The sequence below is a fragment of the Phoxinus phoxinus genome (genome assembly GCF_949152265.1).
Source record: "Phoxinus phoxinus genome assembly, chromosome: 13".
Taxonomy (NCBI): Eukaryota; Metazoa; Chordata; class Actinopteri; order Cypriniformes; family Leuciscidae; genus Phoxinus; species Phoxinus phoxinus.
The window spans coordinates 25,927,138-25,999,226 of NC_136888.1; the positions used below are offsets into that span (position 1 = coordinate 25,927,138).

Consider the following 72,089-nt stretch of genomic DNA (forward strand, 5'->3'; position numbering starts at 1 on the left):
AGTGTGTCGCTTGGCTGTCACTCAGACTGTGGATTAACTGACAACGGAGGTTTGCTGCATCATGGGAAGCTACTGTACAGGCTGTCTGCCTCGATGGGCATCTCAGCTCCCTTGAGAACCAAACGTTTAACCAACAGATCCACTAACTCAGCATTCTCTGGGCTCTCATTAAGGGAACCGCTCATAATAGAGGGAACTAATATTGGATTTTGTGTGTGTGTCTGTGTGTGTTTTATCGATCAAAACGGTATGTGTAAAGGGATTCTGAATCTTAATAGCTTATAATATTGCTGAAGTCAGATGATATGTGACTATTAATAACGTGTGTCAAGTTAAAAGCTACGACATCAGATTGAAAATATCAGGGAAATATCTAAAGAAAAACTAGCAGTTTTTGATGTAGTGCCGCATGAAAGACCTGGACACTAGAGAAGCCCTCTGAGGCGTCCCACCGATGCTGCATAGAAATATCCACACTTTAAACTCAAGAGGCTTTTTGCAGTGTGCAGAGGTTTGGCTAGGGAAAATGCATCAAAACTGCATAATTTTTTTTTTAAATATATAAATATAATTTGAAATATTTTTAGCCCTAGATAATTAATTTGTGGTGCTGCTTACATCTTATTAAAATCTTGTAAATAAAAGTTCTCCCAACCTCATGACATGACCCAAGACTGCTCCTTTTTTTGTCAGCAAATTCACCATGGTAACAGTTAAAAATAGAGCAGTACAACAGAAGCAGAACAGACCAGTTAACAAAAGGTAGAAGGTACAGAGAACAACGTTGTGTAAGAAGCCAGCAATTAAAATTTGCTATGTAGTACGCTAACTTCCAGAGCCAAAAAATATGTAAATCACAATGAGTCTCCTCTGGCCAAACAGAGATGTATCAATTGAAATAAAATAAAATACTTGATAAATAATATAAAATATTGGTGGTAAAGACGTTATGAACAGTTCTGATTTTACTAGCCTTATATAAGTGTGCATGTAAAAAAAAAAAAAATCCTTTATGGGAACAGCCAGTGTTTAATAAATAATATATTATGACATTTAGGCTGCTTCCCATGCTGAATTATAAATGAGAACAAACACGTGTTCAGTTTAATATTTAGCTACAAATTTATCTCAACATTCAGTCTTCATCAAATATTGTCCCTGTTACACGATATAAATTATATTGTTCGAATAAACCCAAAAGTAAAATGATGTGGTCTAGACGGAAGGACAGACAGACAGACAGACGGACGGACGGGACAGATAGATAGATAGATAGATAGATAGATAGATAGATAGATAGATAGATAGATAGATAGATAGATAGATAGATAGATAGATAGATAGATAGATAGATAGATAGATAGATAGATAGATAGATAGATAGATAGATCAGTAAGTTGAATTTGAGGTCACACAGGTTGTGTTTACAGATATAAAGTCTGGTGTTGTTTTTGTTCGGGATGTCCTCTGCCGATTGACCCCGATGAGACCAGTGGAATAGCAGGAGGATTTAATGAGTGGAAATGTTCTTTCACACTGCGGCTCTTGTTTTCTTTGGATGCTCAGACGTGCTTACATAACATCTGCTCATGCTTGAAGTGCACAGTCCTGATTGGCTCTTGATGACGGCAAGATTTACCGTCAGCTTCCGACTGTATCAGCGGCAGAGTTATGGGAGAAGACTGAGAGCATATTAATCAGTGTATATGTGGCACATGTTTACGGTAGCATCGCTCTTTCGATCCAAGGGCCTAGTTTCCCACAAAGGCCTGATTTAAAGGTCTTCAATTCAGGAACAATAGAATTTTCTAAAAATATTGGCAAGTTGCAATTCTATTAGACATTAAACAAATCAATCTCCAGAAGAATAAAGAATATCGGTTTGTTTATTCTGCTCATTTAAAAGCAAAGCACTGAGATGCAAAACTGTGTAGAAACATCACAAATCAGGCTCATAAAAATGCTGTTGAAAAAATAATAATAATACAAAGCTATTAGCATAACAAGAAAGATCCAAGCTTAACAACCATGACTTCTAGCAGTTTTCAGTTTAAATGTTGAAGACAGAGCAAAGGCAAGATAAACTGTTACTACAGTTAGTATGGCACTGTTCGTTTGACAATCAGCTGACAAGTGTTCAAATCTAGGCAAGAAGATTGTGAAAAATACTTTTGATTTTACAGTTTCTCAGTGTTCTTAATCCAGAAAATATCATCACACTGAAATGCATATCTTGTTTGAATAAACCTCATTTTTACATCGAAAAAGTGTAATGAATTGGATATTTAGCTGGTGTTGAAAATCTTTCCATTCATACCAATCACTGCTAACCTCACAATACACTATGAGGAAATGCCACAGGCTACTGTATGTTTCAGTTGATGCCAGTGTAAAAAAATAAAAAACTTTTACAATAATAATAAATAAAAAAACCCTGATGAGTTTTCTTTTCTCTCAGTCAGTCTACTGTAGGTTGTCTTATGCTTATCTATCATTATGGTATATTATCCACTCAGCATTGACACAAAGCCTACATGGATTTGACAGAACATTCATGGTCATTCTGTAATTTAGAATAATGTATAATAGAATAATTCTGTAATGACAAAATAGATTATAACTGAACAGTCTGAAAAGTCATAGCTTTTTTTCTAAAATCACATTTCTCTTTGGCCATTCCTCTGTTTACTGGTTTCCACAGTCGTTACATTTGGCTTCAAATCATATGAGTTTGAAAATTTATGAGAGAAAATTTATCCCAAAAAACAAAACAAAATCCAAATTCTGTCATCATTTAATCACCCTCATGAATAAATCCTTAATTTGAGTTGAATCTTCTTGGTAAATCGGTTTCAGATTCAATCAAAAGTCTGGAACTACTTTTATGATTGAATCTTAAACTGATTTACCAAGAAGATTTAACTCAAATTAATGATTTATTCATAAATCACATTAAGATTTTCAGTTAATTTCCAACATTCTTTAAAATGTCCCCTTTTGAGTTACACTAAGAAAACCATACAGGTTGGGAACGACATGACGGGTGAGTAAATTATAACAGAATTGTAATTTTTGTTTTTTAATCATGTGCAGGCTAAAGGCAATATATAAAGCCATGTTAAATTGCTAGAAATATATTTATACATTGCATTACCACACAACTTTATTCATCAGTCAACGAATGATGAATGATCAATGCTGTGGCCGTATATCCACTTACGACCAGTTCTATCAGAAAAATTGTATTTGCTTACAGAATCATGCTATTGGTGCACATCACATTAAAAATGATACAATAAAACAATGTGAGATGCTTCGACTCCAACACTGTTTAGTGTATTTTCGGTCACAATTGCTCTCAAACAGAATGTGAATGTAGATTTTTTAAAAATCAAGATATAAACAACTGGTGAGCCACCAATCACATCTGTGTCAGTATCATAAACGCTCAACCATTCTTGCCCGATACCCTGTAATAGTTTATTAACAAATGCTTACACATGCTGGGTTTGCGATACGCATCCATAAAACAAATCATTTTGTCAGTGTTTGGACAAGATTGGTGGTTCATCCTCTAAAATAACAATACATTTCAATTGTACGTACTGTATCAGAGTAGCAGCTTCTGGGAAGTCTATAAGGCACAAATATGATTAATTGGAAAGTAAAAGCTGTTGTCCTGTTCTGCTCAAGAACACACACTTCATCTTCATTCCACAGGATCATTTCACTGGCTCAAGGCATAAAGTCCGCACATCCATATACATCCAGAAAAGATATAGCTTAGTGATCAAACATAGATGTAGACACAAATGTGTCTTCCTGTTCTTTCTTTATCTGTGTTTTAGCATTTGAGATGTTCAATGATGGAGATCTCGCCGTGATCGTGGCAGTCCGGGGTAAGACCGTTCAGGTACAGGCTGCCATTTTTGGTCAGGGTCGGGAGACCTTCTTTCTCTAGTTCATCTGTAAAGTTCACGGACAGGGTCCTCCTGCATGGCATCATGTCCTGACCTGGATTTTGTCCCAGCTCCGACGACAGCTTGCGCTTGATGTACGCTGCCCGCTGAAACTTGTCGTAAACTTCCACGCTCAGGCGGCGCCGCGTCTCTTTGAATTCCGCCGACACGTTAGCCGTCCATTCTGCAGCGTGAGCGCGGAACTCTCCCACCTGGAACACAAGGAATTGTCAGTGGGACCAAACGCAGTCGACTGTCATGTGTGTTTAGAAGCATTTAGGAGGTGTAAATCAGAACTTCAAAAACCTGTTGTCTGTGAAAATGTTTCAGCTCGAGGGAATTAGAGGCATGTGGGCTGACTCAGCGTCAGTGCAGCTGGGAGTGTTGAAGAAAGTCATTCGGGCCTGGTGCTATAAGACTGTGCAACTCAACCACAGTGTGCCGACGTGCTATAGATATTTAGAACCCCCTCATCCCAATCCATAGCTATAGTTATAGCCATAGTTATTGGGCTTATCATGTGATACTTAAAAACATTTGTGCAATTTATTCCAGACAGCAACAGTGCCGGCCCAGATCCGGGCCACATCTGGTGTAACAATAGATTGGCATGTTGTTCAAACTACAAATTTGTATTATTTTTGGGATTACTCTTTCCAATATTTGTGTATTTACTGTAATATATACCATGTATATTGTTGTAACAGAAACTAATACTTGTGTACAGCAAGGAAGCATCAGATTCAGCAAAAAAGACTGTAAAGACTAAATTCTGCCAAATAATCTTTCTATTCATCAAAGATTTTTTTTTATATCAAGGTTTCCACAAAATTGCTAAGCAGCACAACTCTTTCAAACATTTACAACACTATAATGTTACTACTAAAAATGTTTCTTGAGCAGCACATCAGCATATTCATATGATTTCTGAAAGATCAAGTGACACTGAAGATTGGAGCAATAATGCTGTGAATTCAGCTTTGACATAACAGGAATACAAATATAAAATCTTACATTTCATATACATTTTAAATAGAAAACATGAAACATTATTTTAAAGGGTAATATTTCAAAATACAAGAAAACTGATGAATGAAGTCCCATTTTCAGCAGCCAAAATAATATAATATATAAGAAATCATATAATATGCTGATTTGGTACTTGCATAACCCATAATAGTATAATTATTATGATTATGATTATCATAGTTCAAAATGATTGTGCTGCCTAATAAAGTGTGAAAACAGAAGTGCAGTGTCTTTTTCAGTTGCTGAAGGATTTGCAGGTCACTGTACACGTTCAAGTCAAATATTGGTTTTAAAAATGGAAAAACACAAAGACTGCTTGAATGCATAAGCTGCCAATTCTGCACACGGACAGAGCGTTTGAATACAGCATTTTTTAAGAATACAAATAGTCATTTGTTACATTATATATGTCTTTACAGTATATTTGGATCAATTTAAAGCATCCTACAGTGTAACTGTCTGGCTGTTAATGCACTCCAAATTAAGGATCAATCCATTCCTACCAAACCTCTAAAACATAGTACAGTTACACAAAAATTGCACAGTGTAAGACTAATAGTCTCTAATGTTTTCAGCCTTGTGCTTGAGATTCTCCGGATGCACTGTTAAAGCCCCTTAAAATATATTATAACTTACCACTTTAATTTATTCAGGAAGAAATGGTTCACTATAAGCCAAGACAATGTCAAGACAAATTGCATCTCAAAACAGAAGTTGTAGTAGGAAGAAAACTAATAAAAGAGTAACACCACTGAGAAAATCTGATACAAGTAAACAAGGAACATTTGCTTTCCTCTCTAATGAGGTCATTAGATGGGAAGTTGGTCACAGGACTCTTGAAAAGTTATAATTTGAGATGATTATTCCTGATGCAGAAAAAAAATAAGTGTGTGTGCTGTATAGTGTATACACAACACCTTTACAGCATTTACAGTAAGAAACCCTGACAGGTGATGTATTATGGATAAGAATCAGCAGAACTGGGTCATTCAGACCTTTCATTCACATTAATCCTGCACTGCATTTGCCTTCTCCTCTATTTCCAGTAAGGTGTGATAATGGACCTCAGTATAAAACATTTTCAGGTTCAGATTTACAGTTTTCTGCTGCTTCACACAGGGCTGAATAATACTGAGGCCTACATTCTGCTTTTTGTGAGACTTTCCGTACATGTTCTTGTAAAGGACAAATCCCAGCTCCTAAACATAAAACTAATTATGTCCTTTGTGATGCTAGAGTATAACGTCAGAAATCTGCACTTTTATGATCGCATCAGAAAAGCACAAGATGCCGAGAGAAAATGTCTCATTATGCGTTTCAGAGCAAACCTTCTGTTCCGGCTAACCCAAGCACATCATTCTCCAGGCTGAAGCTCATTCGTTATACACTAGAGTAAATTAAATCTAAACACAGCGCTGATCTGTGATTGGCCCCCGACACATTGGAACTTTCTGCTGTGAACTACATGGCAAACAAAGCCACGATAACACACTATGAACTCCGCGACATAACCTTGAAGATTTCATGCAGGCCTCATAAAACACATAATCATTATAGAAACGCTATACAAGCAATAACGTCAAATTACTCTTTCATATTGTGTTGAAATACAGCTCAGGAGACATTAAATCAACTGTACAGAGTTTTGCAGGGTACAGTTGTGATGGAAAACGTTATGGTGTAACTACTTGGCAAATATTAGTAAGTACAGTCCAGGGTTGTGTGTCATTCAGCGTTTATGTTTGAACTGCATACCCTCATCCACATTTCATTTCTGAATTGGAATTTAGGTTGCAAACAGAATGCATAATTGAAAGAAGTTTTGGCAACACTTTACCTAAAGCCCTTATGTATAATGCATTATAAAGGTATTCGTATGTACGCTATAATGCATTATATCTTTTCATAAATAATTGTAACCAAAGTTAAAGTGCATTATAATATTTGCGGATTCTGAAATTGATTGTTTGCCTTTCTACTTTCTAAAGGTGTTACATTATAAATACTTGCATTAAAAATACTTCACTTTTACACTTTTATAATGCATTATACATAAAGGCTTTCTGAAGTTTCTTATGCGTACTAACCAAGGCTGCATTTATTTGAGTAAAATATTCTGGTTTGGTGCTCAAGAAATATTTCTTATTATCATCAACGTTGGAAAAAGGTTGTACTGCTTAAAAGGAGGATTCTCTGTTGAATAGATGTATTCCAAAGTGACAGTTAAGACACTTGTAAAGTTACTAATAAATGCTGTTCTTTTGAACAAAGTATTATTTTCTTAAAAAATAAAAACCTTACGTACCCCCAAACATTTGAACAGTAGTTTATTACTAAACATGTTTTCTCAGCATATGTATTTCCAAAAAAGGTGATTATATAAATAAAAGATTATTAATATCACTGAAATGGATACCATACATAACACTTTTTTTTTCTAATGATAATATAGCCATTGTTTTTTTTAAAAGTCTTCAGTTTTAACACCAGTGTAGGCTAAAACTGCAGATTATCAGATTTCTATTTGTCTATTTTTGTATTTTTTGTTCTCAACAACTATTGTATAATATAGTTAATAATTATTTTATTCACATCGTAACAACCACATGGTTAAACTAGTCATATTTACTAACACTTAGAATCAATATTTGTATATGATACTGATCCTTCCAATACACCATCACTATCAAAAGTATTGATATTTATACTATATGTCCATACTTAACAGGCTTACATGGTAGAGATTTTATATACACCATCTGTTCTAGCCCAGACAAATAAAACTCTTCTGCTGTGTGTCTGTGTTAAAGTGCAATACAGTAAATTTCCTTTCTATATATATCCAAATTCAACATCCTGTGGTTCATAACCAATTCAAATTTACACTGAGAGGGAGCTGAAATTCTGAAATTCAAATTTGTGCTTGAAAAGTGTGGAACAGAAGTGCCGCTCTTACCCTGGTGTTGCGTGAAAGCATATCGATAAGCACATACCTCCTCTTTGGTTTTCTTGGAGATGACCCGGAGCCAGTCTCCAATCATACTGAGAACTGCAGCGAAGTAGGCAAGACCCACCAGGATCCAGAACCACACCAAGGGCTTATAATAGTCCAGATACTCAATCTCAGAGCCTCCTGAATGAGATAAATGAACACGCATCAACCCACCGAACTCATGAATACACTCGACTACTTCAGTTTGAGTTGTTGTCCGAAACTAACACAAGTGCTTGAAATTGAGACTGAAGGAGCAAAGTAGTGACTTCTTTCACCTGCCACAAAGTCTCCAAATCCAATAGTGGTTAAAGTGATGACGACAAAATAGATGGCCTCCAGAGCGCTCCAGCCTTCAATGTGTTGGAAGATGAGAGCGGGGAGGGCCACAAACAGCAGGCACCCAAACAGGATGAACAGGACTGTGGATGTCACACGGATTTTAGTTTGGCTCACGTTCCATTTCTGAGAGGAAAAGCGGATGCGAAGGGAGGTTGAGAATGACGGGTGGAAAAGACAATTAAAGCTCATCACTGTTGACAGCGGTCCACAATACTTAACCAGAAACCGTCTGAAAACATTCATTCTCATGCAATGTCTGGCATCTAGACCGTCACACATGAGACAGAGAAGCACACCATTCAAAAGTTTGGGATCGGTATGATTTTATAATGTTTTTTAAAGTCTCTTTTGCTCAACAAGGATGCATTTATACGACTAAAAACACAGTATAGACTGTAATACTTTTTTATTTTTAAATGTTTTATTTAAAATGTAATTTATTGCTGATTTTTTTTTATCATCATTACTATTCCGTGTCACATGATCAGTTGCTTGATATTAAAATATAAAATCTTTTGTAACAATGTAAATGTCTTTACCATTACTTTTGATCAATTTAATGCATCCTTTGTTAAATAAAAACAATAAATTTCTTTCAAAAAAACTAAAACATACAAACCCCAAACTTTTGAACATGCAAAAGAAAAATAAATAAGAAATAAAAATTACAAACAAATAGATTTATGAAAAAATTTATGAAAATGATAAATCAACTTCCAATGACATTTCACACTGTTATCTGTCATTTCATACATCCCACACATGAAAAACCTGGAAATATCGGGCAATTTTAAAATGTAATCCAATCTTAAAAGAAATAATTGTGAATTAGAAATGTTCATCTGTAAAATACTTAATCTAGATAATTGATCTTGTGTAATGGCATAATGATGTCTATTTTCTGATAAAAGTTGCAGTTGAATCATATGTTTGAATTAAATTAACATTTTTGTTTTACACATTTACTCAATTCACAATTTTTTTTTTTTAGAAATTATTAAGCGCTATTAATATTTATATCAGGCTTTATTAATAGAGTGGATTAATATACATTAATTAGCCAAGCATGTACAGTTACTGCGTGCCGATAATCTCAAGCCAAATATACTGTAGGATGAATGATCAGCCTGGCTCAAAAACTGGCCAATCACTAGTTTAAAGACCCCCTCAAAATTATAGCTTTATGGCCACAAGTCAATTTGTGTTAGCTTTGAGTACACCTAGATGGTACCACAAAAGGTTGCATTTTTTTAAGCAGATATAAACATTTAAAATGTGCAAAAATAGGAACAGGACCAAAATATAGATCATAAAGAATGGATGAAGGCAACTGATGACTCATACTGCACTAAACAGTATGTTTTGTCCAATCAAAGGCTGCAACCAAGCAGCATAATGTATGAGGATTCTTGATGTAACTATATTACAAGGCTATAAAATGTGATATGTCATCACAGGACAGAAAGCTGCACTTAACAAGCAAATTCATTAAGTAGAGTTTGTGAAATACAGTCACAAACTGTATTTAAGTTTGTGACTAAGGGTAACACTTGCCCTTAGAAAAAAATATATTTTCTCGGTAACACTTTACAATACAGGTGCACTAATATGCATTAATTCATGCTTAACTAATGCACAGATAATCATGTGTTAATGTATGACTCATGAAGAACTAAACCATTAATTAATGATTACTGCATTAGTAACTAATAAATATTCTAAATGATTAATAGATTAAGTAATACATGAATTGTTATTAATTAAATGTGTCAATGTATTAATTCCTTAACATTTTATTAACTAAGTGTAAATTAATGCACTAATTACCACAATGGGTTGAAGCAATGTACTTCAACTTTTAATTGTCTGCTTTAATTAATCATTAACTAATGATTTGAAAATGTATCATTATATTATGACTTTACTTGTTGAGGCACATGACTAACTAACTTTTAAGTAATATGTCATTTTGGTTTCGACATCCACACTAAGCCATGATTTTAATTTCCAACCATCTACAACCAAGATTTCACTGAGTAATATGTCAGGTTAAGCTTGAGGTCGTGCACTGAGAACATGCGGTCGAGCACTGCTATTTCATAAAACTGTGTCTAGACTGGACAAAGACAATAGTACACATTATAATTAGTAATACTACACTGGATGTGGCACGACGCTACACGTCAAAACCCCGACAGTAAACTGATGCCAAACTCTATTTCTGAAGTACTCCGAGCTCTTGTGCTAGTTCTGTTACGAAGGACACATGGACTTGCAATGGTCGGTCTTGTCCAGTGTAGACAGCTGTTCTTGGCCAGTTTAAACACAGTGTAACAGCGGTCAGGAGTTCAGATTCTGGTGTGCTGATATTTGTGTGCAGCCCGACTTACTTATCATTCAAACACATTCTTTGACATTACATTCACTGCATGTACAAACGGTCAAAACCCATAAATGACATATTACTTAACAATTAGTTAAAAGTCATGTGCCTCAACAAGTCATAACATGATACATTTGCAAATCATTAGTTAATAATTAAAGCAGACAACTGGAAATTGAAGTACGCTGCTTGGACCAATTGTGGTAATTAACGCATTTTACACTTAGTTAATAAAATATGTTATTAAGAAATTAATACATTATGACATTTTTAATTAATAACAATTAATATATTGCTTAATATATTAACCATAGAATCTGTATTAGTTACTAATGCAGTAATCATTAATTAATGGTTTAGTTCTTCATGAGTAACACATTAACACTAGGGATGGGACGATTACCGGTTTCACGATAAACCACGATAAAATGTACGGACGGTTAGTATTATCGTCTAAAATGTAATTATCATTAAAACCGTGTTTGATTATCGCGATTTGAATAACTCACTGTAAATCATGTCCAGCCAGCAGCAGTCTGACGCAGGCGCAGCGTGCAATGTTGTTGTTTTTTTAACGTCATTTTGCTATGACGACGGTCATTATAAGAAAGGAAATGCCACAGAATAGAATCTTGCTTAAAAAAAGTGCATAGAGCTGCTTGTTTTATTTGTTGTTTGTTGATTTTCAAATATAAAACTTGTTGAAATGCTTTCAATGTGAGCATCAGTTAATTTTGAACACATTCATCACACATTTTGTTTGAACAAAACCGTGATAGTATTGATAATCACGATAATTTTGGCCACTATAATCGTGATATTAAATTTTCATACCTATTATTCCCATCCCTAATTAACACATTGTTATCTGTGCATTAAGCATGAATTAATGCATATTGGTGCACCCGTATTGTAAAGTGTTAACATTTTTTCTTTCAGCCTTTAAGAAATTGTGTTTATTATGGGGCACACAAAAGAATGAGTGCACCAGCAGCAATACATAATTCACTATGCTGCATTGACTTCTGACAAAAAAATTCTGTACTGTGGTCTTCATTGTACACATCAATGTTCCAAATTGTTGCTGTGCCAAAACACAACAGCTCTGCAGAAAAGGACAGTGTGTATGTGCAACGAGTGTAAACAAGATGGCCACCAGAGGCACTTAAGTTATTATAGCGAATCATTACAGTGGCCGAATGTTCTGCAGCACCAGACAAGGCTATTAGTAGTAAGCAAGCATTTCTACAAAACAATCACTATTTTATAGCTGCAGGGGATTTATTGAGCGAAGAAAATATACTGCATTTCTGATTGAAGGGATTTGAGGTGCACAGCCTTTTTTTTTTTCTAAATAAATTATATAATAATATTGTTTAGATGTAATCTTTTGACTTGCCATGGTGGTTATTACACCAAGTATTTATAAATATTTCACATAATTGGTCTAATCTGTTGTTTTAACTTGAATAGCTATTTACATTGTTCAGGTCAACATGTAAAAAAAAAAAAACCTTAAAAATGTTTTTCATTCATTCCGTAATATAAAAACAATTCTGGAAACAAGTTAGTATAGATGTATGATTCTAGAAACTGCTGTACAAGTAAAATGATTATAATGAATTCTAGATTATAAAGTGCATTAATGGTATAAATCCTGTGAGCAATTTTGCTAGTTTTTGGTGCATGATTTTAGCTTAATTTAATCTCACCACAAACATCTTTTCAACTTTGGCGATTCCTTTGCCAAATATTGTTCCCAGTTGATCGCCCACTCCTGCCAAAAGGAAGCCAAAGAGTGGGATCCCCAGAAGTGCGTAGATAATGCAAAAGATCCTGCCTCCTTTTGTGTGTGGAGAGACATTTCCAAACCCTGCAGAAAGAGAAGTCCCAGACATTATGTGTAGGAATGATCTGCCAAAACATGCACGTCCCAGCTAACAGGATATGATCTCAGAACTCTGGCTAACGTTCTAGTAAGGTTCTCTCAAAGTTATGTTTCAGAAAAACGCTTCATGAATGATGTGTAAATAACATTTTGGTGCTAATGTTTTGAGAGTGTTATTAAAGACCAGATAACTTTGAACAAACATTCTATTGATGTTACTGGAAGAATGTTTGTTCAAAGTTATCTGGTCTTTAATAACGCTCTAAAACATTAGCACCAAAATTGTATTTACACATTCATGAAGCGTTTTTCTGAAACATTTTAATTGGATGTTAGTCTAATGTTTTTTAAATGAATTATCTGAAAAAAAAGTAGTGATTTAAAAACAGAACATTCAAAGGTAACTTTCCCATAATACTTGCAAAGTGATGAACTAGAAAATACATTACCTTAACGCCAAGAATCAAGAAAAAAAAAAACATTTTAAAAACATTTTTTAAAAACTGGCCGTTTTGAACGTTAAAAGAACATTCAGAAACAATGTTTTCATAACTTAATGGGAATGTAAAGAACTAATTTGTATTAGCTGGGGTATTACGTGCTTCCTGAAACAGTTTTCTAAAGCTTGTAAGATATTTTGTTGACCATTGTCTTGAGTCAAACCAATAATTCAGAAAATTGAGAGGGCCTGTAAATCTATTAAAAGAAGTTACAGGTATCAAGAGAGCAACCTTAAGAGTCAGAAGCTTCTCTGAGGCCATCTCTAAAGGTTGCTCCTGACAACACTTCTAAAACAATAGAGATCCCGTGAAGAAATCCGTAGTCTGCAGACAGACCTGAGCCTTCTGACACCTCGTAGGATGCGGGAAACCAAGACATGCGTCTTACAGAAGCCCCTTCAATGTGAATGTGGCAAGCCGAAATAGCAACAACATACTCCTTCGTGGTAGCAGGGGTTAGTCCTGCTGAGAGATGCTCTTGAAGGAACTCCAGTACTGAACCAACCAGGCAATTAACTGGGTTCAGATGACGCGGTTCACACCACAATGAAATTAGACCTCAGTCGAGAGACCAGAATCTGGTAACACTCGGGGGTCAGGAGCGGACAGCGGAGCCTTCTCGCTGAAAAGCGTTTGCAGTGAGAACAGTCAGCTCCCTCAAGAGCTGACCTAGCATGCTCTGATCCCATGCACACAACAAAAATTATTGCCTGTCACCCTCAGAAATATATATCGGACATGGCAGAACAAATATCCTACACTTATTCTTCGATTTTCAAGTCAAACTCCTGCTCTAAAACACAGACACTGTGACGAATTATACAGACAAGCAACTTCTAAAGACAAAGAAGCTGCTGATGCAGTGTCAGGCACCATTTTATAGACACAAAACACGTACTGCGTAGCATCACATGACCAATTACATTGGTGCGTTTGTACACATGATTCAGACTGTGGTCACGTGGACAACATTCACATAGCGTTGACGCAATAACGCAGCGTCGAAGTTCGCTCGAAATGGAACCGATTCGATTATTTTTTCACCTATTAAGCTCTGGTTCAAATCAAATCTACCAAATCCCTTGGTTACAACCCCAGATTATGATTTTGCTCTAGGAGTATGAAGGGAAAGTAACATTTAGGAAATTTCCTTTTAAGTCTGAAATGCATTACATTATGCATTTACAAAGACATAAAAAAACAAACAAGCTTTGAACTAAATATAACTAAATGTAGGCCTATTAGTTTTTCAAAAAGGTTTGACTCAATTTGTATATTAAAATGTGAGAATACAGCAAGAATACCAGTGGTTGTGGTGTGTAATACTACCACAGTAGGAATTTAAGCAATTATAAGAGCAAAAAGCTAAGCCACTGGACAGGCCCACCCTGAGTGAAGCACAGCACATTTCCGCAAGAGCCTCCATCCAATTACGTTTCCTTTTTTCCTTGAAACTCATTAACATGCACTCAGTCCTCTTTTAAATCTAATTAAATCAAAAAACCTTGAAAGAGACATAAAATGGTTTCCTACGAGACATCCTTAACTACGCACGGCACAATGGAGACGAATAACTGTAATGTCTTTACACACAGCCTTTTGGAAGAATTATGCACACATGATCATGGTTGGATAATATCATACTTGTTTCCAGCAGATTAACTTTAAGGATGTAAGTATATAAACATTTATAATGCGTGTTAATGGCTTCAGTATTTCTATTTCTCCTTATACAAAAAATTTATGTGGCCAGACACTTCATTGTTCAGATAGATAACATCATATTTCCTGACCTTAAATAGAAACAAACAATGAGTAATTCATTTGTCATAGACCTAAGAACACAAACTCGTGACCAGTGGGCCAAAACCATTCTTTTTTCCAATTGATTGAATTGATTTTGATAAAATAGCTGCTCTAAAAAAAACAAGTTTGCCAAACATAAACCAGCTCTGTTCCGATGCACATATAGTATATTAATTGTGTCATATCTATACATTTTTTATGCAAATGACTTCGATGCAAACAAATGTAAAAAAAGACAGATGTTACATCTGATTACTAGATGTAAAAAAAAACATGAGCCACAGGATTTGATGCAGTGGTATGTCAGCGCATGTGTCTTGATCAATGAAAGATAAATCGATGATGAAAACAGAACCTTCATAGAAAAAATATGAATATGCTCTTATTCTCTTTGCTTAATATATCTTGTTTGTTCTGTCTGCCACATGCAAACAGTCTGACTTTGTTTTGTTCAACATACTGTACTGCGAGTCAACATTCTCAACCCTGAACATCGACTCAAGTTAAATCTGTATTCACACCAGTTGTCACAAAGTCTTAAAATTGTTGAATTTGTAAATAATAGCTTATTTAAAAAAAAAAAAAAAAAAACACAATGATGTTTATCAAAACATGTTACCTTAGGGCATCAAGTCATATTTGTTCTCCAGTAGTCCTTTTGAAGAAATGTATGGACTGTACAATTTTTTACTGGATAGTGAATACCTACGACTATTTTAACACCACAAGTTTTCATCTGAAGAATAATCATAATGATAACAATGAAAATAAAAGTACCTAAAAGTACAAAGGTTTTGTACGAATATACACAAAAAGTATCTGTAGTCCCAGTATTGAAAAGCACCATGAACACATCATTTCCGTCATTTAGGTGTTATCACTCATGAATGTGTTCATGGTATTGAAAAGCACCATTCATGAGTCATAACACCTAAATGACGGAAATTATGTGTTAAAAGTAGGATAATATCGGTTCTCGAATCTGATAAGAAATTAATGTTATGTGCCATCTTAGAGCACAACAAGAGTCAGTTTGACACAGGGAACAAAATGTCGTGTCACCCTTATTAGAGAAGAAGCACTACTTACTGGAAGACTGACGCAAAAAGAGCTTAATGAGCACAAGTGTGTCTTTTGAGGGCTTCAGCTTTGGCAAATACTCTACACACATGTGCTGATGCCTATTACTGAATGTGATGCAAAAAGTCTGAATTATTTGGTCACCTATTGGCAAACATATTAGCAGTTGGAGCTTTAAAGGCCAAGTCTGTGATTTACTTCTTTGGGTGACACAAACACATTATGGATGATGTTGATTCATGCAAAATAATACAACAACATTAATAAAATGTGACCCTGGACCACAAAACCAGTCACATACATTTTTTGAAATGTAGATCTATACATCTGAAAGCTGAATAAATAAGCTTTCCATTGATGGATGTTAAAAATATAGGTTTTATACATTTACGGTAGGAAATTTACAAAATATCTTAATGGAAAATTATCTTTACTTAATATCCTAATGATTTTTGGCATAAAAGAAAAATCGATAATTTTGACCCATACTATGTAAAAAATAACTCCAAGCAACCTGTTTTTACCAGAATTGTTAAAACATACACATCTAAGAACATGTTTTTGTCCGAACGCACGCACAATACATCTCAAGAAGGCTGCTTTTTTTTTTTTTTTTACCATAAAAATGGTAAAATAATATCATTTATCAATAATTCCTGATGGCAAAGCTGAATTTTCAGCATAATCTCTCCAGTCTTCAGTGTCATGATCCTTCAGAAATCATACCAATATGCTGATTTACTACTCAAACATTTCTTATCATTATCAATGTTGAAAACAGTTGTGCTGCTTAATATTTTTGTGGAAACGTGACTTTTTTTCAGGATTCTTTGATGAATAGAAAGTTTAAAAGGACAGCATTTACTTAAAATAGAAATCTTTTGTAACATTACATTCATTTCATTAAACAAAAATTTTAGGGCACCCAAACTTTTGAACATGTACATAAAACATGAAGATGTGATGTGCAGCCCCAAGAACTTGGCCTCTTTCAACTGTAAAAGGTCAAGCTCTCAGACCTGCTCGGTTCTTTAATTGCAATTTGTACTTTGCAACCCAAGTAGGGACACTGGGGGGGACTTGATGAAGGGGGGCTTGCTCTTTAATCTTGGCTCCGTTCCAGCAGGTTTCAAATGTGTCTTACACATGTATTCAAGAACGGTCAAAGCTGTTGAAAGGATTAGTTAAGGTTCGTTAATCAAGCTTATTAAATAACATTAATGCAATTTCCTACACATCCTTAGTGATGAAGTCAAAATGAAAAATGCAGCTGCTGATTATTTGCTAAAAAAAAATTATCCATAAAATGCTGAGTGTTCATATATGTAAATATCCTTGACGTGGTTAGGGGACAAAAATCAAGAGTTGATTATTTCCCTCGATATTTTAATTGCAATTTAAATATTTTAATTAATATAATTTACATACAATTTTTAATTTTAGTCGTTAATGCTATGTTCACGATTAGTTTCCTTTTGCGTTTTCATGGACTTTTGTATGTTCCTGTTCTGGTTCTCATCTAGCTTGATTTTTCCCTGCCAAAAACCTCCGCTAGATCCTGGTATTCTTAAGGGATATGGACAGTTTTCTGAAGTTTGGGGCTTTTTACACTGGTAGTCAGACATGGGAACTGGATGGTGGGGTTTAAGTTCACCTTGCCTCCATGAGATCACGCACTGACAGCGAAGGACGCCCCAATATGATGGGATGCAATGGTGAGGAGATGACAAACAGGATTAGTTCCTCAGTATGAAAAGTCAAATTTGGAGCTTAATCAGACCCGTTTGATGAGTGATTTTCCCTCCCGAAGGGTTTATTGTCAACTGCCGTGATATGTAAGGTGGAAAGCATTGCACAGTAGGGAGTTGGAATTTATGAACCAGTTGCTGATATATCAAATTTACTGCGGCTCCAGAATCCACTAGGGCTGTGACACAACGGGTCTGATTAGTGTTAAAAATGTTTTACTGGTAGTGAGAAATTGAGGGAACATGAGGTTAGGCTCGCTTTGGTTGTTCCACCCTTGTCGTTAATGAGCAGGAGACACACTGATGACCAGGTTGTCCACAGTAGAAACATACTGTAGATGGTTAAATAATTGGCGCTGGCGTTCTTCGCCCTATTTGCATAGGTTCGGGAGATTCATGCGAAACGTGACTGGACAGCTCAGTGGTGGGTTTCAAATTAAACCGTCAAGCTTGATTGCCAGATAATTGTACTGTGAAAGAATGACGGCTTCGTCTTTACATGCCAGTTCCCCTTGTAGAACAGGATTTAATCCCTCACGGAAAACTGTTTTTAAAGCCACGCCATTCCATCTGCTCTGTGGTGCTAATGTGCGGAATTTAGTGGCATATTCAGCTGCGGTGGATTGGCCTGGCATAGGTGTAATAATTGGAATGAAACATCTTTCCCACCGGCTGGATATTCAAACGCATCTCGTATTTGCACAAAATATGTGAATTAACTACTATCATTGTCCCAGACAGCAGACGCACACTCCAGCTCTTTGCCTATGAGAAGTGACATGACGAAAGAACACTTGTTTGACTATGGTATGCATCAGGTTGATGTGAAAAACCAAGACATTTAGCTGCAGACCCATCTAACTCAGTTAAAGCCAGCCTTACCGGTTCAGTTCTGGTTGACAGTAGAGCTTGAATATATGGAGTTAGATGTTCATTAGTAGCCCATAATGCAATTAGCTGTTCCTGGTAGACCTTTAGCATCTCGCTCTGATAAGCAAAAGCCACTGGTGGCTGTGAATCTCCTGCTGGATTCATGTCCAGCGAAATATTCTGTAACGGATCCATTATTGGAGGCGTTTTAGAATCCATTTGCTGGAGTTTATTAAACAAATCAACAAGTCCAGAGCATACAAACCAAACACTAAACAGGTAACCATAATCAATGTCCAGGCAGAAATCAAAAAATCCAAATAGACAGTCCAACAGCGACCAAATCCAAAAAAAGGTAATCCAGAGAACATTGAAAGGGTCATGCTCAAGAGACAAGATAGCAGTAATTATAACACTTGGTATGCAGGTGAACTGGCAGTACTTCTCAAAGATGGCTACTGAGAGCATGGTTTAAATCAGAAATTGGGAGATATGAGGGTCTGTGTCTCTACCATTGGAAAAAGAGTAACTGCTAACTTGGATCACATGTGCCTTGATTCACAGCTTTACAGCTAAATCACTGTTTGCGGATAGGCTACCATAGAAATGAATTATAAGTGCCGTGAAACTGAATCATGCCTGTCACGCCTGTCCGTGACTTCTCTTATTAAACAGCAAATTATTTTCAGTGTAAACTCTAAAAATAGATCAATACAAACAAATGTTAACCTGAAGAGCAAACATGTTGAAGATTAGACGATGAGTTGCTGATTCATTAAATGATGATTTCCTCACAAAAGCAGTTTATTCAGAATAGTGAAGCCACTCCTCCATTGAAAATTATTTTTAAAAAACGGCCACTTGTCTCCTTCACTGCGTACCGCAGCGGTAGCAGGCATTACGCTTTTTCCGGGTAAGGTTGCAGGTTTGCCTTCAAGTGACTTGTTTAAATATCTACATACAGGAAGTGAACTAGACAAAGGAAGTGGAACTAGAATTTTGGTGATGGCTCCCTCTGGTGGAGGGGTGAATGATCCATGGACGAAGACGCAACAGCATCACAGTTTCAGCGACAGCACAGATGTTCTTTCATTATATATATATATAAAAAAAAAATCTTGAGCACCAAATCAGCATATTAGAATGATTTCTGAAGGATCACGTAACACTGAAGACTGGAGTAATGGCTGCTGACAATGTAGCTTTGCCATCACAGCAATAAATTACCACAATATATAAAAATAGAAAACAGTTATTTTAAATTGTAATAATATTCAACAATATTACTGTTTTTACTGTTTTTTTATAAAAAAAAAAAAAAAAAAAATCATACCGACCCACACATCCAATAGAAGCTGACAGACTCACAGGAGCACACCTAAATGTAAAGTTGTAACTGACACCTTTCACAATTAATTAATTGCGATTTTTTTTTTTCCCATCAATTGTGCAGTGTACTTGTTGTGGTCTATTTATTTGACTTTTAAGTCCTTGAGTTAAACTCGTTTCACCAAGCACATTTCCCCAAGTTTTCCAAATTCATCACCTAAATGAAGTGATAATGAAGCTCAAAAAGTCACTAATCAATTAAAGAATCAATTAGGGGATTGATACGGAGTACAGCTGTTACCTATAGTGGTGATGACAGTCCCTGCAAAGAAGAAGGAGCTGCTGAGGTCCCACATGCTGCTCTCATTGGAGGGGTGACCCGAGGGATTGACCCCGGCCCGGATAGCAACCACCACTTGCTGCGAATGAGAGAACAGGTCTCAGGAATAATCTCCAAAAAAATTAACGAATCACTTCAAGCTTAAACCAAAAACGAGAGCAATGAGCAGAGAACAACCACTTAATTAAAAAACCCTCAAAAGTCATAATTTACTCCCTTCTCATGTCATAACTGTATTTTCTTTCTTTGTGAAACACAAAAGTAGATACTCTGCCATCCACAAAAGAAAGAAAATATTACAGGGTCAGAATGACATGAAGGTTCAAAAAAATGATGGCAAGTTTTCATTAGGAAAAGTATTACATGAATATACAGGACATGTTTATTTAGAAAATGACAGCTATATTTCCAATTTATCCATGTTGAATCATATTCAGCCATGCTATTTCCAGTATAACCCCATCTGCTATTGTGCGGAGAGATGTAACACGTTTAAATCTGAAGCAGACTGTCTCTGAATGAGCAGGATGGCTGGCTCCAATTGCCTACATTCAGGCCCTCAAACAAAGACACGGATCTGTTCTTTATCAGTGTTCCACAGCATCTCTGGATTTTACGTCACACATTACAGTGTCCGCTGGAAGTTGAGACAGAATATGTTCTGTAATTTCATTCACTGTCAAATCTGTTATAGTATGGTGGCCTTATCAAACGTGTGGCTCTTTGTTTGTGCAGCAGGAATGAGATTATACTTCTTGTACTGTTTTTCAGACTGTGCCTCTTCTTCTAAAGAAGGGATCTTGGCATAATTGAGATCAATATTTGTGCTTCTCTGATCAGTGTGTTGCTTGAAGTCCTAAAGTCACTTACTACAAGCTTGGATTGATTCCAAACTTAGGGAATGTGTAGTTCTTTAAAGAGCATTTCTTTGCTTTTTAACTTACCTAGTGTAAAAAAAGGATCTTTAAAAGGACACATTACTCAAAGAGTGAGTGGAAGGTCAAAGCTGAAGTTGTTCTGTTCTCATTTCATATGTATGCATACTTCAGAAACTAAAGTAAGTGAAGGGCAAACGGTGGAGCTGTCCGTGGTCCTTAACTCATATCTCATTCAGTCTTTCTCCCATTACGTGTACATGAGGCAAGAACGTAGTATGGCCATCTCTTATCACAACTGCTTCACTTTTTCAGATAAAGTGAAAAAAGTTGCAACTACAAGATGTAATATCCAAATAATGAACAATTGGATTGCAAATTTTTTTAAAGTTGAGATTACAAGATGTTCATATCATCTTAATGCCCAAATAATGGAAAATTGCATATGCAAAAATACAATAAAAAACATGTTGAAATTTTCAAAAACAAATAAAATTGGATAAAGAGGGAGTTATGAGATGTAATTTCCAAATAATGGAAAACTGCATTGCAAATATGAAAAATAAAGTTGCAATTACTGGTATACAATGTAATGTCAAAAAAAAAAAAAAAAAAGCCAAATTAATGCCAAAATAACAAAGAAAAGCATTTCAAACCTAAAAATTTTAAGGACTTTTCACACAGAATGAATTTTCCACTGTTCTACTTTTCCATTGTTTTTCAATGTAAAGGCACCAGACGGACATCTTGCATCTTGAACACTGCATTTTTATAACGCCGTGTCATGCGCAAGTTAAAATAGATTAAACTTAAAAGTTCTACAAAAAAAAAAAAAAGTCTCTCTAGATCTTGAACCTCCCCAAACAGTGCTGAGGATGGGCCAAAAAAGACCCATCATTTCTCATTTCTTAATTTACGTCACATCGGGCCAATATTTACTGCAAAACATTCAAGTACTTTAAGTATCTATCTCTTATTTAATTCTGCAGTGGCTTGTATCAGGTGTTGGACCTCTGAGATGAAAACTCTGGCCACAGTGGCCTGGTCCATTTTCCAGCCTTGAGCTTCTTCTCAAAATCCAGAGAACTGGAGCAAAAAAAAAAAAAAAAACTGGGCATGTTTTCACATAGCAGTGAGTGAGCAATGTAAAACCAGTCAAAAACATCTGCACATTGTGCAGGTTCTCCTGGCCTAAATATAGCAGGAGTCAAGACGAGCCCTCAGTGTAACCCAGCTGCTCATCCATGCCTCCTCCTCCCAGCTCAGGCAAAAGTGAGAGGCCATTCTTTCCATTGGGGAGGCTTTCCTGTTTGTGAACAACTAAGTGTCGCTACAATCACTACTGGGTTTGGGCTGTTGGCAGCAACGCAACTTGGCAGGAATCAACATTTGTTCAGAGGTGTGTGGATGTGAGCGTCAGAACAATAATCAAGAGATGGGAAGTAGATGAATGCAGTGTGTTGGGATGTCATTTATCGTAAAAGGCAAGGGGGAGGGGTACGAGTTATCTCCTGGGGTTAGAAAATGTAGATGTATAGGCTGTCAGAGAACTACAGGAATATTTATAGGTAGGATGGTGTTACTTTAACGCATCACAGCACACAACAACCTAACCCCACTAAAAGTATGGAAATCAAACATAGAACTATAGCTCAAATTATTCAAATGGTTATTTAAATATTTGCAAAAATTGTGTTCACAACTTTATTACAGTAAAAATGCTTTTTGGTGTTTTGTCCAGCATTTTAATGCTATATGTGGATGAAAACCACAGAAAACCAAGAATTGCCGCTAGAATCTCCGATTAGAAAGTGACATTTTATAAGTGCAATCTACTTTTGAACAAAGGAAAATACCATAGACTTCAGAAGGCACAGCTAGTGATATAATGTCAAGAGAAGGTTTCATTTCACGACAGGTAAAATAATGTTAACTGAACTCACTGAAACCAATTTAAAAGAAATTACCGGCGGCAGCAACCCCACTTTTAGGAGAGCAGATAAAGCGTATACAGCTATTAGCCATAAGAACATTTAATAAATACATTCAAGACAGAACAGATTGTTCAGAATGTTTAGAATGTCAGCCAAGCCATCTTTTCCATCCCTCTTTTTTTCTAAGAAATATGGTTGCCTCACACTTCAGAAACAGATCAACATGTCTTCGGCTTATCAGTGTTTTCTGTGCCTCCAATTAATCAGATTGCACACTGTTCCTGCCAACTTCAGAGCTGTCTGTATTGATTTTGGCAAAGATTAGTCTATTCACACACAAAACCACTATGCTTTGAATCAACATTAAAAATGCTATTTTTACCTATACAAATAAATATTTTGAAATCCAATTTCAAGCACACAGGTAAATGATTTTGTACCTTGACCAGGTCCTCCAGCTCAGAGTTGTTGACACAGGCATGTCTAGAGAGAAAGAGGATTTTCTCCTGCAGGATGAGGTACTTCTGCGAGATCTCCTGGGGCTGTTCCAGAGCTTTGAACACCGTGGCTCCGATGATCAGGTACAGGACCACCAGCAGGAAGATCGCCAATACTGTTTTCCACTTCATTACGGTGGTTATGGTATCACAATCATCACCCGAGTTATACACAATGGGCTTGGAGGAGAACGACAGCCGTGGTTTGGTGTTGTGTGTGGCTGATTTAGGATCTAAAAGATCAGGTGCAGCCACTGGGGGGGGGAACAAAGGGAGAGAGGAGGTAAGAGAGAGCAAATGAGGAGAGAGAGAGAGAGGGTGAGAGAGAGAGAGAATGAGAGAGTACGAGAGAGAGAGAGAGAGAGAGAGAGAGAGAATATAATAGCCAGCAGTAATAAAAAAAAACTGCTGATGAGGCTTTAGTAATTTTGTATTGCAGTTCAAAGAATCCTGCTTGATTTATAGATGTACATCCATGTGTCTTTGTACATGAACGAAAACACATTCATGTTTTTTACATGGAGCCATCAATAAATAATAGCCGCTATGAAAGGCACAGACAGCTGCAGGGTTTTAAAACAGTGATGAATTCGATTTAGATTATGGACATAGATTTTACGGTTCATATTATGTCTTGTTATTTTTCTGAATCTAAAGCATTTTAAATTCTGTTTCCCTGGGAAACAGTGTTGAAACATTTGACTGATTATTTCTTAATACGAGCATTTACAATTTACTTTCAAAGAGGATTTTCATAAAAGAGCATCATCGCAGGAATGGGGGAAAAAAATATGTGAACTATTTTCTGAGTAAATTGCACAATAAATGACAAAGAAATGGAAAGTAACACACTGAATTAATCCGAATAAAACATTTTCATGGTTGTAAAAATAAAAACAAAATCAGTGTCAAAGTGAATCTGGCCCTTCATCTGTGAGGATATTAATTTGGATCTTTCTCAACTGACTTCTGCAGTGTTCCAGACAAGTGTGAAAACCCTCTCTAGCAAACCAGTGACAGTGGACGTAATGTTCTCCTCACTAGTGTCCAGTATGCAGCGTGTGGAACTACGTTATGCAAGACAGCACAAGTTTTAGCACTAATTTAGAGCTGTGTATAATACAGACCTCAATGCTTATAAAGATCTGTTACTGAAGCCCCAGAGGGTTCCAGCAATGCATGCGTCCATGTTCACCTACTGTATGTGGATGTGAAACTTTAACACATGCAGATCCATTCAAATCACTTCTCTTTGGTATTTATTTTGATAATAAAGCAAAGATAATGATTCTAACAATTAGTTAGATAATATGATTCTAAACTACAGCCAAACTTAAGTATATCAATAATATTTTGACTTTTACATTAAAGTTAAAGTTGATATGAGCAAGACAAGTCATTAGATCACTTTAAAGAGTTTATGTATACATTTTTTTTATGTTGTAATGGAATGAGTAAGTAAGCAAGCAAGCAGAAGAGGCATACTGTACTGCAAAATGTGATTTCAGTAATAATCCTCCTACAAATCTGGAAAAAGCCTGGCAAAGCTGTGGGTGGTGTGGCGCTGTGATACATCATTTGAGCTGGTCACCTAAAGGTAAAAGGTTCAACCCCTGCAGAAGGCGCTTCAATAGCCATCACCATTGTAGCAAGTGTAGTTTACAGTTATATTTTACTTTATCTGCTTTCAGTAATACTGCATTCCTGCATTTTTTTTCTTTAAAAAGAAAAGGAATCTACAGTGAAATTGCATTAACTTTGTCCAATTATTTGGATTTTACTAGTGTTCAGAACCAAATCCAAATCTTAATGAAGAAAGAACAATGCAACTGTACTTATTCTTTTGACTGATTATCATTTATGCTCGCATCTCGGGTATAATTAGCTAAAGTATGATCATATTTTGATATCCCTAACATAATTCCGATGTGAATGGGTTAACTATCATGCCAAATTTACTACATAATTAACAATTCAATTATGCAAAAAGACATCTCGCACTTACTACTTTGTCAAATCTCTTCTTCTTCTTCCTCATCGGCTGTCTTGAGTGCTGGACCTCTTGACTTGTTGTCTTGCCGTTCTCAGGAGCACACTAGCAAAACCTGGATGTTAATCATGGCAGCAAACACACTCGCATCCCTCCGTATTCTCTTCTGGACTATCATGCCTCTGTCCAGTTTTAAATCTCCATGCGAGCAGTATTTTGGAATCCAGCGGTGGATTTCGTGGTTGAGTAAGCACTGAAGTGAGAAGGGAGTGTCCAAAGGGGGCACACGGATAACTGGACGGGCTGTTCTCATCATGAGCGCGCGAGCTGTCCGTCTCCTCTCCACGCTCACAAGCCCGCTCTCGAAGCGCCTCGTTTTTTTCGCAAACTGTGAGCAGGTTTCACGATCTCGTGCGCGCCACTCCATTGCCGCAGGTCATATCGGCTGTCAGTCAATAAAAGGGGAAGGAAATCACGAGGAATTTAATGATTCTCGTTTAGGAGCTACTTTTGGCGAGTAAATATTTGAAAGAACCATTAGCAGCTTGTTTCCGAAGGATGAGATAAATTATTATGTCAACCAAGCAAACAAACAACCAGATTTAGGCTAAGTCTCACGAACGGAAACTACAAACTGAACGGGTTATTAAATTAGTCGATTAATTGACCCCTTTGAAATTTCCGGGTTTCTCAGAAGCGGAAGTCTTTAGTTGGGTAAAGTTCTTTAGCGACGAATGATAGAATACATTATATTTTTTTGTGTGTTCCCATTTGCTCAAATAGAAAAACTAAAATAGAAAAACTTCTAGTGATTTCACAACTTTTAAAAAGAGAGAAAAAATTTGAGAGATTGACAAGGACAGTCAGAAGAGAAAGGGGTCAAAGTTCCCTAGGCGGCCTAATACAGTTTGACTTTGACCCCTTTCTCTTCTGACTGTCCTTGTCAATCTCTCTATTTTTTACTCTCTTTTTAAAAGTTGTGAAATCACTAGCAGTTTTTCTATTTGAGTTTTTCTATTTGAGCAAATGGGAACACACAAAAATATATAATGTATTCTATTCTATCCTAATTTAGGCCTATACCCTCACAGCAGCCTGAACTAGTTTTTGTAATTTGATGCAAAAGTAATATACAAAGTAGGCCTATAAATGTAGATACATTTTTCTAAAAAATTTAAATATAAAAAACTTAGCAGGATTTTCGTTGCTGATGACCATTAAAACGCGTCTCAGACTACAATTGTGAATTTACAATAATAATAAAAAACAGCTCATAAGAGTAATTTGTTCGGGAATCTAACTGCATCCACAGACCACGCTGTTTTTATTCATTAAAAAGGACCAACTTATAAGAGTCATTCTTTCAGGAACCGGAATGCATTGGTCACGCAGCTGCATGTTTGATTCATTAAAGAGCTTATAACAATCATCGTTCAAGAATCATACAGCATTGGTCACAAAACTGCCATATCTCCTTGTTTTAATATCAATCTTGCTCTTAACAATCAATCAATCAATCAATCAATCAATGCTTTTAAGTGTCATGAATTTAAATGTTTCATGTCACATCTTTCTGATGGCTATAATTGTGTATGATTTATCTTCCTGGTCAGCTAGTTGTTTAAGTAAAATTAAGATTTTGGTTAGCCTAAAATTAGGCCCTATATTTGGAGATATTTTTACATCTTGTTCTAAAACATATAGCCTATTACAAGCGTATACTGTAAAAAGTGAACATGTGCAGTTGTTGCTTTAAGGAGGTAAAGCCTACCTGATTCTACCTCTAAATTCTAATTTTGTTGTTGTAACCTAATTCAATCAGGTTTATGTAAACAAGGGAATGCCGTTTTAACTTAATGGAGTTACACTGACCCAATATAAAATTTCCAATGCAGCTCAGGAGTGACACATGCGCACTATATACTGCACCACCACACATAATAAAGGCCATAGTCTTGACTCGTGTCAGGACATCTGCTCTGAAGAACAAAGAAGAAAAGGTTTGTGTTTAGCTGTTTCTTGGCAAATTTTGCTTCAATGAGAAATTGGGATTCGGGGTTATTGATACATTACATTATGTCGCATCAAAGAGGAAAATCACAATTGACATTATAAAACAAACATACACTCAAAAAATTATGTTTTGCCTCTTGTTCAGTTTAATTAAAATGAGCTAAAGCAACAATTTAACATTGTCACAACTTGTGTTCAATCCATCTAATGTATTTTACGTTTTACCACAAATTAATTTTCTTGACGACTAACTGGGCTGCATTTCTCAAAAAAGCATTGTAAGCCTAAGTAGATCGTAAAGCCATTGCCACCAATGGTCTACGATCAACTTAGCTCATTACCACGCTTTTTGGCAGCCCTGGCCAGTGGATCAGTTACCAGCATGCTTTGCAAGGGACTGCATTAGGAGAGAAAATGTTGGAATTAAGTGTTATTCTATGCGTTTCTCAGTAATGGAAAAGATGTTGGTAGTTTGTTAATGTTTAATGTTCAGTTATGTTGGACATTTAGAGGGAGTTTCTGTTATTGAATTGTGTTACCATTGTGCTGAAGAGTATATAGCGCTTGTGCTTATAGGGTGTGGGCACTCAGTATTCCATGCTCAATAACATTTCCAATTAAGTTAAAATTACATTAATTTGACTAATGTAAACATACAATTGATTTATTTAAATCAATTAAATTGTATTTACCCAATTAAACAGATTTATTTTAAATGAACTAAATTAAGTTGTGTGCAAATCATTCTTCAATTAAAGTAAGGGTAATTAATTCATTTTTTGAGTGTTTTTACATCAAGGTGGAAAAGGATTAGCATAAAATAAAAAATAATAAATCAAACGTATAAAGTAATTTTACCTTGCTGGAGTAATCAGGTTATATCTACTGACAAATAAGTTTCAGTAAAACCTTTTTCAGGTTGGTTGAATTCAGTTTATCGGTCATTTTAAATAATTTATTTAATTTCAACAAAACCAGCTATTTTAGAGGTTACCTCATGAATTTTCTAAGTTGAACAGACAACATTTTTTTTTCAGTGTACAAACTTTGACAAACTTTTAGAATTTTTCAAAAAACGTAAGGTGATATCTTAAGCCGCAGTTTAATTTTTCCAACAAAATGACATTTTAAAACACTTCAAGGTTGCTTTTGGGCATGTTTCAAATATTTATACAGATTGCATTGTATAACATATTCTTCTAATGTGTCATTATGATTTCTCTTTTTGGTAAGCTAGTTGTTTGAGTAAAATTAGATTTTGGTTAGCCTAAAATTAGGCCCTATTTGGAGATATTTTTACATCTTGTTCTAAAACATATAGCATATTACAAGCGTACACTGTAAAAAGTGAGCATGTGCAGTTGTTGCTTTAAGGAGGTATACCTGATTCTACCTCTAAATTCCAATTTTGTTGTAACCTAATTCAATCAGGTTTATGTAAACAAGGGAATGCCGTTTTAACTTAATTGAGTTACACTGACCCAATATACAATTTCCAATGCAGCTCAGGAGTGACACATGCGCACTATATACTGCACCACCACACATAATAAAGGCCATAGTCTTGACTCGTGTCAGCTAGGACATCTGCTCTGAAGGACAAAGAAGAAAAGGTTTGGGTTTGCTCCTTGGGATTTGGGGTTATTATACACATTATGTTGCATCAAAGAGGAAAATCAGTCATTTTAAATAATTTCTTTCATTTCAACAAAACCAGCTATATTAGATGTTACCACGTTGAACAGACAAAAAAGAAATTTCAGTGTACAAACTTTGAATAACTTGAATTTTTTATATTTAAAAAAAAAAACGTGAGGTGCTTATCTTAAGCCGCAGTTGAATTTTTCCAACAAAATACACAAATTAACACAAAAAAGTGTTAAAACACTTCAAGGTTGCTTTTGGGCATGTTTCAAATATTTATACAGATTGCATTGTATAACATATTCTTCTAATGTGTCATTAGTTCAAATCATCTAGCAGTAAAAATTTCCATAATGACTTTGACAATGTTCCAGCTGTGAGCGTATTAATGCCTTACATTCCTATACATCTCCCATTGAGATGAAAATGGAAAGGCTGAACGTACAACATTGCTTAAAGGAAGATTAACCGTATCTTATATATTTGTTTGAATATGAACAGAGAGGGGGTTGTCAATAGCAAATGACAATAACTGCGCAGTCAATATATGTGCATGCACAATGCATGTAATGTAGACGTGATGTATTAGAGACGGTCTCAAAGAGTTTAACTTTGCATGACCCCTTGTCTTATGTTAACTGAACAAACTGTAGAGATGATGAAGTGAATTATCATAGTTCATGTTGAGACATCATGATTTTAAAATACAGCTGTTAAGAGACACCATATTTTATTTCCCATATACACTAGCTTCTGTTTCCCTTTCCTTTTCCCCATTGTCTTTTCACCTTGGCAATCGCACTGAGATGGCTAAAATGATGTGTCCTTTGGGCAATGATAGAAGTGCATCAAAGGCACATGTGCACTCACTCACACATTCCATGTTCACAGTGTTCCTCCATGGACCGTCATTATCCTCTGCCAGTTTGATTTTGGAATCACAATACCAAACTTACCCATAATATTGGCATGGATCTTATTTCAAGCAAGAACATAAACAACATGGAAACTTGGAAGTGGTGTGAACATAGCTTTCATATCCAAAAAAAACCAAACAAATAAAAAAAAAAAAACTTACTTTTAATAGCTCAGTTACAAGCATCACAGTTTTTGGCGAAACTTTTCTAAGTAAGAAACGATTCCAAAAACATGCAGAATAACTCAATAGGCCTGTAGATTATTCAATATATCATGAATATATTTACATAATATCTTTATAAATGACTGGATTGCGCATGTCACCGCGCCACCATTTTGGTATTCCCTCACATTCTATTGAATTAATTGAACATCATCTGATTTTAAAGAGAAAACATTACCCTGTAGTCCTTGTAACCATCTTCAAGAACTTATACACTTCCTACATATTAGCACTGCACTAAGACATTTGACTCTTGGCATTAGTTTACTGAGCAGCTATACACAAATTCTCAGTAAACTAAAGGAAGTGATGTGACTCCTGCAGAGAATCACTGTTTACACTCCATCAGGTTTCTGGTTAGATATCATTTTTGACCAGAATTTGACCTATGACACATAAATCCGTTTGAAAAGCCAGCGACCGGAAAAATGCTAACTACGTGATTGTATTGAGACTGTAAGCCTCCCACAGGATGACAATTAGCGAAGATTAGCACACGTGGTCTTTTTCTACCACGTAATGTGTAGTTTAGAGACTGTGTTTATGGTATAGCTCTTTAAAAAAACATAAATGGAAATGAACTGTGCCTTGCTCCAGAACTTTATCATTTTCACTGAGCTATATTTCAGGTCAGAATACACAGGGACACGGACACATTTTCTATTTATAACACATCCTTCCTTTTTAGTGTACTGAAAATGAGAATCCTGCTATATCTCGCATTAACTTTTTTTTTTTTTTTTCATTGTTTCAAAACACTAAACACTTTTTCATTTTTTCAAAACACTAAGCCGTATTGAGGGTGAGTAAGTGAAAACTTTTTTTTTTAAGTGAGCTTTAAGAATAGATTAATTCAATTTACACTCATATTCCATGGGGCCAACCTGTTAAACAAACAGTGTAAACATTACAGGATGTGTCTGTCAGTATTGTTATACCTTTAATCTTGCTGTCCCATCTTGCAGAATAAAAAGTGTTTATGTACAGCACATTTGGGCTTAAGCTCATGACTAGCATCTGCCCATTTATTGGCATTCACTCTTCACTTCAATTGACTACTTGAAAAAACACTTGGGTCAAATGTCAAACTGCTGACTCATTGTAAATCTCAGGGAGAACATCCACTGGCATTTGAAAGTTAAACAGTGCCCATTCTTTTTTTAGGGTCTCACAGTATATAAATAGAGGGCCGTTTTCTGATCTTAGCAAGATAACGGTCTAATCCACGTTACATAACATTTTGAGAAGCAACCCCTTGACCCATGCAGTGTGAAAATATTTAGCTTGTGTTTGCCATGCACGTGAATGAGCTTATGCTATGCCTTAGAAAAACACTGACATTGCATGAAGTTTCACCATACAGTGTGGTCAGTGGGAAAGTTCTCATGAGCAAACGTTTACTTGGACCATTTTATCAGTCCATCTCCATGTCAAAAGACATTACATTGAAATAGCACTAGCAAGAAAGTTATTATGAAATTCTTAAATCATTTAGTTGTTGTTTTGAAATAATAATAAACTCACCATTAAGGTATAATGAATGGATGGCTGTTTTTATTTTTCACCTTTGGCCTTGAGGACTTACATGGTCACATATGGAACCATATGGACACATATCGTGTAGTTAATAAAGGTATTGTGAAAATGATTATAAATGTAATTTGTTAACAAGTTATCTGTTAATCTCAACATTTATTAATACATTAATCAAAAGTTAAGAAAAACATTAGTTAATCCACTGTGAATTAACATGAACAAACATTTTTATTCACAAACATGTTAGTTCACCCATTAACGAATGTTAACAAATGAGATCTTATTGTAAGTGTTACTGTAAAAAGTTTATACTTTATCATGTTAACAAGGGACAAAAGTGTAACATGTCTTGTAAAGTTCCAACTCGATCTCATGGAAATTCGTATGAATTTTATGAGGTGGCTAATTCGTACCAATTCATATTGTAAGATTTTCGCAAAAATTTACATATTTTACGAGTTGCCAAATTCGTATGAATTCGTACAAATGACCTACCCCTAACCCCGCCCCTAAACCTACTCCTGACTCCGCCCCTAAACCTACCCCTGACCACGCCCCTAAACCTACCCCTGACCCCGCCCCTAAACCTACCCATCACGTGGGTTTAGACAAATCGTACAGTGAGGTCGTACAAATTAGCCACCTTTTAATCACTCGTACAAATTCGTACGAATTTATCGTGAGATAGCGTTGAAAGTTCTCTGCAATTACAAGTATACAAACGGATTTTTTTCCTTCTAAAGAAAATCTCTGAGGGGTCCATTCTTTGATTGGCAACATCATACAAGATGACACTTACAGAAGCAGCTTCCATACGCTTCACATGGCCATTATGCTCTCATACCAATTGCCTTGTTCCACTTTAGCGAAGCGCTACAGCTGTGGAATACAAGTGTGCTTACATTCAGAACCATTTAAAAGGTTTCATAGAGGTTAAGAGCCTCCTTCACTTTGCCAATACAAATTACAATGGCTATAGTGGAGCATATTGCCTTCTAGGAAATACAGGCCTGTTGAGCAAAACAAACATCCAGAAAAGACCGTTGGTGCCATGAACTGGAAAATACAGTTAAAGAAAAATAGACTAGGTCTTTCCTTCTAAAAGGGATTTCTTCCTGTTTGTTTGTTGATAAGGAACAGATGGGAAGAAATATCCCCTTTCGCACAAATGTTGATTTGCTGTCACCTTTACCTATTTCTGCCTAAGCTTAAGGAAATGAGACATATCAGGAACTCACAGTTTCATGTCACTTTCTGCTTATTTACAGCTCCAATGGGGAATTCTGAAGTCATAGGCAAGGATGAGGATAAACACGATGTCACCTCTGGGATTGGAAAGAATGAGGAGTCAGCATGTGCTGTTTGACTGAATGTCCCAGTCAAGGATATGACTGCTACATCCTGAGAAAGCCTTGAGTTTCACACCTGCACCTGGTTCTTCACCAGTCCCATTCGCCAGAATAATGACAATCACCTGTCCCTCATCATCACGTCAATCAAGGACTGTATATAAATACCTATGCTCTTTTCCCTCTTGTCTCGTTTAGGAATGATCCACATGCTTTGTTTGCACTCATCTTTTTCACTTATGAGCCCAAGCAAGTATTCTTATTGTGGAGTGTGTTATATTATTGCTTTCTACTGACCTTCTTTGTCTTCTGCCTCTTTGTGTATTGTCCCCGACTGGAACAAAGCGCTTTCGCTGCAATCTCCTCTATTGTCTTGTTCATAGATATTCAGAAAGATACTGCATTATTTGTTTATCCACTTCAGATCTCACTTGGATGGCCACTCTCTATTTTGCTCCTTAAATTTATCTGACATTCACACATGACCTTTTATTTATTGTTGACTTATTTTTTTTCTGTGTATGTTTGTGTTGTTGCTTTAGCCAAGTGACTGGCAGGAATCCCAGGTAGAAGCAAGAGGTTGCAAGTGTTTAGATGAATTGAATATTTCACTGACCCATTAGGGTGAGATGTGTTCTATTTATAGCCTGAATGGATGAGTTGGCTTAGCATCAATCCCCCCCCCCCCCCCCCCCAGATCTTGCTGAGTGAGAGTGAGGTGAAGGGGAGCATTATAATGAAGCAGAAATAAAATATCAATGAGGACTCGAAACAGAGGCTGCAGCAAGGGAAAAGGGGAGGGGTTTTTCTTTTTCTGTGATTTGAATTCAAATGAGCAAATCTACTGTGGACCGAGAAGCCTATACGTTGTGGGTCCAACGCAGAATTCTTTAAAAATATTTATACTTAAGTATAAATCAGCCTTAAAGGCGCCACACGTTTCTTGTCACAAACAGTGGGAGCCATGTGAGACATATCAAAATAATTGTATTTGCTGCATCCTCGGTTTCTGCAGAGTTTTATCAAAAGTATCTTTTTTGCTGCTCACCGTGTTTCTGTTGTTAATATAACTGTGTCTTTAAATAATAACAAATAACTTTAAGTCTTTGATGAGAGAGAAGCAACACGCACAGAGCTGAAAAAGCTTCAATGAAGCGCGTTTGGCTCTAGATACAAATATTAGAGGATGTAGCGCTGAAAGATCATTACCGTACAAGACCCTGAGAGCTTATGGTGTGAACCTCTGTTGTTTTGACACGCTGCTCACTTTAAACTGTAGAAAAGGTAAAATGGCATAATTATGTCCTGCGGTCCGGATGGAACCAAGCCGGGATCTGGGTCGAGGTCCACCATTTTAATACCAGTTAGCGATATGAAAAGGTATTAAAATACAAAAACTTTTCCTTTCCTCGTAAAAAATGGTTTCACTTTCATAGTTAAATGAAAATTATAGTTCATAGTTCTTAAAAGTATGTTTTATTAAAGTTCGGGAGGAACACGAGATCAATCAGCACAAGAGGCCTATAGGCGATATGTAGCCGACTCATATGTTCCTCGACAGAATTCTACATCCTTCACTAGCCCAACTCCTCACTCCTGACAGGTTTCCATTCCAGCCAGGGATACGTGGGAGTATTCTGGGTTCAGGCCAAATATCGAGCTCGTAGCCCTCTCCACGGACAGCATGCCAAATATGCATACTATTTACTGATTATTTGTAAGTGTGAACTCATGAATATGTAATTTTGTGTGTCTGTGCCGACCAACAGCATGCACATGAGTGGCATTGGTTTTATACATTTTTCAACGAGAATTGTCTTTAGCAACTTACATATTAGATACAAAATTGGACGAATTTCAAACAGGGTTTTGTGTGCTTGAAGGGCACTTCTGGAAAAGAACACTAGTGAGCAAAAGTGAACAAGTAAATCTCTTCACAAAAGGGCAATTTCACAAGTCCGTTAGTGAAGGGTACATGCAATTATTGCTTCAAGGAAGTAATTTTACAGTTTATGGTAATGCGACCCAGGGTAGTCTAGTCCTTGTGGTTAATTTTGAATGTATTTAAAGCATATTTCATAAAGTTTTATTTGCAACTACTAGAAAAACAGATAATCTGCTCTGCTCTTAATCAGGGTAGCGCCATATTTAGGTGTTCAACTGTTTGCATTGTTGTTCAAAAACATTCATTGTTCAGCTAATGAAATGTCTATATATATAAAAAAACGTTTAGTAGGTAAAACTCCTAAATTGTCAAAGTTACATGATCTAAGACCTTAATAGTGCCTGCCATTGTAAGGACTGTAAGTCTGTTCCCCGCTGCTTAGTTTTCATCCGCCTTAAATTCAAATATGACATCTAACCTGACTAAGGTCAATAGGGATGCTCACTTCAATTGTAATTCAAACCTCAATTCAAGCCCGTTACTTTTTCTATTTTTCCCCCGCCAATGAAAATCATTCTAAACGAAGCCACGTTGCAGTGGAACACATGGTGGCTGTGTTTAACTATTTTTAGATATACAGTTCCGAACTTCCTAAAGCACTTCCCCTCGGGGGAATCTACTCATATGTACACATCAGGCAGATCCATAGACCACAATCCAACACGATTGTGATGGTACAACAGGAAATCACAGTGCTTGCAACTAATTTACCCACACACCTTATCCGATTCAAACAGAGGGAAAAGTACTTTGCAGCTGTAAGTTAAGTTAGTTCAAATAAGCAGTTTAGAAGAGTTATACTGAGATTAAACGGCATGGCTCCAGAGCAGATTCCAAGTGGTCAAGGGCCTAGGGCGTTCCAGTTAAACCCATTGCAAGGGTTCAGCCAGTGGTGCATGGGCACTTGCCATAAAACGCAGGTCTTAAATGCAGCATGTGAAGCAGCTTTTTTAATGAATTGGTTAAGTGAATGAAACAATGACTCACTCAAACCGCACCTACTGTCTAACAATTTATAAAGAGTCACCTCTAATGCACAGATTGACAGTCTTTCTGGACCAGTGTTAATTTCATTGCCGAAAAATTTGAGTCACTATTTTCGTCAACTAGATTTTTTCACAGATTAAAACGACACGATAACTAAATAAAACCCAGTTTTTTTGAATGACAAAAACTATGACGAAAATCTATTGACATTTTCGTCGACTTTTTATTCGTTGACGAAAATGTCACTAGATTTTCGTCATAGTTTTTGTCAGTTAGACTATTTGGGAAGAGATCCAGTCAGAACTGATGTGATGTCCTGCGTTTGTGGTAGATGCGCATGTAATAATTATAATCATTTGTTACATTTATATAGCGCTTTTCTGGGTACTAGTCTTTTGTGTTCCATGAGGAACAACTGCATTATTGGGATTGATGAGTTGTTGTTCTGGACAGGTTGACGCCCAGCAACCCATCTGCAAACTGGAATGGTCCGAGTGTCAGCTGCTTAATCGATGGAGATATGCTTCAGTCTATCTGTATATGTGTGGAAAATTACTATGTCTATTTCTTAGCCAATGAGAATCATTCAATCTAAAGCAAAGACATAGCTTAGACCTTGGTGTATAATTGCTGTGATCTTTGTAACTGGACGGCCTACAAAGTTTGAAGCTGACTTCTGCTGATGAAACTGCAAACTATCTTCAGTAAAACTTTTCTTCAATTTATTATAATTCTGACTCTGGGTCTTCATTCATCATATGGTTCTGGGTCTTTGACTGTAAATCCCCTTACAAACGTATAATAACGAATCACCCACATCCATCTCTAGCTACAATATATTTAATTAATTGGAAGCAATCAATCCCAAAATATTTGTCACAAGCATTTACGCCGTCGGTGTATGAATGAGTGAGTGAATGGGTGAATGTGAGGCAATATTGTAAAGCGCTTTGGAGGCCATTGGGTCTGTGAAAGCGCTATATAAATGCAGTCCATTTACCATTTACCATTTAGATGAAAACAATAATGATAATAATTATATAAATATGTAAATAATCCCTTAAAGCAGATACACATGAAAATCATAGAAATACATAAGAAAACTGATAGTGATAATAATTATGCAACTTATCAAAGGAAAAAAAAATTGAAATAAGAAGCTGTTAATGATGAGTATTATTCAGCATACCACACTGAATTGTTCAGAGAGATGGTATGCAACGAGGACAACCCGATCTGAGGGCATGAGTAGTCGCAAACCTTTCAAGCATTTTGGAATGGCGCTCCTCACCCTCTTCCAGCCCAGCACAGGTGAAAGCTGGAGTGGCATATTAAAGGACACTCTCCCAGTGCAGCGTAATTAAAAATGAGTAAAGAACAGTCCAACAGTCCTACCGTATCCAGCAGTGCTCTCATTCCCATGGCCATCTTTAACGGCTTTAACAACTGGCGACATCTCTCTGTACAGATGTAGAGTGATGGCATACTGACTCAGTGATGGCACATGCGATGTCTCTCATGTTTTTGGGACTTCTCTACCGCTCTGGTCACACCCTGTCCCTTGGGGGCAAACCGCTCTGGTTTAACGGAGCTGCTGGCTGAGGCCTGGTGCTTTTACTCCCACAGCCAGCTGAGAAGTGTTCACTGTGCCACAGTGGTAACAATGGGTGCAAGGTTCCTCTGCTTTACGCTGCTGGCAATATAAACATTGTCTGGCTTGTGAAGGACGAGGCTGGCGGAACTGATAAGGGTGGCACCATATACTGAGGGGGATTTGTAAAACTTTCGAGGCTGAGTTGCATAATTGATGGACATAGGATGCTGCTGAGGAGAAGGATACACATATGGCTGTCCATGGTGAGTCTCTGGTATTAATGCTGACGTGACTGGAGAGAATGTTCTTGTGGAACAGAGGGCAACTGAACTGGGTTTGCAGGTGTAAGCGGTATGTTCTGTGCCCTCACTTGTTTTTCGCTTTTGAGAACTGGTGTGGAGGCATGGACCTGCCTGTTGTGAACATGTAGCTGTATCTGGTTTCCAGGTCTGATGCTCTTGGATTTGGGACCATCCTGATGTCTGTCGGTAACCCTGAGATGAGATCTGATGCTGTGGGGAACCTGCTGCTGTTGGTTCTTTGGTTCTGCAAAACACTGCTGCGGAACAGACACGGGTTGCTGGATTGTCTCTTTAATCTGCACGATATCATCACTCAGGTTTTTTAGTTGGGACATTAAATCAAACTTAGATGCTTTGGGCTGGAATCTTTGTTAAGGGACAGGCTCTTTAGCTGTACAGTGTGAACAGTACAACTTTTTTCATATTTTCGTTTGTTTCGTCTTTCAGATTCATTAGAACAAGCAATATTGAGTTTTTCCAGCAACACTTCATCTGGAACAGTGGGATCTGACAGGCATGGTTGAAGGTCACTTTGGACTCAAGACTGTGTGCAAAAACATATTCTGGACTAAGGCAGGATCATATTTTAACCCCAAGTCATCTCCCTGAGTAGCAAACATAATTTTCTGTTTAAGATCAAGGGCTTGTATTAGGAAGCTCTGTGGCGTTTCTCTTGTGCGCTGAGCTGTTTATATAGTTCAGTTTCTCCTGATAATGAGACCGAAGTATCCGTCTCAGCATTGGGAGTGTCAACCCTGCCTTTCCCTCTAGATATTCTGCAGCTGAAGCCCTGGTGTGATAGCTCTAATGACAGGACCTATTATTTCCTGTTCTGGATAGCCCTTATTGAGTCCACTCTCTATCTGCTGTGCCAGACTGGAGAATGAGAGACGATCCTTCTGTCCTGGGTCTCCGATTAGACCAGACATTTTGAAGTCTTTCTGCCATGCTGTGTTAACACGTCTCTGTAATGTGTGTGAAGAATAAACTGGGCCATGGTCTACATAAGTCTGTCTATTTCCTGCATTCTGTGGTGCGGCAGGACTGATGTGCATGGCAGAAAACAATTCAGCCGCACTTTTTCCACTTTCTGGCATTTCTCTCTGGACTGTGTTAACATCTCCAGGTTTATTTTCCTCTCTCTCTGCCCCTGGTTCAGAAGCATTAACTGTGATTCACATGAGCTGACTCAGTTTATCATTAATTGTCAAAAGTTCAGCCATGCCACCATCTTCTAACTCAGCTAGCTCAGTTCTCAGAAGATGTTTACTAAGGCAGCTGAACAGACAAACGAGTCACATTTGTCTCATCCTCTCATGTTAAGTGAAGAGAGACACTGAGTTTTGCCAGCTTTTCACATGAAAGTGTGCAGAATTTCTCACCAATTTCATCCTGAAGACGTTTAAGCTCATCCATATTTGGATAATATACAACCATACAGGCTGTTGAGGGTGGTGTTTACCTAACTGACTTGACCTTGTGACTACTGGTGTCCAAGTTCACTCGACTCATGAAACAGCACGAAATAAACTCATAACACAAAATTAAAAAAATAAAGGAAAACATGAAACACATAGTCTACAATAACAATACTCTGCATCACTCGCGTGCGTGCGCACTAATCACGGAACGTTTGCTAACCACGTGCGCACTGCACAGCACCGATCGTTACTAAGCAGTTTACAGACATATAACACTCTTTTAAAAAACGGTTAGTTCCAAACCTTGATTCTGATTGGTCAATAGCTGTGTTTTATTCACGAGAAAACTTTTAAAATAAAAATAAAGAATTAATGCTAGTTGTTATAAATAATTCATAATATAGCCTATATCATTAATTGAAAATAAGTCCATGTTCTACTTCATTTTAAGATATAAATATATAGATATTTTACTTACTGGCAGCTCAGCAGTGATCTGATCAATGTCATAGGATAGTTAAGAGTTTTGGCAAATTATTGACAGTCAAGAATGTATCTGCATTTTCCCTTCCAAAATAGATAGCATGTGTACAGTTGTCACAGATTGTAAGTGTTTAAATTTGACATGTTGTCCTCAGTCCTTGACTTTGATCAAAAATCATTCTCAGCAGAGTCAGTCATTGGAATTTTCTTCAGCAGTACTACAGCATAATTTTCTTTAATTACCAGGATCACAGAATGCTTTTTAAATCTGGAGTAGCCTATTTTACTATGATTTTTGGAAATACAAAGAAATCTTTTCATGTGCTTTTAGCATGCACATTATAAATTCAACATCAGTGAGTAATATAGTTATTATGCACAGTGCTTGTTAGGCACAAAAAAAGACACACCATCTGATATTTCCTAAACATACACCTTTAAAATTTTATCTATGTATGTAACATCAAAATTCAAAACTCAGAAACAGAACCGCAGACGTAGAATTTTTCTGTTGATATTAAATTCGATTGAATCGCCTTACAATTTATTGCACTGTACACAGAAGGAAGTGGATTTAATATGGTATCACATTCTAATTCTAAAAATGTCTCTGTGGACAGTCAAATTTATATTTTCTATTAAAGCTGTCTGTCCTGAAATATTGAACTATGATCTAATCCAAAGAGCAGCTCTTCAAACTCAAAACAATAGCTATAAATGTCAGCTGGCAAATGGTGCAATTTAATATAATAATGTGGTGATGTGGAAGTGACATGCAATTTTGGTAGTGCAAGTTAGTATTATTAAAATGACATGCATTCGCATTTTTAATTTATGATATATTAATGTTGAATTTTGTCTTGACTGGTAAAACACCACAATTTCCCTCATGGGATCAACTTAATAATGCACACATATTACGTAATATGTCTGTGGAGTAAAAAAAGCCCTATGTGGTAGCATTGTGCTGAAATGATTAAAAGATGACATGGCATGATGTATTACTGTGCAGTGAAGTGATACACCAGCAGAAACTTCAATGCACTGAAGGATTTGTTCTTGCTTTGCACTGCAAGAGAAAAAAGGGCATTATACATTTATTTCTGACAACAAAGACACTTCATGAATACATAATATCTAGTGCTGTTACTGTTAACTAAAACTATTAAATTTAGTTTTAGTTATAAATAAGCTGCCATAAAATATTAGTTTCCAAATATTTTCTTTAAATAAAAAGTTTAATTAGAAGAACTAAGATTATTATACATTTTCAAAAAAAAAAAAAAAAAAAAAAAGCTAATTCAAATTTGAATTATATAAACAATTCTTAAATAACACTGATCATAACGCTAAAAATAAAATTTTATACCTTGGTAAAGAAAATGTCAGCAATTTTTCCAGTTACATTATTGTTAAAATAAACAACATCAAAATAGCTTTTGGTGTCAAATCATTTAAGCGAAAGGACTGACCAATAAGGAGGATGCAGTGTTTCAGGGAAAAATTTTTAAGGTTGTCATGACACCACACTCATTATTCATGTATCATCACATAATATAACAGCTTTGTCTTTTTCTTCCCAAATCCTCTCAACTAGACCTCAACCAAACCTCAGGGGAGATCTTCAAAGTGAATTTAAGAGCAAAGGTATTGATTTAAGAGCCAAGCAGACCTGTATTGAGTCAGAACCTCAACTAAGAATTAGATCCCTGTTGTTGTGCGTTCATTAATAATAGACTGTATTAGACAGTCTGCAAATAAATCTTTACATATTACACAGCTTAATGCATTCAGGGCTGGAATTTATCATTGCTTAACAATAAAATCTGCTGTATATCGTGTGTGAGTGAACAGCCAAAAGACCACTTCTAGAAAACAGAAGTACACAAACAAACATATTTGTGAGGCAGAGTGAAGTTTAGTGAAGCAGTCAGAAAAAACAATGACATACGGTAAAAACGGAGTGATTAGTTGTAATGTTTCTATTTATAAAAATACAAAAGGATATAAGAAATCAGGTCAATACATACACTAAACCGATACCGCTATTCTGTTTTAACACATCAGAGGTTTTGAAATAGTAAAAAAAGAACGAAAATATGAGATGGACGAAACAAGAAATAGAAAATATTATAAAAAACAATATAGAAATGGCTCTTGAATATTATTTACAAAGCTAAAAAGCCAGTGTACACATTCTGCAAAATATACCATTTAAAACACTGGATATTTGCATGGCATCCCAGTAATCACTGAACTTGGCAGTTGTCGTTTTGTTTTGGAGAAGCGCTGAGCCGTTCCCGTTTCTCAGGGGTCTTCTTGAAGCCGCGAGAGCGCCTGCTAGTTTTCTGCACAGGGCTTCCACAGCTGTTTTCCCATGGACTGTTGGCGAGTGGAGATAATAAAGCCGCACTGCTCTGGATGGCCTTAGGAGCCTGGACCTGAAAGTGCATGAACAATGTCAGAAGAGAGCAACGCTGTCAAGAATGCCCAGCAGCAATATCAATGTTCAAAACAATTTGTTCTGTATCTCCAAGCTGAGGACAAGTGCAAAATGTATAAATATAAGATGTTGCAATCAATCTTCTGTTCTCCTCAAACCCTCGACTTTTAACCAGCATGTACTTTCTGGAGAAGAACCAGTGCGGAATAGTACTTGAAAATTGTCTGTGCTGCAAGCTGACTAATGGTTTGCTCATCTCGGCTCCCATCTGTTTCATTCAAAGTTTAGTTGTTGGTTTTTCTGTCATGTCATCTATTAATTAGGGCTGTCAATTGTATACTAATCTTTAGAGGGAATTACATGATTTATTATTTAAATGAAGTGTGTGTGTGTGTATATATATATATATATATATATATACACTTAGACAATATAGGTCACAGTCACAATGACTTGAGACACTAAAGAGACCTGCCCAGTTCAAGGGTCCATAAAAAAAAGACTGATACAGTAAAAAGTGCTCAAAATTTGGCTTTTGTTATGGCAGTACATAATTAGTTTCTTAATTCAGTTCTAACATCGCTTATTGCTAGCAGAGTCATAGACAAAAGGACTTTAGAAAGTGTCGTATTATATATAGGGGAGGCTCATGCTTCAATAAATGACAAACAAATAAGATTCTGGATTCAGCCTTGCACTCGATGACCTGCTCTAACGAAATCCAAAATGAGCACTTTTGCACGTCGTATTGTGTTAATCAACCCATTTTATGGTGTGGTTTCATGGCCGCCACAGAGGCGTAAAAGCAGACATAAGGCCATAATATTAGAGGTATACTGGACTAACAAAAGCCAAATTTTGAGCAAATAGATCTTTATTAATTCATGCAGATCCATACTCTCGTTTTCTTCATAGTAAAATGAGAGCAACACACAAAGGAAATAGGTTATAAGTATAGTATATAAGAAATGATTTTTTAAATTGTTACATATTGCAATTGCCTAACTATAACTCACAATCTTGCTTTTTTTAAATCAAAATAAGTGTTAAGTCAAATTTGTTTTTGTTAATCAATATTATGCCACAAGTGCTAATGATCTAGCTTAACTTGTACGGAACCCGGGTCATTCCTTTAAATTGACATGGAAGCAGGAATGCAGAACTTTGGCCTCCATAAAAGCTTAACTACATCTTGAATCAGGTATTCAAGTTGGTGAAGGGTATTTCTGGGACATAAGAGTAACTCTGCAGCATGTGGTCTCCACTTCCCTTTGAATTCTTGAAGAATAAATGGGAAAATCTCCAGGAAATGGTGACCTGGGGTAAGGTGACATGATCAGAGCTACGGAGGGAGTTAAAAGCTGACAGGACAGCTTTAATGCCTCAGAGCACTTAAGTCTTTCCATCTAATCTGAAATGTCATGCACAGTTTCATCTGGAAATGCTTTCATGGTCAGTAACTTTAAGAGCCACATAATGAGTTAACTACAGACTGCAGGTACATTTTCTGAAGGGGCCAAGATGCCCTCCTGTGGTTAAAGACTGAGGAATGCCTACATATTTTCAGCAGTTAATGACATATAAACCTCTCATGTTTGTATTCCCCAATTTTGTTCTTCAAATAACTGGACATTTATCATAATATCATATTCAACTATTTTGGTCTACTCTTAAAATTTGGTATAACTGCACTGCTAATACGGTTGGCTGCTTTATGACAAATTGCTTGTGTTTTTCCAAATGTGTAAGTTGATTTAAATAAATGCATCTACTAAGACTACATTAACTTTGACTTAATTACATTTACATATATTGTTATTATTTATGTAAACAAATCCTACTTTTCCCCCAATCCAGTATCAACATTTTGCTGACTTTTGACATTGCGTGAAACCATTTTTTGCAATCCTGCTTTGATTGATGGCATAAAGAGAAGAATTGTAAGAGACAAACTGCCCATCTGAACAGTTAATGAATATAATTTAAGAATAATTATTAGATCTGGATATTTACAAGTTACAAATGGAAGATTATTATAAGTAGCCTATATAGTTTGTAATATTTTCACCAAAGATTCAATCAAACTTTCATGGAATCAATACTATCATCATTACCATTTTTCGAGTAAATAGTTTACTTTGTAAGATGTAGGTTGTTGTGGTTGCAAAAAATACACAGGTTCTACTCACTGTGTTTGATTTCCTGCCCTCTGCTGTCTGTTTGGAGATTTGCACAGGATGTTCTGCTAAAACGGAGCTCTGCTGAGCCGCAGTTGTTCGGACGGCCAGACGAGGGCTGCAGCGCTGCACTGCAGTTCTGCGAATGATGAATGGGCTCATCTCTCCAATTGGAATATCTGCAAAACCTGTACAGAAAGAAGTGATGTAGCTGTGTAAAAATAGCAACCAATGATTTCACTTCAATTGTGAAAGTTTGATGGAGCACAACACAGTAAAGGCTGTGCCATGAGTACAAATAACAAATTGTGATAACCTCTCACCTTTCTGAACAAGTTCAGGCAGACCCTCTGGTCTGTAATCCTCATCGTCTTGTGTGGCTTTAGATGTGGCAGCCGCAGCTTTCAGTCTCTTGGTGACACTGTGCAGGGCTTCCTGTGCTTTGTTGGGGGTGTCATCCGCTGTTCTCTGCCTCTTTCCTACTGGCATGCTCTTAGTGTCTTCCACTGGCTTATTGTTCTCCATGTCACTCTTCTCAGACCTCAGGGACCTCCTGCTCTTGGGTGTCTTTATCTGGGTGCTCATCTGCTTGAGCTGGTTCTTGAGGCTTTCATTGGTCTCTTCCAGCTTGTGAACTTTGACCATGAGGCTGCAGTATCGGTCCATGTTGTCGTCCGCCTCAAGGCTCTTTTCCTCCAGAGCTTTCTTCAGCTCCTGTAGTTCTTCCTGCAGGCCACCACTGCTGCCATCATCTGTGAACATAACAGATGCTGTAAAATTGATTTTTACAAAAAAAAAGGGAATATCTGTACATCTGATATGCTTTGAATTTATATACGGTGTCCAAAAGTCTGAGATCACCAGTAAATGTTTGTACTTTGCATTTTTTTTTTATATAAAAAGCATGAAAGTAATTTTGTATTAATATAACATTAGCATATATAACATTACAAATATAATTTTTTTAATGTAATATATATTATTTTAAAAACGTAAAAAATAAATGAAATGCCCAGAGTGCAAAATCCTAAATATTATTGAATTTCCATCATGTTTCTTTGTTTAACATGTGTCAAAATCCAAAAACAGATTATTTCAGTTTCAAACGAGATGGACACATGTTTTAATATGGCCGATATGGAATCACTTAAAAAAAAGAAAAAAAGTCCTATGCAAGATAAGTTTACTATATACAGTGTGTTATGTTCTCTTGAGTTTTGTCCATACCTTGTTTATGTGAGGCCTGCAATGCTGCTATATGTTGTCCCTGCTGCTGAAGTTCTTCCTGAAGTGCCTGCTTCTCACGTTCCAGCTGTTTGCATGACTTCATCCACAAATTGATCTTACTCACAGCACTGTCCTTTTCTTTGGACAAGCGCACAACCTTAGAGTCAAACTCTGCCTACAGGGACCAAGACCAATAAATATAAAAGTTAATTACTTTACTAAATATAGAATGAAAGTTGTGTCCAAAATAATGAAGAATGAACAAAAAAAACAACAACAATACCTTTTCATTTTCACAATATACCAATTTATTTTGTAACTCCTTTAAGGCAGACTCCACATCTGAATTTTGAGACTTGAAGCTACTAAGGTCAGAGAGATACTGTGCAGCCTTTTCTTCAAACACCATAATTTCTTCCTTCAGTTTATTAATCTCCATCTCATGCTGTAGAACATAACAAAAAAACAAAAATTACTACAATTTAAAATGGAAAAAATATTTTAAAATTAAAATATAAAACAGTTCATTCAAATTATAAAATGACCCCCCCCCCCCACACACACACACATTGTTACAACATTACATCTGCCCACCTGCTGCTGTACATGTTTCAGGTTCTCCACATGCCTCCTGTTATGTTCCTTAACCTGAACATCATGACTTTCTTGAATATCAGATAAATTTTTCTGCAGGCCATCTTTCTCTATCGTCAATGCTTCCAAGCCAAGCTGAAAGGTGCAATGAAAATGTAGTGTAAGCAGAGACTGAACATAAATGAAGCCAGTGTAAATCATGGTGAAGGACAAATTCTTACCTTGTATGTTTCGATTTGTTTTTGAGACTCCTGCAGTTGACAAATCAATTGATTATGATTCATCTCCAATACATTATGCCTTTCCCTTGCCTCACACAGTTCTTGCTGATGTTGCGTATGGAGGTGCAAACTGCTCTCATGTAGTGCATTTACCTGAAAGTATAAGCAAATAAATTAATATGTGAAATGAAAACAAGGAGAAAAAATAAATTGCTAAAGGTAATGAAAAATACCTTTTCTGTTAGTTCAGAGTTCATGAGCTTCATAGCATCAAGTTGGCTCTCTAGCTGTTGGATATTGTTCTCTAGAGATGTGACACTTTTCTGCATGACCTCTATCTTGGAAGACTGCATATGCGTCTTCTCCTCCAACTGTGCAATAGTACACAGTAACTTGACCTTGTCCTTTTGCAATTCATCTCGCTCATCCTGAATTGAAGATACCGCCTGCAGCTCATCTATTTGTGACTGAAGTCGGGCATTTTCTTTGCGAAGCTCCTGCTGCCTGTTTTCAAAGTCTTTCAAGACTGACTTGTTGGTTGAACAAAGCTCTGCCTGACACCTTTCATATTCGAAAACTCTCTGGGCAAACACTTCATTTTCAGATTGCAAAGACAGCAACTGAGAGGTCAAATCCTGTGCGATCAGTTCTTTCGATTCTACTTCTGTTCGACAGAGTTGAAGTTCCTCCTCCATGGCACCAACTTTAAATTGGAAGTCCGTGATCGTTTGTTGCTGATTCACTGTTGCCTCTTCCACAGATTTAAGCTTTTCAGAAGCTGCTTTATTGGACAACTGCAATTCATCAATTAGGCTGTTCTTTTGCTGAAGTTCTTGCTCAAGTTTATACTTCTCCTCCTTGAGATCATTCAGCTCAGTGACCATCTCTTCAATTTTCTTGGTAAGCTCTTGCGTTTCAGCCTGTATTTCCTCAAGCTCGGCTTTGGCGCACTCTGCTTGAAGAATGGCGTCTTCCAGATTCTGGTCAGAAAGTTCTTTCTCTCTCTCAAGCTTTTCAATGTTGTCCTGAAGAACATCTGCCTTCCTCTGTGCAGCTTTGAGCAGCTGACTCATGTGGTTCTTTTTCCGTTCATCAGATTCAATTCGTACCTTTAGCTTTTCAATACCCTGTCTCATCTGAGCTACTTCCTCCTGAGTCGAAATCAACCTGGAGGCTATTTCACCTTTTTCCAAGAGGGACGATTCAAGGGACTGGGACAGCCTGACGTTCTCATTCTCAAGTGATTGGATTTTGGAAGACATGTTTTCAGACTCTCTTGAAGCAAAATTCTCATTGTTCTTTAAACCGTCTAATTCACTAAACAATTTTTTATGGTCTTCATTCAAAAGAGCCACTGTATTCTCAAGGTTTTGAGACTGTTGAATTAATTGCTCCTTTTCTTTCCTCAGGACTTCAATTTGGTTAGATGCAGCCTCGATTTGTCTTTTCCCTGCTCTAATGTCCTCTTCTAGTTCTTTTATAAGTTCTCTTGTATTGCTCTCTCTCTTCTCCAGAAGATCAGCCCTTTCTTTCCACTTCATTAAGGAGTGATTTTCACTTTCCCTTACATCAGTACACAAAATAAGCTCTTCTTTAAGTCGCCCACCTTCTGCCATAGTTGTATTAAGTTGTTGTTCAAGGCTGTAATTTGTCCTCCTAGCTGCATCAAGCTCTACTGCTTGTCTTTGTTTCTGTTCTTGTATCTCCTCTATGTCAGCCTCCATGGAAAGGATGTGCTTTTCTAAATTGGCCTTTTCAGAACGTACTCTTTTTAGTTCGCTCTCAATCTGGAAAAATTTCTCATCCCACTCACCTTTTGCCATCTCTAAGCTTTCCATCATCTCCATAACATCTGAGAGCTGGCATTTGGAGGTCTGTAACTGTAGTTTCAATGAATTGATCTCTTCTATCAACTCTTCAATGTGGTTGCTCAGTTTCTGGTTTTCTTGAGTGACAGACATCAATTTGTCTGTGCTGTTTGTCTTTTCTATTTCTGTTTCACGAATTTTGCCCTCCAAGTCAGAGCACAAATGTTTTCTAATTGCCATTTCAGATTCCAAAACTTCAAACTGGGATTGCAAATGTTGAACCTCCTTTTCGCGTGTCCTTAGAGATTCCTTAAGTTCCACAAGTATTTTTTCATTTTCCTGGCTAATATCTGGAGTGGAGTCTGACTCTTCAGGATGATGGATTTTGTTCTTCTGTGCTTTGGATGTCATTTCCTGATCAATAAAAAAAATGTTATAAATACAAACCAAGAGAAATTAAATCAAATAGCTTTTTGATATCAGCAGAGCTTTAAACCTATATTTCACCCAGTTACACTTTGTTTGAATGCAATGATTTAAAGCTGCACTCTGTAATTTTCTAGTTTATGTCATACTGGCGGCCTGAATGTAGCATTACGCAAAACAAAATGTTCAGTTCACTGATGTAATTGCAAAAATGTGCAGGTCAAAGTCATGATTAATTTATTTCACAAGTGAAATACACCTTTAAGTCAGCACTTTAACTGACATAATGCATAATATCTGAATTCAAAACATCTGACATTACATTGTGAAATACATAGGTTACCTGCGAAGTTTCAGGAGCCAGCAAGGTGGAGGATACAAGGTCCAATCCCTGCAGTTGCTGCATTGTCTCCAGTTGTGAGGACAAGTTCTCTGTGTTTTGTTTTTCTTCTCGGAGTTTGGCCTCCAACTCATTTTTGATAGTGAGCATTTGCTCCTTCATGCTCTGGAGCTCTTTAGCATGCTGTAATTTGATTTGATCTATTTGAACCCTAGTTTGCTCCTCCATGGTTCTGACATTCTCCTTAAGAACATGAGATATCTCCTCAAGCTCCCTGGATTGATTTTGCATTAGCTCTTTCAGTGGTAACTGTTTGATATCCTCATCTGATGACAAGGATGTTTGGGCCTCTTCTTGTGAATTAAGCTGCTCTCTAGGTGATGAAATACTCAGAACAGCAGTCTCTTCTTCAAAAGGCAAAATAGATGTGTTGGCAAATGCCATTTCGCAAATATCTTGGTCATTCTCATATGTGGTTTGCTCTTTATTCATTGTGTCTGCATCAGAGTAACCTTCTGCATTAATATTCTTCTCAGACAGAAGCTGTTCCATGCGAGTTTGCTGTTCAACAATCTGAGATAGCAGATAATCATGTGCCTGCTTTAATTTATCCACTTGCTCCTGGGAATTCTGAGCATCTGCTTTCAATCCCTGGATATCAGATTCCAACTTTAGTTTTTGTTCCATAAGATTGTTGTACATTGCTTCAAGATTTGTCTGCTTGCAATTCTCTTGCTCTAGGGAAACTTTAAGATTTTCATGGGTTACATGGAGAGACTCCAACTCTTTGACTAATGCAGAATTAGATTGTTGTTTCTTTTGTGTTTCCTCCAAACATGCAGATAGCAGGGACACTTCAAGGACACTCTTTTTATAGTCATCTTTGACAGACTCAAGCTCTGCTTGTAGGGTGGACCTCTGAGCCTCACTATCACTTAACTTTGCTTCAAGAACACTGATGTTGCCTTGCAACTCCTCTACCTGTATTTCATTATCTTCAAGATCCATCTGCAACATTTCAAGCTGTACTTCGATTTTGCTCATGTTAATCTTTTTTTCATTCAATGTCTCTAATGCTTTAGTTTTTTCAGACTGAGCTTCGTGAAGTTTGTTTCTCAAAGATTCAATCTCACAGGATTGTGTGGCTTCTTGACTTTTCAGAACGGTCAAATCAGCTCTGAGACTTTCTATCTCCTGCTCATGAGGAAATGCGTTTTGTTTCAAGTCTTCAAGTTCCTTTGCAACTTTCTGATAGGAATCAGTGTCCTCCTTATGTTGGTCCTTTGATAAGTCAAGATCTTGCTTCAGCTTTTCCTTTTCCAGGGCAGCCTCCTTCAGTTTTTCTGAAGCATGTCTGACCTCCAAACATTTGCTCTGTAACTCTGCCTCAAGAACACTGATGCGCTCCTCTAAACTAATTTGTTCTTTAATATGAGTGTCCCTTTCAGAGACATAAACTTCAGATTCCCTGTTATGTCTCTCAGTGAGCTCCTTGATACTTGTCTCTAATAAAGCTTTTTCTTCAGATCGGTCTAGTAATTTTTTTTCCAGACATAAATTCTGCTCTACAGTAGAGTCAAGCTGTTTCTGAAGACTTTCTAGTGAATTCTTTAGTGTGGCTGACAAATGATTTGAGGCCTCAAGCTCACTTTGTATTAAAACAATCTTTTCTGCCATGACATCTTTTTCAGCAAGTGCATCCGTCATTATGGAAAGCTGTTTAAGATGTTTTTCTTTTTCTTGGCAAACAACATCATTGAGCTTTTGAAGGCTTTCATACTTCTCAGATAGATCATATGCTTTATTTTCAAGCTCTTCTTGTTTTACTTTGAGTTGTGCATTATCTTGCTCCATGCTTGATGCTTTCCTTCTTTCTTCATCCATTTCTTTTGCAAGATTTTCAGCTATTGTCTTCTGATTTTCCAACTCAGTGGCGGTCTGAACTTGTAGCTCCTTTACTTTTTCTAAGGAACCTCTGGTTTCTTCTGCTTCAGAAACAAGACAATTAAACTGCTCTTCAAGAGAACAGAAGGACTTATTCTTTTGTAACATTGATTCAACTTCATGAATAAGATCTTTTTCCCTCTTTTCCGCCAAAGACACTTTCTCTACTAGATCTTCTTTGACTTTAGAAAGATCTTCATATTTTTCCTGAATATCTGCATTTAAATCTTTTTGAGACTTTAGGTCTGATTCTAAGAGGGCACTATTCTCAAGAACATCCTGCAGAGATGTTTCCACATTGAGTTTTTCTTGTTCCAACACTTTGTTTTGTGCAAGGTGGACTTCACATTCTTTAGCCAACATGTCTTTCTCTTCTTTGAATTTATCTAGCTCCTGCTCTCGCAAGGCAAATGATTCCTGAAGATGCTCAATCTCAGTTCTGTTCATTTCAATAATGGAGTCCTTTGATTTAGCCAGGTCACAAGCATTTTCATATTCTTCAAGGAGCTGTCCATGGGCCTGCTCCATTCCTTCCACCTTACTTGTTTCTTGATGCAGTTTAATTTCAAGCTCGCTCACCTGCTCCTGCATTAGAGTGATTTGTTGCTTCAAATTGTCCATCTCTTTATTATGTTTTTGATGTGTCTCACTAAACTGCTGTTGAAGCTCCTCATACACTCTACCTTTTTCCTCCAGCTCCACACATTTTACAAGCAGTTCACCTTTGAGTGAATCAATCTGACCAGATAGGCAAATCTTCTCATTTTCTAAAACTTGCATCTTTTTCTGAAAGCCATCATGAGCATCACAGAGTTTGGCCTTGTCTCTCTCCAGATCTGCAATTTTACTCAGCATTTCCTCACGGTTGGATTCGGTGTTGTTAATCAACAGTTCCTTTTCGTTTTTCCAGTCCAGAAGAGCTTCATACTCTTTCTTCATCTCAGCAACTTCTTTCTGATAGGAGTTTGAAGTCATTTTGAGGTTTTCATTTTCTTTCTCCACAGCACAAATCTTATTAACTTTGAGTTCAACTTCATGAACTTGTTTTTGCAACTCAGCCTGAGTCTTCATATTCTTTAGTTCTGTTTCAGCCAGAGTTTTCTTGGCATTTTCCAATTCTTGAGATGATGATGCACTTTGACGTTCCATTTTTTTGCGAAGTTCAGTCAGTTCTTCACTCTGGGTTTGTGTCTTCACTGAAGGTAATGAGTAAAAATAATTAGATAAAGCATTTCTTTAGATTTGCCTTGATTTTTTTTCTAAAATGTTATGTAATATTGAAAATGTACCAATGAGATTTATTACACTTTTAAAACATACTTTTTAAATCATCCACCATTGTACGGCTTTTGGTAAGGTTTTGCTCAATATTTTGTTTTTCCTCTTCAAGTTGTTTGACCCTCTTCATTCCTTGGTCTAACTGACAACTGAGAGTGTTCTTCTCTCTCTGCATCTCCTAAGATAAGCAGAAACAAGCCATTTACATGTTTTTGTACTACAAACTTTAGTCAAAGTAAAATGTATTATTATTAAATTAAAACAAGCCAACTAATACCTTTTCTTTAACAGATACACAAAGAACTTACATCAAATTTCTTCTTCAACTCTGCCTCCTTCACTTGACTGGCCTGTAACCCCTGCTCAGACCGGAGAAGTTTCTGTTTCAGCTCTTCCAAATCTTTCTCCAGTCGATTCTTTAGAGCAGTTACCTTTAAAACCAATGGAATTCTGTTGTGATTAACTTAGCCAAATGTGTATAAAGTAATTGAAAAGAAAAAGTAAAAAAGAAAATATACTGAACAGAAATGTGTTATTCATAACATTTATAAAACAATATTCATAGTTGAATTTTTAAATTACCTTATCCATATCTGATTGCAAAACATTGTAGTCTTTTTTGGCTTGCTGGATCTCCATACTCGTTTTATTTTTTACCTGGTTAAATTGCTGCTCAAGAGCTTGATGGGAGCTTTGAAGTTGTGCAAGTTCCTGAAATGAGTGACAAACATGTAAATTTCAGCTCATCCAATATTCAGAAATATATTTACATTTTTTGTTATATTTGATAGTAAGGAGACAAGACCTTTTGACTCTCTCTCTCCTGGTCTTTGATTTTCTGCTCTAGAGATCTATGCACGCTTTCAGCATTATGTCTCTGACAGTTCATCTCCTCTGTTACCTGCTTCAGCTTAATTTCAACTGAAGAACACTGAGGAGCAAAAAATCAACCAAAGATGAACTACTACATTCACATGATAACTCTTGATAACATGATAACTTCTAAACAATGACCCCCCCCTTTCAACCAAATGACTGCAACATGAAAATACATAGAGGTCTCCAAATATATTAGGACACTTACGCTAATGTTTTAATATCTTCGTACATTATACATAACATATAATCATGATAAAATATCAAATAAAGTGGCAATTATTTTAAAGAAACAAGCAAACCTTTGAAGCAAGATAGTTACATTTTGTGCAATAATTTTCTTGAAAGTTTGCTTGTGCTACCTTTAAAATAAATGTTACTTGCTATAATTCAATTTATATATTTTAAATACTTTCTGGGGCCACTGTATTAAATATAATTTATCTTCTAAAAATATGCAGTAGTATAATGTATTAAACATATCTACATTACCTTAGAAACTGACTGCTCATACTGGCCTGTAGTCTTTGTGAGTTCATCTCTGGACTTGCTCAGGAGTTTGTCCTTGTCTGCCAGATCTTTTCTGGCCATTTCCAGTTGAGTTTGAATTTCACTGAATTTATTGATCTGATTCTTCATATCCTTCTCTTGAGCCTGAAGACGGAGCTCTAACTCAGAAACCCTTGACCTCAGATCTGATCAGTATAATAAAGCAAAAAAACAGCAACAAAATGTGTTACCTCAAGGCATATGAAGATTATCACTGTAGTGCTGTATTCAAAAGCATATTCTCAATTACGTAATAAAAAAATAAAATCTATCTGCAAGGTCAGACCAACCTTGATTTATATTCTTAAGCTGTTCCATCTGCTGTGATCCAGCTGTGTCACTTTGAGTGCCTGATGTAAACTGCTGGTGTGGCTTTACTGGCGTGTCATCACAAGACCATGACATCCCAGAGGGTCCGTTTCTTCTCCTAGATGGTGTCTCCATCACAATCTGAGACTGATGACTTTGTGTTTTTTGGTCTTGCTGCCAAGGGAAAATTGAGGACCCTGTATGCTGTCTTGCAATGTCTTTATGGCTCACTGCAGACTGGTTCAGAAGCTTTAGGCGTTACAAAAGAGAGATGCATTATTACCATTTAGTAAATTAAAGGGTTATTTCTCCCAAAAACAGAAATTCTGTCATCATTTACTCACCTCCACGTCGTTTCAAAACAGTAAGACTTTTGTTCATCTCCAGAACACAAATGAAGAAATTTCTAATAGTCTACGCAACTACCACTTTAACACTTCAAAAAGTTCATAAAGAGTCTGTAAAATTAATCCATATGCTTAAAGCGGTTTAGTCCAAAATATTCTGTTTTAACATCGACATCGCGATGTGCGAGTGAGCGATAGTCACATCGCCAGAACTGTTCTGGCGATGTGAAGGGTAGTAGGTAGCACAGTAGCACCAGGGGGAGATATTAAATGCTCTTCATGAGGCACGCGTGCGGTCTCTTGCCCTATCTCCCTCTCTCTGCCGTGCACGCCCTTTTGTGTTTACAGAAATTTTCTAATTTTGGAATAAATTAATATAATATATATGACCTTTTTGTCACTTGTAATGAAGCTTGCTTATTAGTGAAATTATTAATATCATGGAATGGTAATTATTGATATAGCCTGGAGTTATGGCTCTCAATATCGCAATATATATCGTTGGGGAAAAAAATATCGCAATGTAATTTTTTTCCAATATCGTGCAGCCCTAGTCCCAATTTCCTGAAGAGACTCAGTCGCTTTATATGATGAACAGATGAAATGTAACTTTTATTCACATATAAACATTGATCAGCATCCACAAACAAAAGCTCAACCAAACCTGTTTAATGCGAAAAACAACCCTCATTGGTTCTTGTGGAGGCTCAAACGTGCTGTGTAACACACAAGAGTGAACCTCATTGGTTTTTGCACGTCAAGCAAGCAAGCTTGAGCTTCAGTTTACCATATCCAATGTGTGCATTGATTGATGTTTATATGTGAATAAACTCCTAAATTAAATCAGTTTATCATAAAGCGATCATGCGTTACTCTTCAGAAAATTTGGACTAAACCGCTCAATTCAAATGGATTAGTTTTACAATTAGTTTATGCAAATTATATGCGCAGATTGTCAAATCTGGGACAAAAATATCACAGATTTAATTTTTTTTTTTTTAATCTTAATTTGGGTTCTGAAGATTAAGAAAAGTCTTATGGGTTTGGATTGACATGAGGGTAAGTAAATGACATAATTTTAATTTTATATAACATCTAGCTACAAGGCTCTTTTCACCAAAAATGTATGCATTTTACTTACTTTTACATGCATGACTTTGATTTCAGCTTCCAACCTTTTCCGTTCCTCAACCTCTCGATTGTACTTTTCCTGTAGGTCACTTCTTTTTGAGTCTGAAGATGCAATATTACAATATTTAAGTATGTTGCATTCAATCTGAATTGCATTTTTATTTTCTATACAATTCATATCTTACCTTGTTGCCAATGATTAGGTGTTGCAGGGGTTGCAAAAGTTTTCTGTGGTGTACTAAACTGCTGGATTTCTGAAGAATGTGAAGTTTGCGATCGTTCCAAATCATGCTTATACCTGAATAAAATAAATAAATAAAAATAAGCCAAGCCCAAGAGGAGTTATATTTGGCTAGTTTAGAATATGTTCTCACACAAAGTTTTTATACATATTAGGCTATATAATAATATTATATAAAAGTTAGTTTTACATTTTTAAAAAATTATGATTTTGTATTGATAACTTTGTCACAACTCACAACAAAGTATTAAACACAGTCCACTTACTTTTTGACCTCTTGCTCTAGTCTATCAGTCTGCTTCTTGCACAAGTTTAGTTGCCCCTCCAGATAATTCACCTGTTGCTCTTTCGTTTGGATGTCATGTGCAAGTTTCTGTCTAGTCTTTTCCAGACTTTCACAAGACTCTACCAAAGACTGGTTCTCCCTCTTAAGGGAAGACGCTTCACTTTTCTCACTGTCCATCTGTAGGGAAATACAATACACGAATAATGGAGATATTTAAATCTGCTAAAATCTGAGGAAATCTACTCCGATATTTCTCAGGTAACTGACCTTTTGCCTCTGTTTCTGTAAAGTAGCTTCAAGGGAATCCACCTGAAACTGTTTCTGTTGTCTTTCCTTCTTTAACTTGTCAAGCTGCCCTTCAATCTCTTGGATCTTTTGTAAGGCCTTTGCAGGAAGGCCATCCTTCCACTCTTCTACAGCCCAGCTCATACTGAAGATGCTGTGTTGCTCCTCAAAGACAAACCGGCATGCTCTGAACAATGCAATGAGCAACATTTGTTTTATAAAACTCCCGATCAAGATGAAATATTACAGAATTATATGTAATCAACCTAACACTGAGATAAAACAGGCTACATATTGGCACAATTGATTATATAGTATACATAATTTAACATTAAATTATTAAACACTGTCGGATCATTTATTTTTTTATCTCACATTTATTATAAATATTGGCAAATCTTGAATCCACTTCACTTAATCAATGGAGACTACAGGATGGTTTCAAACTTATTATCAGCTTAATTTACTGCAGTCACCAGTCTGACAGAATATCTTACAGTGTTGACAAATTACTGTTCACAAAATAATAATATTTAGCATTTCACACATGTATTAAATGCTGAAGGATCTAGGCTAATTAAAATGAGGGATTATATTAACGTTAGATTTTACAAGTCAAAAGTGCTTACAAGTAACTTATACAATTAGAATTGTAAAAATACCTCGGATCTCATCAGAACATGTGTAACTTTTTAAGACTCATGTCAAGTGAAATATAGAAAGAGGACCTGCAGGATGAAAACCCAGTTTAATATTACCCAATTTCACTAATATTTTAGGGGCAGAGCTGTGAGACATAATAAGAGGTGTATAAAAATAACTTATTCACCCTATAGTTCCTTTAAAAGAATAAATATTTAGATTTCGGCAAATATATTGCAATCTATACAAGTAACGTAACTTTAGTCGGTTATGATCGGAGGTCGATTTAGGTTTAGTTAATAATAAAAATGGCATATATGTGTTTACATCTTATATGTTTTAATGGCAGTCTGGTAACGTTAGGTAACGTAAAGTTGTGAAAAAAATGTTTCATACACATGAGTCGGCTAGCATTACACGCGGATGGTTTTAAGGCATCAATCAAATTACTTTAAAACGGCTTTTAACATTCCACTCTCAACAATGAAATACTACATTCTACAAAAATATATTATCTTACCAGAAATAAAGAAAGAACCCCTCACGGTTACTCTGCAATTACTCTCAAGGTTCTTCTCTTGTGTTCTTCTTCAGTTACTAAAGTGGAAAATTCAAAAAAAGGTTCAAAATTGTTGGTGACTGAATGCAGCATCGTCATTGGCGCGTTTGGCATAAGACGTAAGAACATATCGGCCGCTGATTGGACATCACTGTCCATTCGAATTTAACTCCACCCACTCATTTTTTACACTTTGTTTATTTCAGAATTTAAATAAATAGCCGGGTGAAACACTCACCCAAAAGACCATATAACCGACTTGCAGAAAATAACACTTTTAAAAACACCCGAACACAAATACTCAAAGAAATTCAACTTCCTTAATAAAAGAAAACTTTAATCATGCTCGTCTGTATAATTAGTGACATCTAAAACTGGGCTTTGAGCAAACCTGACGACCATAGTTAATACACCACATATGATTCATGTTTATGTAATGATTTCTAATCCCTTGCTGTTATACAATTCTGAATGGTTACTCGTCTGTCGTGTCTGTCTTCCTGAATGCAGTGCTCTGTAGAGATGAATGGCACCACACTGCTTCCAAAGGGCTCTGCCAAACACGTGCTCTGGGTCATAGCAGATGGTATGAGAGCCATATATGGATTTCATCACCATGGTTACTGCCAGGGATGCAACACAGCTTATGAAGAGACTTATGACAAAAACAATAGCAGATGATGATTACAAGTCGCTGAATGTATTTAGTGATACAATTCAAAGATAATGTGATATTTTGATGCTGGCTGCACATCTTGTATTCCACTAAAAAAAATTGAATCCATAAAATCAGTGTTTGTCATACGGAATTTATTACTTTAGTGTTGTCACATTAAATTTGATGTATTTTGCATGTGGCATTCAGCATCTTTTTTTATTTCCTTTTTCTTTTGCCCATACTTCCTGTCAAAATGGAACAATACTAAAACAAGAAAACGTTTAACAAATAAGCAACAATGACAGTAACACAATGAAATGCACTGATTGATTGGAAGTCCAATATCTTAACAGCATCCATGATAAATTTTTTTATCAGTGCAAAAACAATAACCATGCAAACAGACAAGTAAAACAGAATCAGAGATCAGAGTCTTTCGCCTTATTGAGAATATATAAATGATTTACATTCGTTAGCTATTGAAAACAATAATAATATTGTGTTGCTACATGAGGGGGCAAAATGTTGTTAAAAATCTGGCATATATGATATGATTCTTAATTCTTAGCCCTTCTCAGAAAACAGTATAGCACATTTGTTCAAAGTGCAGACAATACAAGCAACAGAGTATCTCAGACTCAGGCCATCTATTTACAAAACACAAAATTCATTTAAATGACATCTCAGATAAACAGGTCATTTTGACATCACTTTGTTTTTATATTCCCAGGAGAGGTATAAGACACATGCCAGTGTTTGATGCATATTCCTCCACGTGTTCCGATTATTTCAGGTCTTCTACTTCCTTTTGAATCTCAGCGATGTACGGGTGGTCCTTACCATGGGCAATGTCCATGATTGCAAGAGCCTGTGATAAATTAAGCCACAACTATTTATAAGCCTAGATGGGTCCAAAAATATTTAGTTTTCTTCTTTTAGATTTCAAAAGGACACCCACATCTAATGTTACATTATTATTACATTAGCACTACTGACACCTTACCTTCTTTAAAGCTTTAACTCCCTGTGTACTCCTCTCAAGTCCTAAGTACAATCTTCCAAGTTTCAGGTACATAGAAGCCACATTCAGTGAGTAAGGAGGGTAGTGCACACTAGAAAGATATGTGCATTGGACACAGTTAGTAAAGTTGATACATTGTGAATTCTTTATTATTTGAGTTTTAAATTAAAATAAGTTAGAAAGACAGGAAACTTACCTGTAGGGCTGTACAATTTTCTCGCCGTATTTCATTGCTCCGTCCCAATCCTGCATATAGAGACAGACACCCATTGCCTGATACATCATATGCAGCATGTACACGTTGGTTTCGGCAAAGATAGAACCCATTTTCTCCAGGCTTAGTTCACAGATTTCCAGCAGCTCACTGGGACGTAGTTAGCAGTCAAGGAACTTTGTCAAAACCACAACTTCAGGATATATACACTATACAAAAGTTTTGGGTCTGTGAAAAAAAGTTTATTGTGCTCACCAAAGCTGTATTTATTTGATTATGAATACAATAAAAATAGTCATATTGTGAAATATTACTACAATTATAAAAATATATTTTTTTTCTCTGTTAATATTTTTTTTAAATAAATTTTATTTATTCCAGTGATGGCAAAGCTGAATTTTCAGCATCATGATCCTTCTGAAATCATTTTAAAATTCTTTGGTGCTCAAGAAACATAACTTGTTCTCAATGTTGAAAACAGTTTGTAGATTTAAAAAAAAAATAAGAAGAATTTTAAAGGGATAGTTCACTTTAAAATTAAAATTCTGTCATCATTTACTCACCCTCAAGTTGTTTCAAACCTGTATTAATTTATTTCTTCTGCTGAACACAAAGAAAGATATTTTGAAGAATGTCAGTAACCGAACAGTAGTCTGTACCCATTGACTTCCATAGTAGGAAAAAAAAATACTATGGAAGTCAATGAGTACAGACTACTGTTCGGTTACTGACATTCTTCAAAATATCTTTCTTTGTGTTCAGCAGAAGAAATAAATTAATACAGGTTTGAAACAACTTGAGGGTGAGTAAATGATGACAGAATTTTAATTTTAAAGTGAACTATCCCTTTAACGCATAACTGCTGAATAAAAGCAACAACAATAAAAAAATCTGACCCAAAGCTTTTCAATGGTAGTGTATATTGTCTTACAAAGGGAGATTGGTCTGATCTGCTCAGTTTCTGAGCTCTACATTTTCTCAGACGTTTTCAAGCAATTGTGTTTGTAAAATTGTAAAAATAAAATAAAAAACAGTGTATGTTTTGTGACAATATATCCCAAGGGTTAGTATGGCTTGTGGAGACTAAATATATCCCAGTGCATCTGGATTGCTCTATATTCAAAATATTGCACGATATCAGACAAAACTATAAAAAAAAGAAAAAAAGAAAAGGCCAATGAAGGATATTTTTGTAGTGCTTCGCTCTCCTGAACTCCTCAATGACATTTCTGGCATACAGGACCATCTGTGTGATTTCCTCATCCTCTGGAGGTGTGCTAAGCTTCTGACGGATCTCCATTTTGGCTTTGTCCTAAATAAAAAAAAGAAGGTGTTATTCCACATATATCGACTTGAGTTCCCTTATTAGTGTTAATTTTTATTCATACTGTTATTACATATAAAAAGATGGGTCTTGGTCTGCTTCCAAACAAACTATGGTGTGTTTCGACAGAAATAGGAACGCAACAAGGACCAAAGACATATAAACGGACCAAAAACATGACGTGATGTCACCAGATTCGACCCTAAAAAGGACAGAATGCTGAAGCATACCTGTTTTTTTCTCATCATAGGAGCCATAACAGTTCGGTACAGGCATCAGAAACGCCTTCTCCTTCGATCTTCATTTGTGTCCCAGCACACAGCATTGTTTTGGATATTCGGTAAGTTCAGTCGCAAAATGCGTTTTTTTTGTTTTTGTTTTTTTGTATCTTTAGGCTCGGTCTTAAAAATGACAGTGTGAACGCTAAGTAAACCAGGACTAAATGTATTATTATCTTTTATAGTTAAACTCTTTGTTCAACCCGTTTATTAAAGGGTTAAAATGACACTCACCTTTGATTTAGAGGTGCACTCTTTACAGTCACAGGTGAAGAAGTAAGAATCTTTCAACCGTTCAATTCTATCCTCTGTTGGATACAGGAGGTCAATGTAACTGTTGAAGATCTATTCCAGAGAAACAAAGAGGACTGTCACATAATATACAACAATTAAATTAGTAATGCAATTCTATAATAGATGTCAGAATTCAATACAGACTGCATCTTACATGAACATTTCACATTACACTTTAATATTGTATTGTTTTGCAGCATGTCTGAGACACCCCTCGCTGCAGCCTGTAGCACGATGACGTAGTTGGATGGTCCAATACGTAGTGGATGGAGGTGTGTTTTGGTGACGTCATAAACGCATGCGCAGTAACGATCTCTGGGTTATAATCGTTTATATACTGTCTATCGTTATAATTTGCATGCGGGTGACATGTATGCTCAATATTGTATTGAGATGATGTTCTAATCTAACCTGTGTAGTAGTAGTACAGTTAAATAGTAATAAGTAATTGTTGATGAATAAGTAATTATTTACATAAATGGGATGCTTAAGTTATCCGAGTTTCTCTCTACATACAAAATAGTTAATTTTACAACATTTTAAAATCACATGATTTAAAACCTAAATTTGATAGATTAATAGCATGTCCTCACTGCAAGTATTTTTTTTAAATGTGTGTATATAGAACATTTTAAAATAAAGCCATTTTATTTTATTCAGATCATATTTGCTGTTGAGTGGAAGCAAAAATGAGTCAATCTAATTGTCTCTGTAATTTTAAAGGTACAATACAATAAGGTCTGTAAACATCTTACAATACCAGTACACATCCAAGGGAAAATGCAAAAATAATAACAGCATCAAGAAAATAAATCTTGTCAGATGTCAAAAAAAAAAAAAGTGCTTAATGATATTTTGCCTGGTAAGAGTTCCTTCTTTAATGGCTACTCGTTTTTCCAGTGATCTGTACATAAGGTTCGTCTTAATTTGCTGTTCAGTGTCTGCAAGACATGTCTATGGAAGCTTGTTTTCGCCATGGAGTGAGAAATAAAAAAGGTAATTGCGATTTTTTTTATCTCACTATTCTGACTTTTTATCTCAGAATTGCGTGATATAAAGTCGCAATTGTGTGTTATTAAGTCAGAATTGCGTAATATAAAGTCGCAATTGCGTGTTATTAAGTCAGAATTATGAGATAGGCTATAAACTCGCAATTGCGAGAAATATAGGCTACTTGAAATTCAGACTTTTTCTCAGAATTGCATGTTTATATCTCGCAATTCTGACTTTATAATACGCAATTGGGAGTCAGAATTGCATGATATAAAGTCGCAATTAAGTCAGAATTGTGATTAAACTATAGTCTGAGGTAAAAAATAATAGTATTTTTGAATATTTATTTGACTTTATAACTCGCAATTGTGAGTTTATATACACAATTCTGAGAAAATATGTCAGAATTGGTAGATATAAACTCGCAATTATGTGTTATAAATTCAGAACTGCGAGAAAAAAAGTCAGAATTCTGACTTTATATCTCTCAATTCTGACTTTATAACACGCAATTCTGACTTTATATCTCACAATTCTGAGAAATAAAGTCAGTATGCTAAATGTAAACTCGCAATTGTGAGATAAAAAAGTCGCAATTATTTTTTAAAATGTTTTATTCTGTGGCGGAAAAGAGCTTGCATACTCAAGTGACCATTTTTAACTTTATTCTTCTTGGAAGATCAAAGCACGTGCGATTGTTCACCAACTCTACTAGTGCGCATGCATATATGACGTCACCAAAACACACCACCGCGCATGCGCGTAACAGCGTCCAGTCCACTACGTATTGGACCATCCAGCTACGTCATCGTGCTACAGGCTGCAGCGAGGACCTCTTGGCATGTCTTGTCATTGTTTGAGACTGTATATAGTGACTAAAATATTACACTAATGCTAAATTTTGTTATCTTCACTGACTGGCCAGACCTCACATGATTTTATTGTCGTATTCAGGAAACCTGAATTAATATTTAGCATTATAATCATAGTCATTAAGAACAAGCATAACGTGGCCCCGTCTCACCTCATCTTCAGGGTTGATCTCCTGCACCGCTCTCACCTCGGCTACTGTACCTTTATACGTCACAATCACATTTGGACTACAACTGTGGTTCATCAGAGCAACACTACACACAGAAAGACACTCAATTACTATCAAGTATTTCAAAGGTTTTGGTCAAGGTAGTGGTTTTGATTTCTAGTATGAGACTTACTCTTGAAATACAGCAGAACCCAAATGAGACAGTTCTTCATCTTCAATGGTGAAGCCATTACAATTCACCTGTGAAGTAAAAAAGGAGGAATTAGCATGGACACACAGACTTGGAACTATCCACAAATAGGGTACAAGGATTTGGAACAAATGTAATGCTTTCTGAAGTAAGAACTATTAGACATCTTAAGACTAACCTAGGATTACTTAAAGGGATAATTCACACAAAAATAAATTGACAAATAAATTTGTGTTTTTCAAGACCCATAATACTTCCATTCTTCCATGGAACATAAAAGAGATGCTACTAGACAGAATGAAAGCTAAGGTCACAATTCACTTTCTCTGGATCTTTTATTTCCAAGTCTGTCATTCTCCTTTTTCACACATAAAAAGAGAATTCATGTCATTCTGAACATGACTGACTTTCTTCAGCAGTTATTATGACGAATGTTGGTAAGTAACTAAACATTTTAGATGCATTTTGAAAACACTAATATATTTCTAAAATATCTTATTTTATGTTCCACAAAAGTCAGTCAGTCAAACATATTTTACAGGGTGAGTAAACACAGTGACAATTTCCATTTTTGGGTGAACTATCCCTTTAAAATAAACATAGTAAACAATTTATATTTTATAAAAAATATATTTTATTTATATTTCATAGATACGCATTCATACTTTATAAGGGATTAGAATATAATCCGCTCTTATAATACCTAGTTTACATGATTTTGCTGGCAATATAAAATAAAGCAATCCTGTAAATATTGTGATTTTTTTTAGAAGCAAAAAAAAAAAAACCCTGAGTTAATTTCTGTAAATATATCTTCAAACTGTCACTCAAGTTGATTGAGTTATTAAAATGTTGCAGTAAAAATATAAGATAATACTTCAATTATTCCTTGCTTTACTGCATTTCTTCATTGATGCATGAAATTGATTAAATAGTATTTATCCGTGTTCATTAGGTGAAAAACATGCAGAGCCCCAAAAGTATACGCAACTAAAATAAAAATTTAATAAATCAGTTAACTTTACCTGAGCAAAGAGTTCGGTAAGTGCTGCATTATCAGGAAAATCGAGATGCCGGGAGTAAAAGTGATGTAGTGCAGCAATGTCTGTATCGTTCATCTCATTCTTCTCATCATCCATCTTATCCAGATCTGACAAACATTGTACAGAAAAGGGAAATTAGCATTTCATCTTCAAAAAAACTTGTCTCACATTGTTAAGGCTATGCTACAAATTAGATAGAATGTTAATATATAATTGAATATCAGGACAATAGCAGTAATAGCTCTCTTTTCATCAAACATGCAATCTCTGACTTTTTTATTTATTTATAATTTGTCACATGGCTCCACCACATGGCTCCACCATTTCAGACGAAGACTTCAAGTCATGTTCTAGGGGTCATATATCTGAGACAGCCAACAGGGCAGATGGTAAGGGTCATTAAACAGGTGTGGAAAGTCACCAGCCTTTTACTGACTTCAACTTCAATCCCTCTTTTAAGCAAAAGAAACAGACTTTGCATTTTTTAAACCTTATAAAGATATTGTTTGACTCACTCAGAGAACAACTAGACACTTACGTGCTTCTAATTCTCTAAGAGTCAACACTCTTTCTGAAGGAGTCCTTTCTGTCTGGCTTTTCTGGAAAACAAGAAAATGTTTAAAAGTTAGATGTGACATAACTCTCGCAAACTGTCAAACATGCAAAACAAAACCAACAACTTGTTTCAGTGTTTGATAAGACCGAACAGTTTTCTGCCCAACTGTCTAACGGGCACATGCTGTGTGACACAAAGCGCCATGTGTCGGCAGAGTGAGTCACGGAGAGCTGCCGGCCCTGACGCATTCAGGAAAAACTCATCCATAAAAAACACATGGTAGCACCATATGTGCCAGAGCAGCACTGAAAATGCTACATCTAAATCTAAACTTAGACTAAATCTTCAGCTGTGCACTGGACTGCACCGATTCTTAAATAGCTGAATATAACTATTGGTGAACTTTGCATCAGTGTGTTCAGAAAAAGAAAACCCATCCGTGTTTTCACACCTGTTAATCATCTGAACAGGTGCAGCAGAAAGAGCCGAGTTCCTTAAGACTCCCTCTAGATGTGTCTGAAACCTGATAAACGCTGCCTTCACAAGCAACATATGGAGGTAGGAAGGCAACAAGGCACATCTAAATCCAATGTTTGTGTAACAGCCTGTCTCCTGAAACTCCTTGATCTGGTTGAATTCTAAAGACAACAGAGATGTGTGCTGTCTTCGCTGCCTATAATCAGGCGCAATAATAATAGCATCAAATGAAGTGGCTAAAAGGAGGAAACTCGTTTTTAAATGTCTGTTTCGTCATTTTTATTAGTTTCTAAAACAATTTCCATCATTGAAATGTCTAAGAACTTAAATTAAATGAATGCAAGGACTCTTTTGAATAGAAATTATGTTCTTTTGAACATTTTATTAATAAATAAACCCTGAAAAACATATTAATGTTTCCACAAAAATATTAAGCAGTACAACGGTTTTCAACAAAGATAATAACAGGTGAAACTCGAAAAATTTGAATATCGTGCAAAAGTTCATTTATTTCAGTAATTCAACTTAAAGGTGAAACTAATATATTACCGGTATATAGACTCATTACATGCAAAGTGAGATATTGCAAGCCTTTATTTGTTATAATTTTGCTTACAGCTTATGAAAACCCCAAATTCAAAATCAGAATATTGTGAAAAGGTTTTCATAGCTGTAAGCCATAATCATCAAAATGATAACAAATTAAGGCTTGAAATATCTCACTTTGCATGTAATGAGTCTAATATATTAGTTTCACCTTTTAAGTTGAATGACAGAAATAAATTAAATTTTGCACGATATTCAAATTTTTCGAGTTTCACCTCTATATATAGAAAATGAAAGCATGCCGAAGATTGGTAAACAACTGATAGCTCAGGTATGTCAAAAACCACATGAGAAGCATTAGAATAATACAACAGCAGTAATCACAGACATTCGCATTTGGACGAGATTAGATTTCTCACAGGAATGTCGAGTTGCCGAAAAACGGTAGGTAATTTGCCCTGGAATTTTTACAGAGGTTGTGTGAGAAAAACACTGTCTTGGCAGATTCGGACGGGATTAAAAATCTCAAAGCACATCTGTGAAACATGAATTTCTCTAACATCACCTTGGAACACTAGTCCAGTCCAAATTTTTTTTTCTGAAAGATCACGTGACACTGAAGATTGAGGAATGATGCTGAAAATTCCACATTGCAATCACAGGAAAAAATTACATTTTGAAATATATAAAAATAGAAAACAATTTTTGATCAAATAAATACATCCTTGATGAGCACAAGAGACATATTTAAAATATTCTAAAAATCTTACCAACCCTGAGCAAGCCGCCTCTTCTTTAAACCCTCTATAAAAAAAAATTCTCAAGGCATTCAGACATGTACAGTTGCAGGGTCTGAAGGCATTGACAACTTAAAACTACTGAAATGGCACAAAAAAAAACACATAATTGGCAGGTGAGGAATGTGAAAGCACTAGACCTCTCTTACTCTCTGAACTGAAGTACTCAGGAGTAGAGTGGCTGTAGCTATAGACATTATTACAGTAGAGCAGCTGGAGAGCTGCCTCCTCAACATACTTCCACAGCCAAAAAAACATTTAAGATCGAACAGACAGAATAGTTCTAGCAGAGAATCAAATGTACTGTAACTCCTACTCTGCAGTAAATTTACTGTAAATATCTACCTAGGGAAAGACTGTTAGTATAATCTAATAATTGCATTTAGTACGTGCATGTAAAGTTACCCGGAAATAGGCTACTTTTTTTTATCATTAACTAAAACTATAAAAATCATATCAGTTCATTAAAATAAATATATTTGATGAAAAACGTCAATGAATATTAGAAATGCAGAAATAATAAAACTGAAATAAAAATAAAAATCAAGGATAAATATATATATACATATATATATATATATATATATATATTAAAAGTTACTAATAAAATAGCTAATTCAAAATAATAAATAGCATTCAATAGTAAAATAAACTTTTCCTTTAAAGATGAAAACAAAGTCATATTTTCATGCTAAAAAACCTGGCTGTCCTCACCTGTTTGAGTATTATTCTGGCGACCAGTCGTACGGTTTCTGATGGACACCAGTTCTCTCCGTATGCGCACATGGCTGAGCACTCCAGCTTGTGCATGGGCCAGTCTCCTCTCTGAGGGAAGGACAAGGCCATGGTTTATTTTCACACAAACTGGAATCATATAGCATATTTTCATATTTCATCAACAGATGAATACCACACCCAGCATGAAGGGTCACAGCTCTTCTTTTTGAGATGATATGCTTTTGACATAACCAATCGCACGTCGGCTCGCTTCCGTTTGATGAGTCATGCTTTCAAATGGAATGGAACTTCAAGGCGAATACGAGAATTCCTGAGAGATAAGACTTTGAATTAGTCTCTGCCTGCCTCACAGGCTACTGGGCGACGAATAAACTAAATCCTGTGTTCTGGCGAGCAAACAGAAACTGATCCCTAATGCATTTGAGACGGATTGTCATAGCAACAGCGTGGCCAGAATGCCTTTCAGCTCAATTTAGGAATAGAGCAACAACCAAGTCCCTTAAAATAAACAGGTTACGCAGATTTTCTCCATGATCATCACTGCTTTAATTATTTTGGTCTGCTGTTCTTTTTTTGTTACTTTTGCTTTCTATATTTAAATGGACAGCAGTGTGTAATTTCTTTGCCAGAGACAACCATTTGTAGCTTCTCTTTCCACAGTACAAACACTGAGGTGCTATCAAAACACTGTTCTGCTGCAAGTCTTATATCATTGGTGTGATTTTGAGGCGGGACTTCCTGTATGTCATTTAGCAGGGAGTAGAGTGTTGCATTTGGGATGAAGTAAAAATGCTTGTCATTTTCATGTGGGAGGAACTGATTTGAATGATAATGCATAAACCTTACATTTTTACAAACTATCTTACATTATGACTTTACCTTAAAGGGTTGGTTCACCCAAAATAAAAAATTCTGTCATCATTTACTCAATCTCATGACATTCCAAACCTGTAAGATTTTCATTCATCTTCAAAACACTGTCTCTCCATTGAGTCCATGAAATTACCACTTTGACGCTTGAAAAAATACATAAAGAGATTGTAAAATTAATCCATTTGAATTGAGCAGCGTAGTCCACATTTTCTGAAGAGACATGTTCGCTTTTTAAATGATGAACAGATTGAATGTAGGCTTTTATTCACTTATAAACATCAGACATGGTAAATGGAACCTCAAGCATGTTTGCTTGATGTGCGAGAACCAATGAGGTCCATTCTTGTGTTACGCAACAAGTTTGAGCTTCCACAAGAAACAATAAGGGTTGTTCTCGCACATCAAGCAAGTACGGTTGAGCTTCTGTTTATGTTGGCTGATCAACATTTATATGTAAAAGAAAACGTAATTTCAGAGCAAGGATCAAGGGACAAGCCTGAATTGGAACAGCTTAAAACCGTATGATGATGGATAGCCTGATTCTAAAGCCATAACTTGTAGGGCGCAGAAAAACAGCAGGGACAAGAGAGAAGGGCCTTGTGGTAGAGTGCAAATGGATTATTGATGATCTTTATTTTCTTTGCTGGATTTTCGACTCCGCTTGGCACTCACCCGCAATGATCAATTACAGAGCTGTCATTCTGGCTGTGGTTTCTACTGTGAACGATCCCTGTTTCTCATCCTGGAGGAACTCATAAATGAGGAACTGAGTCAACTGTGCTTTGTCTTATACAAAGTTGATGAGATGAAATAAATATTTTAAAGCCTTTTAGAACAGTCAAAAGTCAATATATAAATTACAAATTACAATTCAAATGTTTGGGGTTGGTTAGATTGTTTTTGTCTCTTTAAATATCTTATGCTCATCAATGCTGCATTTATTTGTTTAAAAATACAGTAAAAACAGTAATATCAAGATGAAATAGTATTACAACTGAAAATAACTGTTTTCCATTTTAATATATTTTAAAATATATTCCTGTGACGGCAAAGCTGAATTTTCTGAAACCATTACATCATTTGATCCTTTATAAAGCATTCTAATATGCGATTTGGTCCTCTTTTTATTTATACATTTTGATTAATTCAATGTATTGTTGCTGAATAAAACTATTAATTTCTTTCATTGTCACACTTCTATGCATATTTTGAACCACGTCATCCAAATCAAATCATACAAACTATATTTAGGTTACGTTTACACGATAACGATGTACTAAAAACGGAAAAGTTTTTCCTTTGCATTTTTCGTGTAGACAACACCATTGTCAAAACGATCCCTGTTCAAACTGATCCGCGAAAAACGACTAAAAACACTATTATATGCCAGGACAGTAGTGGTGATGTCACTGTAAAGAAAAACTAGGCACCTATAGACATTATGTAGCCCCGCCCCTTTTCAGCGCTGTGCTCGTAGTGTTCTGTCTTTCTGGTTTATATTTCCACAGCATGCAGGTAAGATCTTACGGATTTATGAATGAACTGCTCGTTTTAATATCTTCCCGGTCTACAGTTGTTATGATATCCACTTTAAACATTTGTTATATCATCCGGTTTCGTTAACACTACAAGAAGTAAATCCACTACACCAGCAAATTACTTTTCGACAGCGATGCCATAGAATTACACAGAGCAACAGTGAAAATGGAAGTTAAAAAACAAAATCCTAAAGTTGGCTGGGCGCTTGTTTCTCAGGCACATAAGGTCTATAGACTGACGTCACAGTTTAACTACACAAATTTGCATTTTTGTATTTTACACGGAGATGATAACGATATCGTTTCCAAAAAAATTCCACTTTGAAACCCAAGTTTGCGTTTTCAGGCCCCGAAAAATGAACGGCCAAAATGCATAAAAAGTTTAGCTGAAAACGGTGTGGAGTATATTTCTTACAAAATATACAATGATTTATATATTGATATATTGTCCAGCACTCCCACGGCCCTACATTTGATTGAGCAAATCACTGGATGGATCAAAACTAGTCTCAGATATGTAGCAAAGGGTGGTTGAGTTGTTGAGGTACTGCGCTGCTAACAGAGGCTGCAGGTTTGATTCCAGGTAAAGTGAGTGCATTAACTATGGACTTCATTCTGAGACTATGCTACTCTGGCTCATACACAGGAAAAGCACTTCAACTAGCGTTGCTCCAGTGGGACCATCCTCACAATTAGAGCACTGTAGTGTAAGTACTAAGCGTTGGGAAAAAAAGCTCTGATATATGCTGACAGAGCAAAATGAACTTTAAGAAACAGGTCGTTATGGCCGTGGCTTCTGATTGGTCAATTCAGCGTTACATTCCACAGTACTGTATGTCTCTGTGTTCCACAGCATATAGGCATTATGATGTGTAAGTAAATAATGAAAGAATTTTTTTTGGGGGGGTGAACTATTTCTGTAATATGGATAATGGAGCAAATCCACACACAGAGAGACTGTGATGTCGTTGCCCTCAACAAAAAGCACAAACACAGACTTACCTGACACTCTACATTGCAGTAATAGGCCTGTTTACATTTTCCACACTTCGACAGCCCTTCTTTCCTGTGAATGAAATGACAAAAAAAGGTTTTATTTCTTTGAGATGATCCTCAAGTCACACTTCAGCATGACACTATTTTCCTCTATGTTAAAGTAAATGAAAATCCTGTCATTATTTACCCTTATAAAAAACATAATTCTTTCATTTTTTGGTAGAGCACACAAGATGTTTGCCACGGTCACCATTAAGTTTCATTGATTGCATCTTATTTCTGTCTGACTGTCATTCTCTCTAAAGTTCACCCAAAAATAAAAATAATGTCATCATTTCCTCACCCATTCCAACCATATACGACTTTCTCCTGCAGAACATAAAATAAGATTTTTTTGAAGCATGTTGGTAATATAACTATACAGTTTTGGTTTTGGTTAATATTGACCCTGAAAACACTTAGATATTTCTCAAAATATCTTCTTTTTAACATTCCGTAGAAATATGTAATTCTTGGTTTTAAAAAGGTGAGTAAACGATGACAGAATGTGCATTTTAGCTAAACTATCCCTTATAAACTTAGATTAAACCAGTTGTTTCACATGGATGTCTTTACAAATTTTTTTTGCATCAATGGTTACCTGGACTTTAAATACAGAGATAAATCTCTAAGTGATCATTAAAAATATTTTAATTTGCGCTTCGAAGATGAACAAAAGTCTTATAGTTGTGGAACGACTATTAATGTCTAGTTAATGATGACAGAATTTTCATTTTTGCATGAATGAAGTCTTGGCCAGATAAAACGATTGGAAACGTCCTGCATACATCACCAGAGAAAAGATTTCACCA

The 72,089-nt window shown here is 36.1% G+C and overlaps 3 protein-coding genes across 8 annotated transcripts in view; all 3 read right to left on the reverse strand.

Moving 5' to 3' along the window:
- Nucleotides 1-1,868: 1,868 nt before the first annotated feature.
- Nucleotides 1,869-33,319, reverse strand: kcnk2a (potassium channel, subfamily K, member 2a). Of its 5 annotated transcripts, XM_079632912.1 has the most exons (9): nt 33,135-33,310; nt 27,435-27,541; nt 25,578-26,007; nt 23,516-23,826; nt 20,228-20,345; nt 12,418-12,578; nt 8,259-8,445; nt 7,982-8,121; nt 1,869-4,171 (listed from the first exon to the last, which is right to left on the reverse strand). In XM_079632912.1, coding segments are annotated over exons 3-9 (1,245 nt in total). In that variant the 5' UTR covers nt 25,579-26,007; nt 27,435-27,541; nt 33,135-33,310; the 3' UTR covers nt 1,869-3,844. The 5 variants fall into 5 exon arrangements, with proteins under 5 accessions (XP_079489038.1, XP_079489037.1, XP_079489040.1 ...); XM_079632911.1 differs by lacking the exon at nt 27,435-27,541 and having other exon boundaries at nt 33,135-33,309; XM_079632915.1 differs by lacking the exons at nt 25,578-26,007; nt 27,435-27,541 and adding an exon at nt 32,696-32,775 and having other exon boundaries at nt 2,982-4,171; nt 33,135-33,316.
- Nucleotides 33,320-41,018: 7,699 nt separating this feature from the next.
- On the reverse strand, nt 41,019-58,150 carry cenpf (centromere protein F). The gene is made up of 21 exons (XM_079632700.1): nt 57,899-58,150; nt 57,622-57,698; nt 56,442-56,646; nt 56,155-56,351; nt 55,833-55,945; nt 55,658-55,749; nt 54,151-54,418; nt 53,804-54,006; nt 53,241-53,366; nt 53,018-53,146; nt 52,744-52,866; nt 52,478-52,613; nt 49,217-52,353; nt 46,873-48,861; nt 46,640-46,792; nt 46,419-46,553; nt 46,108-46,269; nt 45,825-45,999; nt 44,921-45,349; nt 44,610-44,785; nt 41,019-42,418 (listed from the first exon to the last, which is right to left on the reverse strand). Exons 3-21 carry the CDS (start codon nt 56,601-56,603, stop codon nt 42,227-42,229), a joined length of 8,097 nt encoding a protein of 2,698 aa, XP_079488826.1. The 5' UTR covers nt 56,604-56,646; nt 57,622-57,698; nt 57,899-58,150; the 3' UTR covers nt 41,019-42,226.
- Nucleotides 58,151-58,455: 305 nt separating this feature from the next.
- Nucleotides 58,456-72,089, reverse strand: part of smyd2a (SET and MYND domain containing 2a) — a 15,762-nt gene continuing 2,128 nt past the window's right edge. For both annotated transcript variants that reach the window (XM_079632705.1, XM_079632706.1), the window contains exons 3-13: nt 71,245-71,308; nt 67,808-67,918; nt 65,256-65,316; nt 64,700-64,824; nt 63,657-63,724; nt 63,467-63,569; nt 61,390-61,500; nt 60,742-60,865; nt 59,536-59,710; nt 59,322-59,430; nt 58,456-59,186 (exon numbers count right to left, since the gene is read on the reverse strand). In XM_079632705.1, the coding sequence (XP_079488831.1) occupies nt 59,103-59,186; nt 59,322-59,430; nt 59,536-59,710; nt 60,742-60,865; nt 61,390-61,500; nt 63,467-63,569; nt 63,657-63,724; nt 64,700-64,824; nt 65,256-65,316; nt 67,808-67,918; nt 71,245-71,308 (1,135 nt within the window). In that variant the 3' untranslated portion in view covers nt 58,456-59,102. The remainder of the gene's footprint in view (nt 59,187-59,321; nt 59,431-59,535; nt 59,711-60,741; nt 60,866-61,389; nt 61,501-63,466; nt 63,570-63,656; nt 63,725-64,699; nt 64,825-65,255; nt 65,317-67,807; nt 67,919-71,244; nt 71,309-72,089) is intronic.

Coding starts and splice junctions, on each gene's coding strand:
- kcnk2a (XM_079632912.1), bottom strand. Junction 20,346..23,515: donor AGCTGGAGGACCTGGTCAAG/GTACAAAATCAT, acceptor TCTCATTCGCAG/CAAGTGGTGGTTGCTATCCG. Junction 8,122..8,258: donor ATTTGGAGACTTTGTGGCAG/GTGAAAGAAGTC, acceptor TATCTCATTCAG/GAGGCTCTGAGATTGAGTAT.
- cenpf (XM_079632700.1), bottom strand. CDS start 56,603: ATGAGCTGGGCTGTAGAAGAGTGGAAGGATGGCCTTCCTGCAAAGGCC. Junction 55,946..56,154: donor CTAGAGCAAGAGGTCAAAAA/GTAAGTGGACTG, acceptor TATTTTATTCAG/GTATAAGCATGATTTGGAAC. Junction 42,419..44,609: donor AGGGCAGGAAATCAAACACA/GTGAGTAGAACC, acceptor ATGCACTTTCAG/GTCCAGGCTCCTAAGGCCAT.